Source organism: Megalobrama amblycephala, linkage group LG4, assembly GCF_018812025.1.
Source record: "Megalobrama amblycephala isolate DHTTF-2021 linkage group LG4, ASM1881202v1, whole genome shotgun sequence".
Taxonomy (NCBI): domain Eukaryota; kingdom Metazoa; phylum Chordata; class Actinopteri; order Cypriniformes; family Xenocyprididae; genus Megalobrama; species Megalobrama amblycephala.
In genome coordinates this window covers 23,063,152-23,124,099 of record NC_063047.1, presented here as the reverse complement: position 1 = coordinate 23,124,099, position 60,948 = coordinate 23,063,152, and the positions used below count along the sequence as shown (strand labels likewise).

At 39.7% G+C, this 60,948-nt stretch overlaps 1 protein-coding gene and 1 long non-coding RNA gene across 2 annotated transcripts; one reads left to right on the top strand and one right to left on the bottom strand.

Moving 5' to 3' along the window:
* Positions 1-474: 474 nt before the first annotated feature.
* On the bottom strand, positions 475-2,432 carry LOC125267092. Its single transcript, XR_007184607.1, has 3 exons — positions 2,213-2,432; positions 1,897-1,976; positions 475-728 (listed from the first exon to the last, which is right to left on the bottom strand). It is a non-coding gene; the product is annotated as an uncharacterized LOC125267092 (long non-coding RNA).
* Positions 2,433-10,426: 7,994 nt separating this feature from the next.
* LOC125267085 (myosin heavy chain, fast skeletal muscle-like) lies at positions 10,427-24,171 on the top strand. Its single transcript, XM_048188390.1, has 41 exons — positions 10,427-10,517; positions 10,638-10,674; positions 12,049-12,267; positions 12,347-12,490; positions 12,575-12,731; positions 12,839-12,866; positions 13,521-13,629; positions 13,780-13,872; positions 13,992-14,055; positions 14,149-14,247; positions 14,332-14,435; positions 14,516-14,654; positions 14,910-15,028; positions 15,116-15,265; positions 15,351-15,521; positions 15,612-15,912; positions 15,999-16,063; positions 16,155-16,242; positions 16,731-16,848; positions 16,933-17,056; positions 17,160-17,296; positions 17,390-17,645; positions 17,736-17,978; positions 18,087-18,263; positions 18,554-18,699; positions 18,814-18,904; positions 18,991-19,380; positions 20,345-20,471; positions 20,736-20,854; positions 20,941-21,137; positions 21,220-21,403; positions 21,506-21,671; positions 21,806-21,930; positions 22,036-22,344; positions 22,475-22,678; positions 22,761-22,886; positions 22,974-23,144; positions 23,243-23,347; positions 23,473-23,568; positions 23,718-23,849; positions 24,061-24,171. The coding sequence occupies exons 3-41, from the start codon at positions 12,061-12,063 to the stop codon at positions 24,073-24,075; spliced, it is 5,796 nt and encodes a 1,931-aa protein (XP_048044347.1). The 5' UTR covers positions 10,427-10,517; positions 10,638-10,674; positions 12,049-12,060; the 3' UTR covers positions 24,076-24,171.
* Positions 24,172-60,948: the final 36,777 nt, after the last annotated feature.

Sequence of the window (60,948 nt, the reverse complement as noted above, 5' to 3'; positions counted from 1 at the left end):
ACATGAATACTCTCCAAAAAGTGTGTGCGCGTATCCGAAGCCCATTTGGTTATCTGCATTTTGCCCCGACTTGCAGCGCGCAGACTGAAAGCCACCTGGGCAACAGTGTCTCTTTTGTGGCTTAATGCGCATTTAATAACACTGTTTAATGTCAAACATGTCCCACAGTTTAGCAACAGTACACTGTAAAACTTTTTGCTGTAAATTTACAGTAAAATACTGGCAGCTGGGTTGCCAGCCACTTACTGTATTTTTACAGTACTACTTCTGTAAACAACATTTACAGTATAGTACTGTAATTACCAAATACAGTATCCTGCTGTAATATTATGTACTTTTACAGTATTATACTGTTTATCTACAGCTATTAACTGCATTTATACAGCTTCTCATACTGTACTTATATATGTCATTAAATCATTAAAAATATACTTTTTTTATGTTATGGCAAAGGAAATGGAAAGCAACATACTCTGAATTTTAAAACTTTTATTTTTAAAAAGAAGAAAATTGCAACGTTGAAAGGTCAACATTTTAAATGCAATCAACAGTTATCATTGAACAATACAGCAATATTATTTACTTTTAACATTTTTCCAAATGTGGAGTAAAAACAAATAATAGGCCTACAAGTTTTTCAGTACTGCTCCTTTTTTGCACAGTGTTGCCAGTCTTGGAAGTCACTTTCTCTTCTTCTTGGGCAGTGTTCATGGTTGATGTCAAAGTACCTATAAAAGAAGAAAAAGAGAAGAAAAAAAAGGAGAGAGAGAAAACAGTAATGAATATTGTAAATATATGCACCATAGCATTTCAAATGCCTAAGCATTTGATTGCAGTAAGTTAAAATATCCAATTAGCACTTCAGAAAAGTTGCAAAAAAATAAAAATAAAATGCTAATAATTGTATTCAATGAAATCGTTCATTCATTGAATGGACTATATGCACAACAGCTTCCGCATTGTATGTCGTACTATATCTCGGGAGTTTCTGGTAAAAGCATTCAGCTCACCAATTTACACCACTAACCTGCTGCAGTCCAGTGCTCATCTTCTCATTAACTGTTTTTCTTTTACTGTTTTTCTTATATTTTATACCTGTTGAATTTACATTTTAATTAATTTAATAAAGTAACGATAAGTACAAGCTTGTGTGTGTTAGTGCTCTTATCCCAGTCTTTTAAAATAGTTAAATAGATGGTACCTGCCTCAAGACATTTAGCAATGTTAAATATTTAATCTTTAAGGGTTAGTTTACCCAAAAATTAAATTTCGGTTTGTTGTTAATTACTTGCCCTTGTGTCGTTCCACACCCGTAAGACCTTTGTTCATCTTTGGAACACACATGGAGATATTTTTTGATGAAATCTGAGAGCTTTCTGCATAGGCAGCAGCACAACTTACACATTCAAGGTCAAGAATGGTAGGAAACCCAATTGTTAAAGTAATCTATGTGTGTCTGTGATATGTGATAGAAAGCTCTCGCATCACAAATATCTTAATTTGTGTTCTGAAGATGAGCAAAGGTCTTATGGGTGTGGAACGACATGAGGGTGAGTAAATGACAGAAATTTTATTTTTGGGTGAACTAACCCTTTAAACAGTAACGCACTGGCAGCGGACTGACAAATATACTTTAAATATTAAGAATTTGAATACTAAGAATTGAGTGAATTACATACAGTGAATTTAATAAAATGTGTATTTAATAAAAATAAATGAAGGTTTGTTTTGATCTTATTCATCAGGTCTCACACACACTGCAGCATCGATCACTAAGCAGAAATAGGCAAGTTGTATTATTTCAAAATGTAAGTGTGTTACAAGCCTCAGTGCAAGTAGTCCATTCTTTGCCATAAACCTGATTACATCACATGTGAAATTAGGTTCAATACTTACGTTAACATAACCATATTTCACAGAAGGCAATTTTCCCCCCTTTCTGGTTCTTGAGCCATGTTTAGGGTGTATGTCAAAGCCTAAAACCAGAAAAGCAAAGAGAGAGAGAAGTGAATATTGTGCATTCATTCACCATAGCATTCTTGTGAACACAAGGACTCACAGCTAAGCATATGATCTCAGTAATGTGTCCTGTTACACTTCAGAAAAGATGCATCTTAAAATAATGCTTAAAATAATTGACAAAATAAAATTGTTTATTCACTGAATTCTTTATCATAAACCTGATATACGTGAAAATAAGCACAACACTTACGTAAACAATGGAGCTGCATCAGATGATTCAGACTGAAACGAGAAAAAAAATCAGGTTGTAAGAATAACTTAGATTTGTCTATAAGATGAAACATCAGTGTTACTGCATGAAGCGCTGAGAACAGAGCAACGTTAACTGTTTGCTCATGAGAAGTTTAACATTTCAAGATCAAACAATTCATGACAAAGTAAAAACGCGAACGAAAAGCTCCAGAAAAGAGTGACTTGCCGTATTCTCAGCCGAACAATCGTTTATCCGTCTTCTCGACACGGGCACAAACGTTTTGATTAATCAGGCGGAAAATAACATCTCCGTCTTCTCAGCAGCGGCGTCCAGTCATCCCGCGTCTCAGGCAAACTGACGCTTCGAAAGCTTAAAACTGCACACTATATTTACTCAAATATCGTTTAATGATAACATTAAACCGTGAAGAGTCGACGTGAAACACTAAAAGCGTTGGGAGAAAAGCTAAAATGTATGCCTGGCCTAGAAATTTAAAATGAGCGTGGAAAAAAAAATCAATCCCATAATGCAATGCTTCTACAGTATTATACTGTATTACGAGTGAAACGGGCTGAAAACAGAAAACTACTGTATATTTACAGACATTCTGTAAAATATACAGAATGTTACTGTTTTATGAAAATACAGTATAATACTGTTAGAAATTAGCTGTAAATTTACAGCAAAGTTTTACAGTGTAGGCTGCATTTTACAGCACTCACTTATTTGGTTGATTTGGATGTTAACTTTGGGCTTTTAGGAAGGAACGAAAGCTCACCAGAGTAAAGGAGATTGGAGTAGATTTCCACAGCCAGAACAAACTTTTCCGGAGAGTTTGCATTGGCAAACTGTTTCAAACTCCTGGAAGAACACCAAATGAAGTTTGTTTTGGCCTGATTTTGTTTGAAATTATGTCACACCAGCTCATCCTTCGATTTCGCTTGAAGAAAGGGCCTTTATACAACCATATACTCTCAGTAGCTATGTTTACATGGATACCTTTTGTTTCAATCAGAATGAAATCACTTCAGTTGATGAATCTGAACATAGTGTTTACATGGACGCTACCTAGTTTAAAATCAGAATTGATCTTTTGACATTCCAAACTGCACAAATATACAGTTTCCTGATGTTGGCACCACTTCAGAGATGATGAGTAAAAGGAGAATTTTAGATTGAAACAACAGTCATTTATTACACAATATTCAACAACAACATCTTGTTCCGGTCATCATACATCCTTACACAATTTCTACATCAGTGTATATGTGCAGAACATTCCAGTTGCAGTTTTCAATTTGTCCTGTCATCCTATACATATCCTAAATTGGATTTGGCCAGTTCATTCCGACTGATGTGGTTACATGTGACTTTGTTTTTTTTTATTCCGACTGTGCTACTAGTTAAAATACAGTTGAATTATTAGGGTCCATGTAAATGCAGCTACTGTCTCCACCTTAGAAGGGATGATTATCAGCCCATGACCTAGACACACATGAAAGACAATACTCATGCCCTCGCATCCATGCCACCACCACCCGGTGGCTTTATGAAAACAGTATATAAGTATAGGAGAACTACCTCAGTCATTTGTATTTGCCACACTTCCTGCTACTAGCTGGTGGCGCTATGACTCTAACTAAATTTTGGTGAGTAGATGTCTTCGGGCCAGTGCACTTATCAAACGTGAAGTTTGAGGAGGATTGGACATTGTATGCTTGAGTTACAACAACTTCCTGTCTCATTATGATAATAGCATGCTTTAGTACCCAGCTAAGTGTTGCTAACATGTTTTAGAATATTTCTAGCATGTTTAGCACTCAATTGCATATTTTAGTATGTTGCTAGTAGTGCATCACAGTGTTAAACACATCACTTCCTGTTGCCAGTGGGTGGTGCTATTTCTACAACTGAATATTATCATGTAGATGTGTTCAGGGCATACATTACATTAGCACTTAGCCAAGTGTTGCATGATTTAACGTGTTTCTTGCATGTTTGGTACTTCATGGCATATTTAAATGTGTTTCAGGGAGTGAATTACAGTGTAAAGCATGCCATTTCCTTTTACCAACAGGTGGCACAATGACTAGCTGAATATTTGCATGTAGATGTAGATGTCTTCAGGCCAGGACTCAAACATGTGAAGTTTGGAGAAGGTTGGACATTGTATGCCTGAGTTACAACAACTTTCTGTTTCATGGCGAAACATCAGACTTTGTCAGGCTGCCACGGACACGCCCTTTAGTGGAAAATCAAGATCTTCACAATGTAACATTGCTAAGGCCTTAAGATTAGACTGATCAAATGTGATGTTGATCTGGTTAAAACTCTGAGGAGTTAATCACAGTGTAAAACATAACATTTCCAGTTGCCCACAGGTGGCGCTATGACTGTACCTGAATATTGTGATGTAAATGTCTTCAGGCCAGGACTCTAATAAAGCATGTGAAGTTTGGGGCAGATCGGACATTGAATGCCCGAGTAACAACAACTTCCTGTTTCATGGCGAAATATCGAAATTCATCAGGATGCAACGGACACGTCCTTCAGTGAAAACTCAAGAGCTTCACAATTAAACATTGCAAAGGCCTTCAGATTAGACTGACCAAATATGATGTTGATCTGATTAAAGCTCTAGGAGGAGTTTGTTAAAGTACAACATCTGGAAATGGCAAAAACTGCAAAAAAAAAAAAAAAAAAATTCAGAGAAAATTCAAAATATCTCACTTTCTGTTGGGTTTTCAGATTTTGCACCCAGGGACACTTTTGTAGGTAGTGGGCTGTCACACGTGTTTACCAAATTTCATATTTGTATGTGGAAAGTAGCGTGAGGGGTGCTCTGTTTAAATTTTGTAGGTGGCGCTATCGAGCCATTTTGCCACACCGAATTTGTGAAACCCATAGAGGGTGCAAGTTTTCAAGCATGTTTAGGCCTTCAAAAATGCGATTCATTTCGGAGAATAATAATAAGTGAAGTTCACAACGTAATTTCGGGAGGAGTGAACCCATCTAATCTTTCAATTAGTGAAACTCAAACATAATCTCAAGAGGAGGGAACCCTAATCTTTCAATTACATCCAGAGCATATAAGCAGCTACTCACCCTGCTCTGGCATCAGTTGTTTCGATATCCCTCCACCTCCCCAACTCCACCACATAAATTAGGCATCTCATCTATCGTACTCCTCTTCCATGCACTAGTAGTCCCTGGGGGGTATATCCAAGCTTGAGTTGAAGCTGCTTCCTCGAGCCCCTCCACAGCGGACAGCAAGCCAAATACGCTTAACCTTATTACCTTAAAGATTTTATGAGGAAACGAACTCGTGAATAGGTTGTTTGCACATGACGTCACAGCAGCAGCGCGAATGAGTCTGGAGGGCAGGGAGTGATTTTTCTATATAGGAATCCTATCAAAAACTCAAAATTTGTATGTTTTGCATCGTTTATGGTTGCTCAAATCGATAAAATCAAGAACCTAGAAGGTGATCGTTTTCATAACTTATACCATTTTTTATAACTTATATCGTTTTTTAACTTTAAAAGTTGTCGCCTTTAATAGCGTTTTGCGTCTGCTGGTACTGAAATGAATATTGATACCTGCTTACCTTATTTGTTTTTGACTTGGTTAAATATCCACATTCTTCATGGTATCGTTTGCCGGGAAGAGAAGCTATTTTATCCCATTTAATGGTAATTTGGTGTTTTCACTTCAGTTTTGTAGTATTCCGTTCACAATGTTGTTCTGGTTACCATGAGAACAGTGTCACGCGCTGCTGCTTCATCCATCATATGGTAGAAAATGTCCAAATAAATAAATGTTTAACAAGCTGACAGAAGTCGATTCAACAACAAAGACAACACTTTCAAAAACACTCAGCTATGTGATTATTTTATTGAGTGATAGGGAGTGGGTTAAATCAGTGACATTATTAGATTTGATATATGGCGTCTCCCCGTCAACTCCTCAACCACCTTCCCTTAGTGTGTTTTTACACGTGTAAAAGGCAACAATTGTATTACACCGTCCAGTTTTTTCTTTAACTGATGATGTGAGCTCCTGTAGCAATTCTCGATTCAGCATAAATGACCTACAATGGTGACATTTTTCACGATCGCGACAATCAAAATACTCCCCTAACTTCACTAGCAGAAAGGCATCATGATATAAACAAACCCAGACTAGAACTGAACGCGCAGCTTCACATCCTCTATATCTAACTCCTCGATGGCAGGAAAGTCTTTCAATTCAGTGGAAAAGTCGCTCATCTTCATAACATAAAGATCACGTCCAACATATATTTTGATTTTCTGTTTATACCTTTCTAAACCAGCACAGAAAGGACTTTTCTCCATCTCTCTCCAATATTTTCATTGCTTGCCCTCCACCGGTATTTTGCGCGTCACCAGAACCACGTGATTGCAAACAACCTATTGACCAAGCAATTACAATAGGGTCCCCACCACATCTGTGCTCGGGTCCTAATTATGAGATTTAGGTGTAAAAATAAATAACCTACAGTATATGAGGCACACATGTGTATGGGGCAAACAGCTGATAACACATGTTAAATCAGAGATAATCCCTCTTGAATTTTTGATAGGCTAGGCATACCATGGCTTAAAGCAGCCCAAAAGGACCATGATTGTGGCTGGAATGGAAATGGGATATTCCAGCATTTAAACTCATGGTGTCATTTAAGAAAGTGCTAATAGATACTAATTAAAAAGATATGATATGAATCTTGAGATGCGGAAAAGCATATTGAGGAGGCTGAAATTACAACTTGGCTAACTGAAAGGTCAGGCTAAGGGGAATGTCTCTGAGTATTTATACGAGGTAAGCTTTCCAGCAGGATCAGAAGGAGGTACTGTAGCTGCAGAAAACAGCAGTTTAAATCAGTCCATCAAATGAAAACAAGCTTAAGTGATTGGAAAATCTGGTAACACTTTATTTTACAGTGTTATTGTTACACTCATAGTAATAATTATAAATTATGTATAATTACACGCAACTAACCCTAAACTAAACAACAGTCCTAACCCAAAGTACATTAATTAATATTTCTCTGTACATAAATAACAGAACACAAAATAAAGTGTAACTGAAAATCCTCTTCCTGTAGGCTTTTAGCTGTGGCCAGAAATTACAGTTACTCATAGTTAGTAGTCACAGGAAGGCAAAGAGTGTTGCCAGTGAGAGGATGGTTGTGGTCGCCCTCTAACGTCTAACCCTTTATTACTTTTAAATGTATAAGAATAAACATCTTCCAGGTGACAGAGAGTGGTGCAGGTATGACGTCAGAAGCTGGAAGTCTAATTCAAAGCTGGTTCCTTCGAGATTTTCCTATGGGGTTTTATAGTGCGGTTTTTCGATTTATGTGTAAAATAAAGCTTGTGGTAAACATAACTTGACTATACTTTGATGTTTTGTTTGACAGCGTAAATTACACACACCTATAGCGAAAACATGTATTTTGAAGCAGTTATGTTCATTTTTATACGTTTTTTTTTTTTTTTATAAGAAACTAAGACAGCTTGGGATGTGAGTGTGTGCAGTTTAGAACAAAACGTCAAAGTATCATCAAATTATGTTTACCACGGGCAGGCGCACCATTGACACGGGGGACAGGGGGGTCAGGACCCCCGCAGTTTTGAAAAGACGGAAATCGACCCCCGCACTTTTGATAAGGGCTGCTTCAATCAGTCACACTATATCATCTTTTAGCTTAGGATATTTTCTTTCAAATGAGACCATTTTCACGTTTCTGTGAGCTTTTGTTCGTAAATAAGCAACTTTTTTGTCTCGGATGTGAACAGGAAATGCGCTCTCGAACGGAGAAACACGCGATCTCCAAACAAACGATCAAAGCGTGCGATTTAGGACAGGTCGATGGTATATAAATCATGCCCGAATGTTAGCGTTTGTCAATCGAGCCAAACCATCCATTCAAAAACCGAGAAATTTGACACTTTAAGCCAGGTAAGGAGGCTGATCTCTCAGGTTGACGCGCGAGCTGGCTTGACTGAAGTTTTCGTGAGGTTTTCATTTATAGTTTATGGACTGTTTTGATTTCGGTAATACATCTAGAAAGGTAAAAGCATTGATGGCATCTATAAAAGAGATATCTGAAATCGAAACGAAAGTGATATTGCCTATGTGTATACTGTATTTACAATGCGTAGCCTATCAGTGGCGTGCACTTTGATCGCGAAAGTGAAAGTGCCCTTTGCGGTCGCATTGCGATGCCCCCGTGTTCCCGATGTGAACGTGAGCTCCAGTCCATTACAATTTAGAGCGGTTAAGGCCCGGGTATACTTAATTTCCTGCATTCCGCACAGTCTCGCACGCGAACCTTTCAAAGAAGCTCCTTTGCCCATGAGCGCGGAAAGACGCGTTCGGCGCATGCACCGCCCGTGGTCATATGATACCAGTATTGGGCCCGTTACTCTGCTTTTGTACTCGTACTCATTAAAATACTCTGATACCAACAACTGACAAGCAGTTGGTAGGGTACTCAGGGTGGTTGCTGTGCGGTTGCTAGGGTGTTCTGGACAGTTGCTAGGATACTCAGGGTGGATGCTAGGTGTTGCTGTGCGGTTGTTAGGGTGTTCATTGTGGTTTCAAGGGTGTTGCTACACGGTTGCTAGGGTGTTCTGGGTGGTTGGTAGGGTGTTATGAGGTTGCTAGGGTACTCAATGTAGATGCTAGGGTGTTGCTATGCAGTTGTTAGGGTGTTCAGTGTGGTTTTAAGGGTGTTGCTACACAGTTGCTAGGGTGTTCTGGGTCATTGCTAGGGTGTTGCTATATGGTTGTTAGGGTACTCAGGGTGGTTGCTAGGGTGTTCATTGCAGTTTAAAGACATTGCTACACGGTTGCTAGGGTGTTGCTATGCGGTTGCTAGGGTACTCTGAGTGGTTGCTAGGGTTTTGTTATGCGGTTGATAGGGTGTTCTGGTGGTTGCTAGGGTGTTGCTATGCGGTTGCTAGGGTACTATAGGTTGTTTCAAGGGCGTTGCTACACTATTGATAAGGTGATCAGTGTGGTTTCAAGGATGTTGCTACACGGTTGCTAGGGTGTTGCTATGTGGTTGCTAGGGTACTCTGGGTTGTTTCAAGGGCGTTGCTACACTGTTGATAAGGTGATAAGTGTGGTTTCAAGGGTTTTGCTACACGGTTGCTAGGGTGCTCTCTGTGGATGCTAGGGTATTGCTATGCTGTTGCTTGCGTGTTCTGGGTGGTTGCTATGCAGTTGCTAGGGTACTCTGGATGGTTCCAAGGGCATTTCTATGCAGTTGCTAGGGTGTTCAGTGTGGTTTCAAGGCATTGCTACATGGTTGCTAGGGTGTTCTGGGTGGTTGCTAGGTTGTTGCTACACAGTTGTGAAGGTGATCAGTGTGGTTTCAAGGGCATATGTAAACAGTTGCTAGGGTGTTCCCTGTGGATGCTAGGGTATTGCTATGCAGTTGCTAGGGTACTCTGAGTGGTTCTAAGGTCATTTCTATTCGGTTGCTAGGGTGTTGTTATGCAGTTGCTAGGGTGTTCAGTGTGGTTTCAAGGCATTGCTACATGGTTGCTAGGGTGTTGTGGGTGGTTGCTACAGTGTTGCTACATGGATGTGAAGGTGAATATCAAACATAGTTGATATTTTGAGCCAATTTTAGAACACATTGTTCTCATTTGTCATGTATCTCCTAGCAACAAGGCATGTGTTTCTGAGTTTATTGTGATCAGAATGATGTGAAAGTCTAGTATGTGATTCTCAGTTTATGTTTAGTGTATGATGCAAGTTTTTATGATAGAGCTATTACAAAATAGGCAAGTTTTTGATGGCTAGTGTCATAAAATCATAGCATTGTTTGCTGGCTTTGACCACCCAATGGTGAACATATTCATTTTAGTCTCCATGTGGCTCCTACTCGCATGAGTTCCAAATGTACCCTCTTCCCAAAAAAGGATTTATTTACTTCAGTGTGTGTCATATGTCAAAGTAAGATATTAATAGACTAAAAATAAATAATAACACATGAACTTTGAGATAGAAGCTGTGACCTTAGCTCTATAGTAGTCAGAGCAAATATTTAAGTAATAAAGAAATAAAGGTTTGACTTATGACTGATTCCATCAGATAGGATGTCTGTGAGTCTGTCCATAAATATCTAATATTGGTCAAGAAAGCTCATCATAAATCAGAATATATGCCCATGTATAGATTCTGCTTGGTGTGCATGAACAACTTCTATAAAAGCCAAGAGGATAAACCAGAAGAGATGCAGAGAAGACCTCAGAAGTTCCATCCAGTGGTAAGAGCCTGTGCTGACTGTGACTGAAAGGCATTTTATCATCATCACTTATGCATCTGTACTTTTATTTATATTAATACATTTTAATGAATTATTATTATTTATTTTTTTTAATTTAAGGGTAGTGAAAATTTCATCTGGTCTCTCAGGACAAAAGGCAAGTGAGTTTGATTCAATGTATGGATTAGGGTAGAGGAAAACAGTTGTTATAGTCTGTATCATAGATGAAAACTGGTAAAGCATGCTGCTTTTAAAAACTTGTGTAATTTATTTACATAGACATTATGTTTAAATGTAGTAGTAAGATGAATTTAAGGACTGGGTCCCATTGACCATTTATTTACTATATTTTTAGGGTCCAAGCTTAGGCACCTATTGTATTTTTTATTTTTTATTTTTTATTTTTTTTATCGTGTTATTATATTTTGTTTTTCTTCTTCCACTTTTGAGTCTATAAGAGCCCATAGAACCGCTTGTGGAAGTTATACAAATTTGTATAGGACAGTCTGAACATGAAACACTGCAAATGTGGAGTCTCTAACTCAAAAGTTAGAGACTCTATAGCATCGCAAACTGTCCATATCTGCAATCATGCTAATAACTTTAAAACTGTAAGAAACATCAAAACTCATGCTGAATCGATTGCTCCCTATGATCTAAATTTGTCATGATATACTGTATACATGTATGTTAACTATTCATGTGCATATAAATATAAGTGGCTGTAACTCTTAAATAAAAATTAAATATTTTCACCAAATTTTACACATTTCTGTGTATACTCAGTCTGAGGAAACAGAAAAAGAACCAGGAAAGGGCCAACTGATGATGGTATAATAGAGCAAAACATGAAATTGGCTCTAACTACAGAACTGTTGGTCTGATTGCTATCATAATCTAAATGTCATCAAAAAAATCTTAAATTATTAAGATAAAAAATCTGTGATAGTATTTTCTGACGTTTTTGTCAGGAAATATTATGCATCCACTGAGAAAAAAAAAAACTCTAGTACACTTATCTACAGTGGAGAAAAACTTCTCTCTTTAGAGAGAGGTATTATTTTTCCTCTTTTTACCCAAAATAGGGTATTGTGATCATTAGTGAGTACACACATGTAATTTAATGTCTGTTCCATTCATACTCATAGCCGGAGGATGCTCAAGTAGAAAATCCACAAGTGAGACTCATAATCGACAGTGAGAATCTCTGTATTGAACTGAAACTTCATATATACCACAATTCGTATATTCCTGTCCTGTCCCCTGACAACAGCATATCAATTTCATCACCAGAAAGACATATTCAATCAACATTTTTGCCTTTAATGGGCCCCTTACCTGCTTCTTGCTTGCTATCTAAATGTTTATCTAGTATTGTATTATGTGTCTGTATTCATGTGTAAGCTTAAACTTAGGAATATGTCTCTTTCCTAACACAATTCATGTGTTTCATTTCATGAGTCTTGCCTTTATTGATACATGGAATATTTATTACATTTTTAAAGGATAATTTTATCTTTTCTCTCTTTAGTAAGCCGCCACCATGAGTACGGACGCGGAGATGGCCGTATATGGCAAGGCTGCCATTTACCTTCGTAAGCCTGAGAGGGAGAGAATCGAGGCTCAGAGCAAACCATTTGATGCCAAGTCTGCCTGCTATGTGGCTGATGTCAAAGAGTTGTACCTCAAGGGAACAATTAAGAGCAAAGATGGTGGCAAAGTCACAGTTGAATTGCTTGACACTAAGGAGGTGAGTTATATAGATGCTCATTAAATTATTATTACATTGTTTTCTTTTATATCTAATATCTAATTTATCAAATGTATAGGAGAGAGTTGCTAAGGAAGAAGATGTCTACCCAATGAATCCTCCCAAGTATGACAAGATTGAGGACATGGCCATGATGACCCATCTCAATGAAGCCTCTGTGCTGTATAACCTCAAAGAGCGTTATGCTGCATGGATGATCTACGTAGGTTCTGAAACAACATAAAACAGGTTTTTAGTTCATTTTGTATGTGTTGTTGCAATCTGACCACTTCTCTACTCATTTCAGACCTACTCTGGGCTCTTCTGCGCAACTGTGAACCCCTACAAAATGCTCCCAGTGTATGATCCAGAAGTGGTGACTGCTTACAGAGGCAAAAAGCGTATGGAGGCCCCACCCCACATCTTCTCTGTCTCTGACAACGCCTATCAGTTTATGCAGACTGGTAAGACATTATGGTATTGAATTATATAGAATTCTTTAAGGTGAATTAGATGATGCTGTTAATATAAGAAGTATTTACTGGATATTTTTACAAATTACAATCAACAGATAGAGAAAACCAGTCTGTCCTGATTACGTAAGTATTTTCATTTCATCACAGACCATGACAAAAATTAAAAATTGAAAGTATAATGTAGATGGCAAGTCTTTATGGAGATATTTACAAAATAGAATTTAGCAGAGGTGTAAAGTACTTGAGTAAATGTAATTATTGTACTTAAGTATCTTTTTGGCTATTTTGTAGTTGTACTGAGTATCAAAGATATTGGCAACTTTTACTCTCTACTTGACTACATTTTTGATCAAGTAAATATACCTTTTATTTCTCCACTACATTTCTGATGAGTAATGCAATTACAAATTACATTTTTCATGGCAGCTAACTTTTTCTGCAGCAGTTAGTTTCTGATATAAAGAAGCATATCGCCATCTAAGGGCATTGAAGGTACTATATCTTGTGCATTTTGTCTCTGAGCCTACATTTAGCATGAGTAAAATACTTAAGTACTGTTAAAATCAGATACTTTAAGACTTTTATTCAAGTCGTATTGGAATTGGTTACTTGTAACTTGTGGTTGAGTCATTTTCGATGCAAGGTATCAGTACTTTTACTCAAGTATGGTTTTTAGGTACTCTTTACACCTCTGGAATTTAGAAAATAACTTCTGAATATATTTTGAAAAGTCTACATGTCTTTTAATCTTCTGTTTTCTAATCTCTCATAAACCAGTGGAGAATCCGGTGCTGGAAAGACTGTGAACACCAAACGTGTCATCCAGTACTTTGCCACAGTTGCAGTGTCAGGTGGTGGTGAAAAAAAGAAAGAGGGTAAAATAAAGGTACTGTATGAGATACAAAACTATTTCATATACATTATTTTGAAAGGTGTTGATTTACACAAACTATATGATATGTGAATTTGTGAAATGTCTGCAAACAGTCTTTAGACATGAAATATTAAATAACTGAAAACCCTTCAAACATCACAGGGCTCTCTTGAGGACCAGATCATTGCTGCCAACCCTCTGCTTGAGGCTTATGGTAATGCCAAGACTGTGAGAAATGACAACTCCTCTCGTTTTGTAAGTTAACCACTGTTTATTTACAGTAAAGATGGTCAGTTGAGTTAGATTTTTCTATACAGAGTTTTCTATAAAGAAATTATTATTATTAATGTATTATGCTATTTTGTTTTAAACAGGGTAAATTTATCAGAATTCACTTTGGTACAACTGGAAAACTGGCTAGTGCTGACATTGAGACATGTAGGTGGACACGATTTCACTGATAAATCCTGCACATTTGTCTTTGTCTGTCACTCTTCAGATGATTGTGACTCAAGTACATTCTCTCAACAGATCTGCTGGAGAAGTCTAGAGTGTCATTCCAGCTTCCAGATGAGAGAGGCTACCACATCTTCTACCAGATGATGACCAACCATAAGCCTGAGCTGATTGGTAGGTGCACATATATCGCATTCAATATTTCAATGCCCGATAATATTTTAAGATGCTCTTTCATAAATGCTGTGTATTTTACAGAAATGACACTCATCACCACCAACCCCTATGACTTCCCCATGTGCAGTCAGGGTCAGATCACAGTGGCCAGCATTGATGATAAAGTGGAGCTGGATGCTACTGATGTGAGTCATTTCTGTTTGAATATTGAATTATTCTATATAAATGGCAAATCATAAATCTCATTCTTCTCTGTAATTTACAGGATGCTATTGACATTCTGGGTTTCAATACTGAGGAGAAAATGGGCATCTACAAGTTCACTGGAGCTGTGCTTCATCATGGTAACATGAAGTTCAAACAGAAGCAGCGTGAGGAGCAGGCTGAGCCTGACGGCACAGAGGGTGAGACTTGTGTGCTTTTTGCATTATATCTTGAGACCAGTCTTAGTGCTTCTGTTTTATCCTGGACTTTAAAATAGTAACAGCTGCATTGACTGAGTGTAAAATGTTTAGTGCAAATATAAATTAGGAGTGTGTATTGCTGTGCATATCAATAAATCTAAAAATAAAAATGAAAGTACCTGGTTCCTTATAATTTTACACATACACAAAATACTCTATAGAGCTTTATTATTTATTTTAAAATGTATTTAACAGAGGCTGACAAAATTGCCTACCTTCTGGGTTTGAACTCTGCTGAAATGCTAAAGGGTTTGTGCTACCCCAGAGTCAAGGTTGGAAATGAGTTTGTGACCAAAGGTCAGACCGTGCAACAGGTATAGTATCATTTCCAGCATGTCCATGTGTTCAACCAAAAATCTGGCTAATTATTGCAGAAGCAGAATTAAATATCTATTCTACAGGTGTACAACTCTGTCAGCGCCTTGGCCAAATCTATCTACGAGAGGATGTTCTTGTGGATGGTCATTCGTATCAACCAGATGTTGGACACAAAACAACAAAGAAATTTCTACATTGGTGTGCTGGATATTGCTGGCTTTGAGATCTTTGATGTAAGAATGATTATTTTATTTCTTTTTGTGTCAAATTGAATCATATGCAGAAGTCAGTAAATGTTTCTGTTATTTTTTACTCCAGTACAACAGCATGGAGCAGCTGTGCATCAACTTCACCAATGAGAAACTGCAACAGTTTTTCAACCACCACATGTTTGTGCTGGAACAAGAGGAGTACAAGAAGGAGGGCATTATTTGGGAGTTCATTGACTTCGGCATGGACTTGGCTTCTTGCATTGAGCTCATTGAGAAGGTTTTTAATGGTTTATGAATTTCTTCATTTCCATTGTCTATTTTCAAAATGTCATATTTTTTGTAATAAATAACATTCTTTTATAAACAGCCCATGGGTATCTTCTCCATCCTTGAAGAGGAGTGCATGTTCCCCAAGGCTTCAGACACTTCCTTCAAGAACAAGCTGTATGATCAGCATCTTGGCAAAAACAATGCTTTCCAGAAACCAAAGCCTGCCAAAGGCAAGGCTGAAGCACACTTCTCCCTGGTTCACTACGCTGGAACTGTGGACTACAACATCACTGGCTGGCTGGACAAGAACAAGGATCCATTGAATGAATCTGTTCTGCAGCTGTACCAGAAGTCTTCTAACAAACTGCTGGCTTCTCTATACCCACCTGTTGTTGAGGGTAAAGAAAAAAAAACACAATTTAACCAAACATTTTTTTCTTGTTTTTGCATTTATACATGTTGCTTTATATTTGCATATCCATAGATACTACTAAAAAGGGTGGCAAGAAGAAGGGTGGATCCATGCAGACTGTGTCCTCCCAGTTCAGGGTATGTATAAAGATGACATCACAGCAATATTGCTATACTTGAGGAAAAAAATGAAATACAAAGCATGCCAACCCTTTTCTATTCTCCACAGGAGAACTTGGGCAAACTCATGACCAACTTGAGGAGCACTCACCCTCACTTTGTGCGCTGTCTGATTCCTAATGAGTCCAAGACTCCAGGTAAAGTTTTAAAGACTTAAGATATACAACGTTCTGCCATGAAACTCTAGATGGCGCAGGCTAATAGGTCCTTTAAATCAACTTGCTCGTAATCATATCAAAATCTATATTGTCTATTATCTACACATCATCTATAGGTTCCTGGCGTATCAGTAGCCAATGAGCTTGCGTGCTCAACCTTCAAAATATTTTGGTAGCATTGCCTTAGCAGCACTTCAGAAACATGTACGGTATATTATATAGCAGCAGCCTCTCTTACTTACTCACAGCAGTGTGCTGTGTATGTATTGGCAGTAGCAAGTCCCGTACTTGCTCTGCAGCAGCAGCAGCAACATTGCAGATCTATTCTGCCAAGACCAAAGATACAACATTGTCAAACCCAATACTATGCCAAACACTCCGAGAGTTGTCATGACAGAAATTCTGGCACTCGGTATATATGATGAAGTTAATTTTTCCAAGTTCATGGTGTAAACTGTTCGTTATAGGTCTCATGGAGAACTTCCTGGTTATCCACCAGCTGAGGTGCAACGGTGTACTGGAGGGTATCAGAATCTGCAGAAAGGGCTTCCCCAGCAGAATCCAATATGGTGACTTTAAGCAGAGGTAAATTAGACCACATGAAAATACAATTTCCTGTAGGAGGCTCCTAATTAAAAGACATGAAGTATTTTGATACATTTTCCACAGATACAAGGTGCTGAATGCTGGTGTTATCCCTGAAGGACAGTTTATGGATAACAAGAAGGCGAGTGAGAAACTCCTGGGATCCATCGACGTTCCTCATGATGAGTACAGATTTGGACACACAAAGGTTCATATTCAGCAGTGACCTTTCAAAGATTCTCTGATTATGATCATTTAGCCTATACAGGTTAAATCAATATCTTTTGATTTATTGTTTTACATAAATTCAGGTGTTCTTCAAAGCTGGTCTTCTGGGTACTCTTGAGGAGATGCGTGATGAGAAACTGGCTACTCTGGTCACAATGACTCAGGCTCTCTGCCGTGGCTATGTGATGAGGAAGGAGTATGTGAAAATGACGGAGAGGAGGTGAGTATTGTCATGAGTAAAGTTGACATCAATGATAACTGTGTAAACAGTAAATAGTGATTATTATGACATTTTATGATGAATTATTCACAGGGAGTCCATTTACACTATCCAATACAACATCCGCTCATTCATGAATGTCAAACACTGGCCATGGATGAAGGTTTACTACAAGATTAAGCCTCTGCTGAAGAGTGCCGAGACTGAGAAGGAGCTGTCAGGCATGAAAGAGGAATTTACAAAATGCAAAGAAGCTTTGGCTAAGTCTGAAGCCAAAAAGAAGGAGCTTGAAGAGAAGATGGTATCACTGCTGCAAGAGAAAAATGATCTGCAGCTGCAAGTAGCATCTGTGAGTATTTTTACTTGAATTAACTGATTTTGGCTCCATTAAAATGAGCAATGTGGTTTCCAATGAAATAGCAATCTATTTTACTAACAGGAAACTGAGAATCTCTCAGATGCTGAGGAGAGGTGTGAGGGTCTGATCAAGAGCAAAATCCAGCTTGAAGCTAAACTCAAAGAGACAACTGAAAGACTGGAGGATGAGGAAGAAATCAATGCTGAACTCACAGCCAAGAAGAGGAAACTGGAGGATGAGTGCTCTGAGCTGAAGAAAGACATTGATGACCTGGAGCTCACCTTGGCTAAAGTGGAGAAGGAAAAACATGCCACTGAGAATAAGGTTGGAGACTGAGTTGGTTTAAGATTAGATTTAATCTCCGTCTTATATATTGATATAGAATATAAATTGTAAAACATAACCTCACTTGAAACAAAAAAAATCACACAGGTCAAGAACTTGACTGAGGAAATGACATCTCAGGATGAGAGCCTTGCCAAGCTTACGAAGGAGAAGAAAGCCCTCCAAGAGGCACATCAGCAGACACTGGATGATCTTCAAGCTGAGGAGGACAAAGTCAACACCCTGACCAAATCCAAGACAAAACTTGAGCAGCAAGTTGATGATGTGAGTTGATTATGTAATTTAATTATATTCAATTATGTTTTATTAACAAAGTTCAGGAGAAGCACGTTCAGATAATTAACCTAATTAATACAAGAGGAGCGCATTCAGTTGATCAACTCAATTAATGATAAGAGGTATATATATATATACAGCATACTTACCTCTGTTCATTAACAGTTTATCAGCATCCCTCCACCATCCCATCTCCTCACTTGTAGTTCTAACCATTCCTATCACAACCGGGGGGAGTTCTCTAGCCTTCCCATATTTTATATATCATTTTCCTGTAGCTTGAGGGTTCCCTTGAACAAGAGAAAAAGCTCCGCATGGACCTGGAGAGAGCCAAGAGAAAGCTTGAAGGAGACCTGAAATTATCACAAGAGTCCGTCATGGACCTGGAGAATGACAAGCAGCAATCTGATGAGAAAATAAAAAAGTAATTAAAGCATAAAATCTTTGAAAACATTCAAAACTTTTATTTTTGTGTTATGTTTTTTTTTTTTTTTTTTTTTTTTACAACTTACAACTACTTATTGTTGAACACTCACAGGAAAGACTTTGAAACAAGCCAGCTGCTCAGCAAGATAGAAGATGAACAGTCTCTGGGTGCTCAACTCCAAAAGAAGATCAAGGAGCTTCAGGTATTTCGAGATTTTTTTCAAACATCATGATCATTATAATCAAATACATTATCACCCAAAATCTAATTAACTACTTCCCACCATAGGCTCGCATTGAGGAACTGGAGGAAGAGATCGAGGCTGAGCGTGCTGCTCGTGCCAAGGTTGAGAAACAGAGAGCTGATCTCTCCAGGGAACTTGAGGAGATCAGTGAGAGACTTGAGGAGGCTGGAGGAGCCAATTCTGCTCAGATCGAGATGAATAAGAAGCGTGAAGCTGAATTCCAGAAGCTGCGTCGTGATCTTGAAGAGTCCACCCTCCAGCATGAAGCTACAGCTGCTGCCCTACGCAAGAAGCAGGCAGACAGTGTGGCCGAGCTGGGAGAGCAAATCGACAACCTGCAGCGTGTCAAGCAGAAGCTTGAGAAGGAGAAGAGTGAATACAAAATGGAGATTGATGATCTTTCCAGCAACATGGAAGCTGTTGCCAAAGCAAAGGTTGGGAAATATTCTGAAGAATATATGTGACCTTTGCTTGCAAAATGAGCCGGGCTAACAGGCTAATTACGAGCTACAGGCAAAACAAGTGAAAAATGTCGATTTTGGTTGAATTTGAGATTTTTACAAAACTTAGTTCATTAAGCCCTCGTCTAGTGATCCCAATGCTCCAAATAGTAATTAAACATCTAAAATTATTTTATTTGTACATTTTCTGAGAGGTGTACCTTCCTAAATCTTTCCTTTGTTTTAATAATCATGAAAAATTGCAGTTTTTCTCTGCTGGCTTCTTGACGACTGGTACTTCCCCTCAGCACAAGTTTGATATCGTTGTAAAGCGAAGCATTCCAACTTTGTGAGTAATCACAGTGAATTCTTGATTGCATGAGTCTGAACCAATGAAATGTGACTTTCAAACTCATGCAAAATGATCTTACTTGCGCTGACTGACAGATCCAAAGCATGAGCACAAAGACGCCCGTATTCACACAAACATTATCTATTATGTCTTAAGTGAACGTTTGGTTAACTGTTGGGGAAAAACATCTGATGTGAAACATTATATTAGATCAGTGTTAAGAGAGTAGGTCTTAATATATAGGCTGTCTGTCTCATTAATGTTAATCAAACAATTGTGGTATCATGGAAAAAAAAGTTGAATATATATTTTTCTAATTTGAGTTTTGACTTGGTGTGCGCCAAATTTATTGGTATTACCAGGGATCTTAAGGTATGCTTGCTATGTGATTTTGTTTTAGAACCTTCAGAAAACTTTAACTAGCTTTTTCTCAAAATTGACTTTGCTGACTCTGCAATACATCAGTTTGAAGGGTTTTTTTTAATAGTGATTCTAACAATGACTAATTTTTGAAAATGTGCTGATTATGACTCATTTTGCCAGCACAGGTCACATATTACAAAAAGATAAGTTTTTTCAAATATCTAATGACTTTTGTATTTACAGGGCAATCTTGAGAAGATGTGCCGCACACTTGAGGACCAACTTAGTGAAATGAAGTCCAAGAATGATGAGAACAGTCGCCAGATAAATGATCTCAGTGCTCAAAGAGCAAGATTTCAAACTGAAAATGGTAACTAATGACAAATTGTGACCAATCATGAACAAATCAATATTATATCAAAAGTAATTAATGTCAATAATTAACAATAATCATAAAAAAAAAAAAAAAAATCAACAATAATAATGTATTACGATTGTGTAGTAGAATTTCTGACTGTAACAAAGTTTTATTAGAGGACTTTTTTTTTAATGTTGACTAATAAAATCCATTTATTTTTAAATGAACTGATAGAGACATAGCACAATCTGACACAGTGAATCTGAAACTATACAGGTGAATTTGGCCGTCAGCTGGAGGAGAAGGAAGCTCTAGTTTCTCAGCTCACCAGAGGCAAACAAGCTTTCACTCAGCAAATTGAGGAGCTTAAGAGGCATATTGAAGAGGAGGTTAAGGTAATACAGCATAATCAATACATACACATACTTGTCCATTACTATAATGCAAAGACTAGCTAATATTATGTGACTTTGTCTCCTAGGCTAAGAACGCACTGGCCCATGCTGTACAATCAGCCCGTCATGACTGTGACCTGCTCCGTGAGCAGTTTGAGGAAGAGCAGGAGGCAAAGGCTGAGCTGCAGCGGGGAATGTCAAAGGCCAACAGCGAGGTTGCTCAATGGAGAACCAAATATGAAACTGATGCCATTCAGCGCACTGAGGAGCTTGAAGAGTCCAAGTATGTATATTTTTGAATAATATTCCCAATTTCACCGCTATATTATAGATTAGAATTCAGAATCATGTGTATTACTTAACAGGAAGAAGCTGGCTCAACGTCTGCAAGAGGCAGAGGAACAAGTTGAGGCAGTGAACTCCAAATGTGCATCTCTGGAGAAGACCAAACAGAGACTACAGGCTGAGGTGGAGGACCTCATGATTGATGTGGAGAGAGCCAATGGTTTGGCTGCTAACCTTGACAAGAAGCAGAAGAACTTTGACAAGGTAAACAATTTTAGTCATATGATATTGTCTTATCATAAAGTACTGCTGGAATGGGCTTTGTTCATAATTTTTTTAAACAAACCTGAAATATCTCCACTAAAGGTCCTGGCAGAATGGAAGCAGAAATATGAGGAAGGTCAGGCAGAGCTGGAAGGTGCCCAGAAAGAGGCTCGTTCACTCAGCACTGAACTGTTCAAGATGAAGAACTCCTATGAAGAAAGTCTGGATCAACTGGAGACCATCAAGAGAGAGAACAAGAATCTGCAGCGTAAGAAAGAAACTGTTAAATTAGAAAAAAAAAAAAAACTAATGTTCTAATTCTCAGTGAGAATTAAAAAGTAAGCACATATGATTAATGATTTTTTATTATGATAAAGATTATATATTTTTTTCTTTCTATAGAGGAGATTTCAGATCTGACAGAGCAGTTAAGTGAGACTGGGAAAGGCATCCATGAGCTGGAAAAAGCCAAGAAGACAGTGGAGACTGAGAAGGCAGAGATTCAGACCGCCCTGGAGGAGGCTGAAGTAAGTATCTGAAGATCAATATGGAATTCTTGCTAGAACCATTATACTATGTTGTTAATATATATTTTCATTTTGATATTTAAATGCAGTTTTTATATTTTATAGGGCACCCTGGAGCATGAGGAGTCCAAGATTCTTCGTGTCCAGCTTGAGCTAAACCAGGTCAAAAGTGAGATTGACAGGAAGCTTGCAGAGAAGGATGAGGAGATGGAACAGATCAAGAGGAACAGCCAGAGAGTTATTGAATCCATGCAGAGCACTCTGGACTCTGAAGTTAGGAGCAGGAATGATGCTCTGAGAATCAAGAAGAAGATGGAGGGAGACCTTAATGAGATGGAGGTTCAGCTGAGCCATGCCAATCGCCAGGCTGCTGAGGCCCAAAAACAGCTCAGGAACGTTCAGGGACAACTCAAGGTATGTGACTTCTTTTTACTTTTTACTTCTCTTTACTTTGAGATGTATTAATATTTTTTTATATAATCTAACATGTGTTATGTAAAGCCCAAAAGAAAGCCCCTCATTGTAAAGCTTTTGTTGTGTTCAGGATGCCCAACTACACCTTGATGATGCCCAGAGAGGACAGGAAGACATGAAGGAGCAGGTGGCCATGGTGGAGCGCAGAAATGCTCTGATGCAGTCTGAGATTGAGGAGCTGAGAGGTGCTCTAGAGCAGACAGAGAGAGGCCGCAAAGTGGCTGAACAAGAGCTGGTGGATATCAGCGAGCGTGTTGGGTTGCTACACTCTCAGGTAAGTGCATATTGTTTCCCTGAAATTAAGGAAATTGAGAGCATCATTCAAAATGTTCATACTGTTGCCTATCATTTTGTAGAACACAAGTCTCCTGAACACCAAGAAGAAGCTTGAGGCTGACCTTATTCATGTCCAGAGTGAAGTTGATGACACAGTACAGGAAGCCAGAAATGCAGAGGAGAAGGCCAAGAAGGCCATCACTGATGTGAGTAACAGTAGCAGCCAAATGCCTCACCAAGACACGTGTTCTTAAAAAATGTGGATCTAATGAATTTCTGCATTCACGCAAAAGGCTGCATTGATGGCAGAAGAGCTCAAGAAAGAGCAGGACACCAGTTCTCACCTTGAAAGGATGAAGAAGAATCTGGAGGTCACAGTGAAGGACCTGCAGCACCGTCTGGATGAGGCTGAGAATCTGGCCATGAAGGGAGGAAAGAAACAGCTCCAGAAACTGGAGTCCAGAGTAAGCCTCTTTATAGTTATGATGTGGGCAATGTGAAGTATGTTATATTATGATAAATTATGAATGAATTGTTTGATTAAAAATAATCTCTACTATAGGTTCGTGAGCTTGAGACTGAAGTTGAAGCAGAGCAGAGACGTGGAGCTGATGCTGTTAAGGGTGTCCGCAAATATGAGAGGAGAGTGAAAGAGCTCACTTATCAGGTATGACTATATTCCTCATAAGTTTGTTCAGACAAAAGAGTCTGTATAATATTGTATGTACTGACAATAACTATTTTTTAGTAAAGGATCAAGACTAATCTAGTAAATGTGTGTATTTTTTTAAGACTGACGAGGACAAGAAGAACGTCGCCAGACTCCAGGATCTGGTTGACAAACTGCAGCTGAAGGTCAAAGCCTACAAGAGGCAGTCTGAAGAGGCGGTATGTAAAAACATTTTGACACTGTAATTATTTATATTTGAATGCTAATTTGATGATACATGAGCCATATATATATATATATATATATATATATATATATATATATATTATATATATATATATAAAATATATTTTTAAAAAAACTTTAGGAGGAACAAGCCAATGGTTACCTGTCCAAGTTGAGGAAGGTACAGCATGAGCTGGAAGAGGCTGAGGAGCGTGCTGACATTTCTGAGTCTCAGGTCAACAAGCTCAGAGTTAAGAGCCGTGATGCTGGAAAGGTTAGACTGAATAGATGAGTTTTTTTATTATTCAAATTGTTTATCCAAATACATAAACTACCTCTTAGAAGAAGTATAGTGGAACTATGATAATTGCATTTTGCTGATGTTACATGTCCTGTATAACATTTGCACATCTGTATTATCTTCATTATGTAAAGTGGAGCACATTTTTGTTAATAAGGCTGTTTGCCTCTTCCTTCTTTCCCAGGCCAAAGAAGAATGAATCTTTAAAACTTGAAAGGAGCATTTACTGAAGTCATATAATATGAATGTTTAGTGTAAAAGTACCTTTCTTAATAAACCTTTATATTTCATCAAATAATAAGACTTTGTGTGATTTTTTTTTTCAGCAAAATACACTTATTATTCATATCATAAGAGTGCTGATTATCAAGAGTGTCTTGAATCTCTCAAATTTGATCTCTCATTCTCATTCTCTCACTCTCATCTTCACTGAATGCATTCACACAAACATTTCTGCTATAAAGCTTCCACACTGGATTGATGTTATCTTCCTCTAACAATTTTAGAAAATACTCTACTCAACATTACAGTGCAAAATAGTATACTGAGTCTTAAACAGTTAAACCTCAATGCTATTGAAATTAACACTTAACACCATTATAAAAATCAGACCATACAGTACCTATCTGAATATATTGTAAAGCCTAACTGGACTACTGCAATGTTCTGTGAACCAGCCTTCCAGTTAGCACAATTAAGCCTCTACAGATGTATCATGCACCGCTCACACACCAAGCACTGAATAAGCCAGAGATGGCTCAGTCACATCCAGTCTATAATATCTCACAAATGTGTGCAGTGATGCCCAGCTCACCGCAGCACAAATGTCCTAAATAGAAACATCCCTGAACAGTGCCCAGACGTATAGCCATTCCTGGAGTGAGCTCAAATTCCTGATGGAGATTGTAAAAGCTACGGAACATGTTATCTGTTTGTGATGAAGAAAAGTTAGATTACTGTAATGCATTACTAACTGGTTATCCTGCATTCTCAATAAAAAGCTACAATTAGACCAAAATGCAGCTGCTAGTGTTTTTACTGGGTCAAGAAAATATGATCACATAACACCAATTTTATCATCTCTGCACTGGTTACCTATTAAGTTCTGTATCAATTATAGTATTGCTACTGACCTGTAAGGCCCTAAATTGTTTAGCTACTGTGTATTTAACCAGTACTGCCCTACAATCCATAACGCTCTTTAAGATCACAAAACTCAGGGCTTCTGGTAGTACCTAGGATTTTTAAGTCCACTAAAGTAACATTTCACATTTGGCTCCTAAACTCTGGAACAGCCTTCCTGATACTGTTCGAGGTTCAGACTTAAATTTAGATTAAGGATGCATCTCTTTAGCTAAGCATTCACATATTTCATATCCTTGTACTCCAGTTATATCAGATCAAATACACATGACTATATTTGCTTAATGTTATGGACAGCAGCTATGCTAATTATTTTCCAGTTGCTTTTGTGTTTTATCTTGGGATGCTCATCCCAAGGTAACTATAGAGTATGTCAGCTCCAGTTTGGATCCAGCCTATTAATATGAAGACTTCAGATACCTCAACAGCAGTGAAAACACGGCACAAACTCCAGCGCCGTTCAAACTGAATCAACATGCACCAATGCTAAATTGTTCTATATATCCTAATCATTTGTTAACAACATGTATTCTTTACTTCATTGAGCTAATGGTATCTGATTTAAATTAATAATTTTTTTAAACTAATGCATTGTTAGCTAACTGCATGATTTGTATATGTACAATTCTGAAATACATAACTTGGACACAATCGCCTTTGATAACAGAGCATTCTAAATTGTAATGTAGACAAATGTATTTTCAGTAAAGCTGCTTTGAAACGATATGTATTGTGAAAAGCGCTATACAAATGTGAATTGAACTGAATTTTTGTGTCTTTGTAACATGTAATTGCGTTTACCACCCAATGAGAGAGCAGCTGATGCGAAATAGGTCTCCCCTTATAATTGTCAGCACAAGAGACGAAGAGCTGACTGCTCTTTCATAACAAACTCGTCCTCTGCACGCAGTGGTGGAATGAGACAATAATTCAGGCCAGCAATTTCCACTGCCGCCACCGATACCATGTTCAAGTAAACCACCGGACTGCTAATCTTGTAGGTTAACCTTATTAGTTGATGTAACAGGTAGACTACCAGACAAATGATACATTTGGCTACTGTGTTCATCTGGGAGGACGTTTATACAGATTACAATATAGAAAAAAATGGGACTGACCAACAAATGATCTGTCTTAACACTGAGTTGTCAAGGTACAGTTATGTCTATAGGTGAACCCTCAAAAACTCACTAGGAATACACCATCTGTACTACCATACCACAGACAAATATACAATTGGCTTTCACTTTTTAAAAATGGATAACATCTTGGTTAGGTATGGTAACCATTGTTCCCTGATGGAGGGAACAGAGATGTGTGTCGAAACCAACAAATGGGGTTTGCTCTTGGGAGCCACCTCTGAGAATCACCTCTGAGAATATCAGAAAAGCCCAATGAAATTGGCATGCAGAATTTGCATGCCAGGCCAGCAGCATACAAGCTGCATTCCGTTTTGTTCTGAGGAGCTGAGGTAGCATACCATATGTAACCAGGACATTCCCTTTCTGTCTGTCATTTCGGCATGTGTTGAAACTAACATATGGGGTCCCTATACTAAATGCCACAACAACTGTACCATGTCACGAGAGTGCAGTGTAAATGTGGGCAGGCCCAGGCGTATCAATGACAAGTGCAGCAGCGCTCACTTGTAACCTTCCAACACCCAGGGTAAATGACCTCAGGTCTCCTGCAAGAAACGGTACCCACCTCACAAGAGTTCACTGCAGCTGTAGGGCCTCTTCTGATTTTTTTAAGGCTATACGCCTAAGCTTAGAAAATGTACAGCTGTGTACACCTGGATGTTAACATTAAGTTTGAGAGAATTCTGATTCTTGGTGATCTTAACATGCATGTTGATCAGAAAGACTGTGCTCTGGCCAAGGACTTTTCATCTCTGCTGGACTGTTTAAACTTTACACAATTTGTGAACGTTCCTACACATTGCAAAGGCCATACACTTGATTTAGTTATGGCAATAACTAACTATGCTTTTGTGTCAAATCTCTCTCCTGTAGATGTTGGTCTCTCTGATCATTTAGCCATCCTTTTTAATTTGGAGGTATCAAACTCTTTAAGGTCAGTTGCACGTACTGTCTCTTTCCGTAAATGGCAATCAGTTGACCCTGCGGCTTTTGCTAATTCTATTAATGGATGCCTGGATGATTTGTCTTTTGTCTCTTCTGAGCATAAAATTATTTTACTTAATAATGCTCTTGCTGCCAATTTGGACATGTTTGCACCTATTAAAACACACAATGTCTCTTTTGTACATACAGCTCCCTGATATAATTGACACTGCAAGGTCTTCATACTTTTCTCAGATTATTGACAATAATCATAATAACCTTAGGCAGCTTTTTCATATTATTAACAGTCTATTGAAAGTAGATGGTACGAATACCCAAACTGCGTCAGTTCAGACGTGCAATGATTTTCTTAAATTCTTCAGTTTAAAAATTGATAATGTTTGCAAAGATATTCTTAGTTCTTTTATACCTCATGTTTCTACAGTTAATCTGCCAAGTTTTTCCTGTACACCCTTCTCTAATTTTTCCTTAGACACCTTTGAGTCTCTTTGTGCACAGGTATCTCGTATGAAAGCTTCCACTTGAATACTTGATCCCCTGCCTTCTACTTTATCTAAATCCTGTTTTGGTTACTTGTGCCCTGTTGTTCTTACCATTATAAATGACTTCTTGGCTACTGGTGTTGTGCCAACAGCACTTAAAACTGCTGCTGTCACTCCCATATTAAAAAAGCCAAATAGTGATTCGAACAATCTCAGTAACTTTCATCCAATTTCTCATCTTCCATTTATTGCTAAAATTTTAGAGGGTGTTGTTTCATCTCAATTACACATCCATTTAACCATCAACAATATGTTTGAGCCCCTTCAATCTGGATTTAGGAAACTGCACAGCACTGAAACAGCCCTGGTTAAAGTTGTTAATGATTTACTCTTAGCTTCTGATTCTGGCGCTCTCTCTCGATTCTCATTTTAAGGCTGGTTCACACTGTGCGATTTTGGCCATGATTTGGTCGTCTGAGACAAATTTTGCAAATCCTAAAAGATTCCTATAATCCTAGCCTAAAATCTGTAGTCTGTAATCGCTAGTTTGACATGTTCACAGACAGCCGGTTAATCACCGTTGCGATCAAATTTTACGAAATTCTGTCAGTGTCAGAAGATTTGGAGCACAATCCTCCAGTGTGACTTCTCTTACGACGAACGTCAAATTGTATTCGTTTTTCAAGACAAGCTGCTTTCAAAATTAATGATAGAGATGTCTTTGTTAGCCACCAATTCAGTCCCGTGTGTAACGCAGCTCACTGTCATTGAATGTGTATGTTTTGATGATGTAAAACTCCGGACAAGTTTTCATGCGCACGTCTGTTTTTAACGCATCTTGAATGATGTGCAGTCTGACATTAATGACAGCTGAGATCCCACAGTGTGACGTGAGGATCATGTTCGTACAGTCTGACAAGCAACCATCGTAAAGGACTATTATAAATCGCACAGTGTGAACCCGGCTTTACTCGATCTTAGTTCAGCCTTTGACACTGTTGACCACATGCCTTTACTAAATAGACTGAAAACTGTCTTCGGTGTATCTAGAACTACCCTAGATTGGTTTAGGTCATATTTTACAGGTCGCACTCAATTTGTTTTTATGGATGGTTTCAGATCTGATGTGGACCCTGTTTGTACTGGTGTCCCACAGGGCTCAGTTCTTGATCCCCTGCTTTTCAGCATTTATATTTATCCTCTTGGTCAGCTATTAAGATCCCTTAACCTCAGCTATCACTTCTATGCTGATGATACTCAGATTTATATACATTCTCAATCTGGTCACTTTGTGGATGTCCCTCATCTTTCCAGCTGGTGTTGCCCTAGAGCTACACAGTAAACTAAAAAAAAATCTTGGTGTTATCTTTGTGTTACAGATCCCTTGTTCCCCTGGACTCCATTTCCCATCATCCTCCTGTTTCGTCACCTGCACTCACTTCGGGGGGTGTTAAACTGCACTCACTCACGTCTGCGCCTCATCATCACGGATCACCTGCACCTGGACTCTATTGTTAGCACTCCCTTTATATGGCACTCACTCCCTTCACTCCTTGTCTGTTCTTAATGTTGTAATGTGCGTTTATGCTTCGGCTCTGTGTTGTTCCATTAAAATACCCATCATTGTGGATTTCCGTATCTGCCTCATCTCTATTGCATACAGCACCGTAACAGAAGAACAGACCGAAACCGCTGGATATCCACAAACCAAAAGATGGGATTGTTCCTGATTCCTGTGGCTCCAGCTCCCCCACAGCCTCTCACACCGACATCAGCGGCTGACCAGCTCGTCAGCCTCTTCCAGGTGGGACGTTCACTGGAGAGCTATGTGGAGGAGTTTGTTGAGTTGGCTTATTTGACAGATTGGTCAGATGCTCATTTGATCGCCCTGTTTTTGGATGGACTGGACGAGGACACCATCCGCTTTTCTGAACCTGACGATTATGTTTCCTTAGCTGATGCAATAAATTTAGTTTTGTATTTAAATTGCTCCCAATTCTTTATCCAAGAGGTTCAGGATGTTAAGTGTTCCTCTCGTCCAGTCCTTCCAAAAACACGGGCAGCCTGGCCAGTCTGCCGAGCTCCGTCCTCCTCCTCATACCCCTCCAGTGAACTTCCTGCCTGTCCCATGCTGGACCCACACTCCTCCGCTGGGTCCAGAAAACAGAGGAGGAGAAAGCGACCCGCTCCAGTCTCTCCAGAGCCCGCTCCAGTCTCTCCAGAGCCCGCTCTAACCCTCTCCGAGCCTGCCGCTCCATCCCTGGGCGAGCCGCCAGATGATGCGGCCTGGCTCATTGACTTCTGGACCGAGCCCTCAGCTCCAGCCGCCGCCGCCGAGCCCTCAGCTCCAGCCGCCGCCGCCGCCGAGCCAGCCGCTCCAACCACAAACTTTGAACTGTTTTTCTCCTCTCCTCCAAAGACTGTGTTCCCTCCCTGCCTCCCTCTCCCGCCTCCTCCCACTAATGTCCACACTGCACCTCCACCTCAAGCCACCTCACCCAGGACTCCACCTCGGCCCGTTGGTCCAGATGCTCCCCCTTGGCTCCAACCTCCCTCATCTCCACCGTGGCCCATCAGTCTACCAGTTCCACCAGGCTCCATCCTCCCCCCGGTTCCGCATCAGTCGTTCGTCGGCCTTCCCTCACATCAGGACTGCACTCCTCGGTTTTCACCTCGTCCCTTCGTCCCTCACGCTCCGTTGGCTTCCTCACACCCTCCTGCGTCCCTTTGGTCGGCTGTCGCTCTGGCTCCTCTGCGGCCTTCTGGAGCCCCGCCTGCGCCTCGGTCGGCCGAGCCTGCGGCATCGCCCTGTCCCGCCGGATCCTCACCGCCACCTGGGCTCGTCGGCAATTCGGCTCCTGACCCGCCATGGCCGCCTTCGGCTCCTGACCCGCCATGGCTTTTGAGCCCGCCCTGGAGACCTCCTCTCCAGTCTGCTCCTCCCCCTGCTCCGGCTTGAGGTCTCCAGGGTGCCCACCCCCCTCCCGGTTGTTCCATCTACGGCGCGAGGACGCGCCTACCGGGAGGGGGAGGTACTGTTACAGATCCCTTGTTCCCCTGGACTCCATTTCCCATCATCCTCCTGTTTCGTCACCTGCACTCACTTCCCTCGTCTGCGCCTCATCATCACGGATCACCTGCACCTGGACTCTATTGTTAGCACTCCCTTTATATGGCACTCACTCCCTTCACTCTTTGTCTGTTCTTAATGTTGTAATGTGTGTTTATGCTTCGGCTCTGTGTTGTTCCATTAAAATACCCATCATTGTGGATTTCCGTATCTGCCTCATCTCTATTGCATACAGCACCGTAACACTTTGATGCCACTCTGTCATTTGAGCCTTTTGTCCAGAACACGGTAAAGACCTCATTTTTTTCATCTTAGAAATATTGCACGTGTTCGGCCAATGTTGTCCTTTTCTGTTGCTGAAAAATTTATTAATTCTTTTGTTTTCTCAAGAATTGATTGCAATGCTCTCCTTGTTGAAGTGTCCAAATCCTCTCTTAACAAATTGCAATACTTGCAGAATTCAGCAGCTAGAATTTTAACTAAGGCTAGGGCTGGCGACCATATAACTCCTGTTTTGAAGATACTGCATTGGCAGCCTGTTAAATACCGTATAGATTTTAAAATTTTAATGCTTACATATAAGGCCCTGCATGGTCTCGTTCCACAGTATTTGGCAGATCTTTTAACATCTTACACGCCAACTCGCAATTTACGCTCTTCTCGGCATGGTCTCTTAGCTGTCCCCAAAACAAGGTTACGATCCAGGGGTGACAGGGCCTTTTCATTGTATGCTCCAAAACTGTGGAACTCTCTCCCAACTGACATTAGGGATGCTAATTCTTTAGCTATACAAAATAAATGTAGTATTATTATTATAATGTTGGGAAGCATTTTCTTTCCCAGAGGGATAGGAATGCTATGGAGACCACATCCTACCTGAAGGGGAGGTACCCTTGTGGAAAATACATCCTAAGGACTCAGGAAAGTCTCCAGCTCTAGATATGTCAGCTAGCAAAGCACCGTTTGCCAGAGCCAAAGTGGCAGCGACACCGTGAGTGGAGTGAGCTCTTACTCCAAGCAGGCATGGCACACCTTGGAAATTTACGTACGCCACCGTCGCTGTGTTGTCCATCTGGACCAACACGTCCAGGAGCCCGAAACTACATGCCATTGCACACAGCAACCTAGCCTGTCTTGGAGGTGGTGGTGTTCCCTTTATTGAGGCGCTTAATAAAGGTCATCATTGTGTTTCACTTTTGAAACTGTCGATCTTAGTATACTGAAAAATAGACTGAGACAGATTGGATTGTCTAAAGATACAATTTTGTGGTTTGAAAACTACTTAGTGGACAGGACACAGTGTGTGCAGATGGAAGGCCATTCATCTGCACCTTTGCAGATTACGAGGGGTGTTCCTCAGGGGTCTGTTTTGGGGCCTTTACTTTTTATCATTTATATTAATAATATTGTCTTTAATATAAGTAGCGTTAATTTTCATTTTTATGCCAACGACACTGCGATCTATAGACTACAGTATACTGTAGTGCTCCCAAATTACATCACACTGTGTCCTTTTGATGATGTGCAGCAAAGGCTTTGCGATTTAAGCCTGACTTTGAACGAGACTAAACTAAAACAATGTTCTTCTCAAGATCAAAGAAGCAAGTGACAAATCAACCATCTCTTAAAACCCTACAGGGCACTATAATAGAGGTAGTGACAGAATATAAGTATCTCGGTTTTATGCTGGATGACTCCTTATCTTTTAACTCTCATATTGATCAGTTAAGGACTAAATTAAAAATAAAACTGGGGTTTTATTTTAGAAATAAATCCTGCTTCTCTTTTGAAGCAAAAAGAAGATTAGTTTCCACCACTTTTATGCCTGTCCTTGATTACGGAGATATTTTGTATAAATTAGCAACTTCCAAACTTTTAAATTCCTTGGGTATTTTATATCATGGTGCACTTAGGTTTATATTAAATTGTGATTAAGCGCTCACCATTGTGAGCTGTATAATGTAGTTGGTTGGTCATCATTATCAACACGCAGATGTAAGCACTGGTACCTTTTTATTTATAAATCTATCTTGGGCCAGTTGCCTCCATATCTTTGCTCCCTTACCCAACATAAATCTTTTGGAGCTTATTCTTTGCATTCACAAGATTTGTACATCCTTTCAGTTCCATTTATACGAACTGAATTTGGAAAACAAGCCTTTCGGTACGCTGCACCAAATGATTGGAACTTCTTACAAAATGACTTGAAATTACAGACAAACACTTTTAATTATTTTATTAGCGAGCTGTTAAAGGAAGAAATGATTTGTAAATGTTTTTGATTTGTACTGATGATGTGTCTTTACAGTGTTTGAAGTGTCTGAAAAGTTTTTTGTTTTGTTTTTTTTTTGTTAAAGAATGCTGTGCTGCTCATCTGGGCCAGGTCACTTCTGTAAAAGAGAGAAAGAAACTCAGAAAGTTTTATCTGGTTAAATAAAGGGAAAGAAGATACTTGGCAAAGTGGAACTACTGCCTGTAGAAGCAAAAGGTTTGACCAAGGGCTGAAAATGCAGCAACAGATCAGTGGGATGGATTTGAAAATGCTGCAGCAGTCTCATATGTAACAATACGAGCAGTGTGACCATGGCAGTGGATGCCATATGCCCCAGGAGCCTCTGAAAGTATTTCAGTGGAACCACTGTTTTGTGCTTGAATAGGTTCATGCAATGCAGCATTGACTGAGCACAGTACAGAGAGAGCAGCCCAATCATGGTGACTGAGTCCAACTCCACACCAAGAAAAGAGATGCTCTGTGTAGGGGAGAGCTTGCTCTTCTCCCAGTTGACCCCAGGTCCCAGTCGGGTTAGGTACCGAAGGATTTGGTCCATGTTTTCACAGACCAACTCCTGCAACTGAGCTAAAATAAGCCAGTCGTCGAAGTCATTGAGAATGCGAATGCCTTGCTCCCTTAAAGGAGCAAGGGCAGCCTCTGCATCCTTCATGAAGACGCGAGGAGACAGGGACAGCCCGAAAGGGAGGACCTTATACTTGAATGCGTGTCCTTCGAAGGCAAACTGAAGAAACAATCTGTGCCAAGGAAGGATCAAAACATGAAAGTATGCGGCCTTCAGGTGTATCGCAGTGAACCAATCCTGTTGTCTGACACATGTGAGCATGTGTTTGACCGTGAGTATCTTGAACGGGAGCCTGTGCAGGGCATGATTCAGTACTCGCAGATCTAGGATTGGTCTCAAACCGCCGCCCTTTGGTACAATGAAGTAAGGGCTGTAGAAACCCTTCTTAATCTCGAGGGGACAGGCTCTACTGTGTCCTTCACTAGCAGGGTCGCAATTTCCTGCTGCAGGACAGCAGCATCTTCACCTCGCACTTCGCCGTAGGATTTCAGATCTCTCTCCTTCAGCGACGACATCACTTCTCCTCACTGATCTCCGAAGCTGAAAGCCTTCGCCGCCTGAAACGAGCTCTCCCGCCGTAGAAGAGGCTACGCAGCGGACCAGCTTAGATCGCCGAACGCCTGAGCAGCGCTCATGTCCTCCGCGCTGAAGTGATGACTCTGCTAGGGAAAGGAGCTATAGAAATTGTAAGACTTGATTTTCCTGCTAAACAAAAACAGATCAAGCATCCTGCAATAAAACAATAAAACTCATCTGGAAAAAGATCTCAAAGAAGTAGTAAAGGACAACGCCTTTCCCTAACCCCAAAAGGACAACGCCTCCCCCACCACACACACACACAAATACACCTTCCCTCTGTCACTGAAAGTTCTTCAAGACATATAATGTAATCTCTTGTGTATCTCGTTTTTCCCTTTTTATGTTATCATTTTAAATGTCTCAGTGCGATTGGTAAAATGGTCTCAATTTCACAGCAGTCACTGGTATTATGAAGAAGACTGAAAACTAAGGAAAATTCTGTCCTCTCTTTGGGTGGTGCCTTTTGTGAAAACCCATTCCTCTTGCCCCAAAACAGGTGTTGGTGTAGTAAATATTTATAACCCTTTTGTTATGGTCTGTATATAAGGTAAATTGCAAAGCAGTCAGGTGGGATTTTCTGTAGCCAGAGACCCCCACACAGTGATGGACAAGTGTCTTCGAACACTAGTCCACCACTGTGTGCATGTGCATTTCAACTGATATTATGCATTTATTATTTCTGAATTGGCTTCTAATTGTCTAACTGTAATGTAATTGACATTTTTCGTAAATATATAAAAACTATGCTTTTGTTATGAGTAAGCAGAGCGCGACCAACTTAAAGGTAGATATTTACCCTGCATCCAATGTTTAAGGTCAGAACTGATGAGTTTGTGTCCAGGAAGAGCATTCAGGTTTCCAAAGTGACTCTTCTAAAGCGATACCGGGACTGCAGTGAACGAAATTATTGAAGATATAAGGTAATCAGAATAATCAAAAATCTAAAATAAGGCATAACTAATGATTAATTTCTAATTGGAAACACAACCTAAGAATGAGAATCATTTGAAACTGGAGTCAGATTAAACGAGTGAAATTAAGTGAACTTCACAGAAGCGCTGAAATGGCATAGGTGCCAGGATGGCCAGGTTCTGAATTATCTCGATGACTGGTTCATCCTGGCCCAGTCACGAACCGAGCTAGAACATCACAGATCAGTGCTCCTCAGCCACTTACAGTGCCTAGGACTCAGTGTCAACTTTGCCAAGAGCTCACTGCTCCCCAGCCAACGTATCACGTTCCTGGGGACAGTTTTCGACTCAGTCCGCATGACGGCCATAGTCTCACCAGAGTGCGCTCTGGCTATTCAGCAGCTCGCGGCTTCTGTCAGGAACAAAGCCTACCTCCCTCTGAGGTTTTTTCAGAGGATGCTAGGGCTGATGGCATCCACCTCCCTGGTTTTGCAGCTTGGCCTCTGCAATACTGGTTGAAATTTCGGGTCCCTTCTCATGCTTGGCGGCCCAGGACCATGCTTGGACCTGCACCAGGGCGGCCTCTCGTCCAGCCGCACTTTGCGCACTGGTGAAGCGCCTCCTGGAATGGGCATTGCCAAGGTTGCAGTCGCTCAAAGCGACACACATACCAGGCAGAACGAATCTGGGAGCAGACAGAGAAGGAGGTCTCTGTGGAACAAAAAGGTGCGGTTACCAATTTTGGGGTGTTGTCACACTGGAATAGGTGTTTTTCAACCTCTTTACCTGATTTGCTCAAATCGAGTGGGAGATTTCCAGAAAAACAATAAGAGATATTGTATAAGAATGTAAGTGTATTGTTTAAGCTGATTAACAGCTGTTTAACGTTTCTTTTGCGTGAATATGCTTGCTAGCCCATTTTAAAAAAGCTCCAAACAATCTACTTTCACTCACTTCTTGCGATAACTATTATTAGCAAACATTCGCTATTATATTTGATGAATCTGTTGGTCACTTGATTTTTTTTTATTTATCAGGTTGAGGCTACAGTGTCTGTGGTCAATAAAATGATTATAAAGTTTAAAGTCTTTGTCATCATTTCAGGTTATCATATTTTCTTTATTTTAATGCTTACACAAGTAAATGGTCTCATTAATGCATGAAGCTCATACTTATACAATATACGCTGAGACAGTCTGTGTGGTTGATAGCCTATAAAAAACAATTACACTTGAAATTAAAGTTATAAATCGCAAGCACTGTCTAGCCTACGTTCTCTCTGCTCGTCTGTTAACTATAGTGCAGTAGTTATGTCACTTTAATAGCTTTTATGATGAAGGTTTACACTATGCAAGTGAAATTTGGCATGCAAGAGATGAAAGAAAATAGGCTGTTGATCGCGTGCCATTGCGTGGGAAATATCTAGCCTTAAGAAACTATTTGACTTATGATAATTCTTGTAGCCCTCCAGGTGAAAAATACTGTAAATACTGTAGTGTTTTTGAACCATACTAAAGTACTTGAATTAATTTGCTGTGGTAATTCTATAGGCTATTGCTTTGTAAATATAACAACTATAGTAATATAAACAAATTACGTTACCCAATACTCGTTTTCTTTAAACTATATTATAGGCCTACTACAATACACGCAGTTTACTGTAGTAAAAACCAAACAGCCTATGCTGTAGCATTTATTAACAAAGTATTGTAAATACTACAATATACACAGCATACTACTATTCACTATAGTATGGTTCAAAAACAATATTTACTATCAATAACTAAAGTATTTTTTTTACCTGGACCATGTCCAACCTTAAATGATGCCGATTGGATAAGTTCAGACAAATGACTAAATGTGTAGCCTATGTAAAATATAGACTACAGTAGCCATAATTGTGACAATTACATCCCGTGTAATTATTTGTAGTTTATGCAAAATAACAATAATAATATATAAATAACTAAGCAATAAAAAACAGAGTAGGCTAATCATAAAACTTGCATAAATCATATATTTCGCCCTCTCTAACTATAAGCTACAGGCCCTGTAAAATAGTTCATACTCTTCAAAATATATGTAAAGTAATATGTTTCCATATAGCCAGGCACTCTGGAAAAACGCATGTTTCCCTGTTCGGGAAGTCAAGCATGCAGCAATATTTTATTTATTTATTTCTCATTATCTCGACATAATTGTTTCTCGTGATCTAAACATTAAAAGTTTGTAGTTGCGATCATGAGAAAACAAGAAAAAAATAAAATAATAACGAATGGCCTTTCAGGCTTCTGTACTTCAAAAAAAAAATAATTAAAAAAAATTAATAAAAAAAAAAAAAACGCCTATCCCGGCTTCCGTACTTTTTTGGTTGGATCGTTAATAACACCTCTCCCAGTTAGAAAACACCCCAAAATTGGGAGACGCCCCTCTTTTGTTCCGCAGAGACCTATACATGCTATACATGCTATCTTGGAGCAATGTCCCCTCAGACGAGTGGATGCTCCACCCTCAGGTGGTTCTCACAATTTGGGAGATCTTCGGGAAGGCAGAGGTAGACCTCTTCGCCTAAGAAGACAACTCTCATTGCCCAGTTTATTTCTCAAAGGACGTAGATGCGCTGGCCCACGCCTGGCCCAGCCTCCTCCTTTATGCTTTTTCCCCAATCACTCTGATCCCTCAGGTCATCAGGTGAATCTGGGAAGACGAGCACAGAGTCCTCCTGGTGGCGCCGCTCTGGAGGAGCCAAGTTTGGTCCTCCGAGCTGTTCATGCTTTCAACGAAAGCCCCTTGGCCAGTTCCCCTGAGACGGGACCTCCTCTCTCAGGCAAACAGGATGATCTGGCACCCTCAGCCAGAACTCTGGGCTCTGCACCTATGGTCCCTTGATGGGAGCCTGTGAACCTCCACGGGGACGTGCTATAAACATCTCATATCTCAGATACTGTCTTTCTTCCAAGAGCGGTTGGACAGGGGCCTCACACCCTCCACGCTCAAGGTGTACGTAGCAGCCATTGCAGCATTTCACGCTCCCATTGCTGGCCAATCAGTGGGTCAAAACAGCCTCATTGTGTGTTTCTTGAGAGGTTCTAGGCGGTTGAACCCCCCACGTCCTCTCACTGTTCCCACCTGGGACCTTTCCATGGTCCTCAGAGCGCTCAAAGGGCCCTGCTTTGAGCCGCTGCAGTCTACTGACAAAAAAGGCCCCTGATGCTCAAAAACCACTTTGCTACTTGCATTAACATCAGTTAAGCGTGTTGGCGACTTGCAGGCCCTCTCTGTGAGCCCTGCTTGCCTCAAGTTCGGGCCCAATGACTCCAAAGTCATTTTGAAACCTAGGCATGGCTACGTCCCTAAAGTGCTCTCGACTCTGTTAAGAGCACATGTCATTTCCCTCTCAGCACTGCTTCCTTCGTCGGATGAGCAAGAGCTGGAATTACTCTGCCCTGTTAGGGCATTGAGGATCTACATTGAGCGGTCACAGCCGGTCTGGCAGTCTGATCAGCTTTTTATCTGCTTTGGCGGCTGCACCTAAGGGTCTTCGGTCTCAAACAACATCTCTCACGTTGGATAGTCAACGCTATTGCTCTATGTTACTCTTCTATGGGCCTTGATTGCTCCCATATGAGCTTAGGAGTTAGAGCCCACTCCACAAGAGGGATGGCCTCCTTGTGGGCCTGGTCCAGTGGAGTCTTTATTAGAGACAACTGTGAGGTGGCTGGCTGGTCCTCGCCATCCACTTTGGCAAATTTTATAACCTGGATATCCCGACCTTACAAGCTCTGTTCCTCTTGGTACGATACGGCGGCTTCTGTCGAGCTCCACCATCATGCCACTCTAGAGGGTTAGCTCCCTCCTTGCAAGTGTAACATAAAGGGTTCGACGGCCTCGGCCATCTCATTTGTCCGCTGGCTCCCCTGCGGTGTCCAAGACAAGTCCAGTCGTTCCCTGCCATGGCATGGCGTGGTTGAATTCATCCCCCATATGCAGTACGAATGAAGTATCGAAAGGGAACGTACTCGGTTACAAACGTAACCTCGGTTCCTTGAGATACGGTACTGCGTTCTATGCTGTGCCACGAGGCTGCAGCTTCAGTGTCGTCGCTTCAGTCGAATCACCTGAAATCCTATGGCGAAATGCCCGCTTATATAGCCATACGCCCCGCCCATTCTGGTGGGCTTTGGCGCGCTGCATTGCCATAGGTTCGCACAGCTCCGCCGGGCCGTCATTGGTTCAAAAAGTTCTCAAGTTTGAACCAATGGCCGTGCAGTTACACTGCGCTATTGAAAAAGGCTTCAGCAGCGGGGAAAAAGGAGACCTTTCCCCATACGCAGTACTCGTTCCGTATCTCCGTGAACCGAGGTTACGTTTGTAACTGAGTACATTTTGTTTTAATGGCTATTGATACTGAACATGAGCTTTATCTTTGATATAAATACCTGCTAAATTGCCAATTGCCTTTAAGTTATGTTGATGAATGTTTTTGTTTTCCTTATTTTGCTCAATTTGTTGAATTGTGATTCATTCAATGTGGACTTATCACTGCTCTTGTACAGGGAAAATGTTGTGTAGTAAAAATATTATATAAATATTTGTATTAAATAGATTTTACATATGTATTGATCAATCATTGCCAACAAAGATCTATGGAACTCTTGTTCAGTAAAGGCAGAGGAATGCAAACTTATTTTTGTAAGTAAAACAGAAATTAACTTATATTCTCATGCATCATGTGACAGCCTTCATGTCTGGTGGAGCTATAATGTGAACACCTCTATGTAACAGAGTCAGGGCCGGCGCTACCTATAGGCAGCAGGCAATTGCCTAGGGCCTCGGGTTTTGAGGAGGGGCCTCCATAACCACAACGTCCCCTGGGCGCTAGTCCACCAGTCAAGAGAGGAGCAAAATGCTAGCTTCTTTGTTCATTGGATATAGTTGAATTGTCACTTAATGTCAAACCAATTAATGTCGCTTTGTCAGAGTGGGTCCAATGTACTTGACAAAACGAACACATCCTGTGGGTGATGTGAAGCAAAATGCTAAATAAAGCTTGCCATAAAATGCCTGCAAATGTAATGATTATGAATGTGACAAAAACAGTAAGGAGACATTTTAATTGTTTATTAATAAACTAATGTTTTCTGAATCATTGTCGGCTGTGTAGATGAAGTTGACATTGCTGACTCATCTCCATGGACGTGCTTAGAGAGAATGCACATTTCATTCAGATGATCATCAGAAAGCATATTACTTTTCGTTTTGAATTATTTCATTTAAAAGCAGATATTTCAAGCTTTCTATAGATACATTTCTCATGTCTGTGAGGCAAGCATCCTATACGCTGAGTTTATGTTCATTTAGCCTGTAAAACGCGCTCCAGTTCACGTGCCAGTGATTACGCCCCCGCCTCCATTATATTGTCTGCTTTATTTGCTTCTTATTTATTAAATACAGGCAACTGGATGATTAAACATTGATTAAAATTATGATACAAGTTATACAAAACGAAATTCACTTTAAAGAAAGACTTTTTACAAAACAAAACTTAATGAAGTGTTCAAAATCATGTCTAAACCACTCCATGTCTCCCCATATATTGCGCATCCTCTTATCTTACTTATGCGGTTCACTTTTCATAATCAAATAGATTAAATTTAAAAATAACATTATAATATGCCTATTTAAACATAAATATTAAACTAAATACAGTTGTTTTAATGGCTACCGACACGTATAGTACAGTACAGATAAAACAATAGTTATATTCCCTGGTAATTAGTTACTTTTACAATAATGTAACTCAGTTACTATTTGTGAGAAGTAACTAGTAACTATAACTAATTACTTTTTAATAACGTGCACTGCATTTGACACACAGGACTCACAGAAAAGACAGAAAGATGTGCACCAATATCAAGTTTCCTTTCACTCTTGAACAAACAATAACAGAGAATTATGCCTGTCAAGTAGCTTCATAAGAGTAGCCTTATATTAGTTAAATAACATCTTAATGAACTTAAAGAATTGTGAGAAAAGGGGGGCCCTGTTGAGGTGTGCATGGAGTAGACATGTTTCATCGAGCTCCTCCACACAAAGTTTTTAAATTAGTGAAACAAGACGCCATCTTTTTTTTTTTTCTTTTTTTTCATATACTGTGTTGTGAACTTCTATTTAGTTTATATCTCTCAATTGATCAAAACCTTGATGCCCGAAAATGCCTTTAAAATCAGCAAAAACCTCGAAAAGTTCTGGACCTCAGCCGTTGGCTAGTTGTGACAAACCTAATGCCGCCGTTAGTCAAGCTTCTGCCGACGATGATACACCGTTGATGTGGGAAAAGATATGAAACAGGATTCTTTCAACCATAAATGAAAGATTTGACAAGTTCGAGGAAGACTTTAGGCAGGGTTGCCAACTCTCACGCATCTGGCGTGACACTCACGCTTTCAGCATCAATCTCACGCACACGCAAGAAATGTCACGCCAAAATCCATTTTTCTCCCCTCTCAATCCGTTACTTTCTGTTAATGACTAGACCACAGCATATGACAGGAGAGGAGTTTAAGGCCCACAGCTGTTACATCTCCCTACAACGTTCTCGCGGCAGTATTCTCTGATCGTTCATTGGCTGAAAACCTTGCACCTGATACGTCAGTTGCGTGTGAGAAGTTCAGAGAGAGTTCGGAGCATAGCTTCGGAGTCGGAGTCGGCACGTGTGAAAGTTTGGAAGACAATCAAGGTAAGCAAATAATAAAATGGTGAGCCTTGTCACTACAGATGTAGCCTTGCCTAATCAGTCTGTGTGCCGTGACTAAGTTACAGACTTCAACTATAGTTGCAAATGTTGTCTGACGTGCGTTATGATGTGGGCTAGCTAAATTTGCTCAATAAAAATAGTCTCATGTAGGGTCCGAAATTAACACCCGCCAAGCGCCAAATGCGGGTAGATTTTCCGTTTGGCGAGCAAATCTCAAAAGGCTATCCGCCACACTGGCGGGTTAATGTTCATACCAAAATATGAAATTTTCAGCGCGCACGAGCAGAGAGAGAGAGAGAGAGAGAGAGAGAGAGAGACCCGGCCGCGCGCGCGCGCGCACTCAATATACAGAGCGGCCAAAGCGTCAAGCTTCCCCGTACTTTTTGACAAGCGTCTTTGACAAAGCGGCCAGAGCTTCTTTGCAGCTCAAGTCGGCGGCGGTGTGTACGTACAGTTAACGCTCTATTTGTTGAGGGCGCTGAGGAAAAAGGATATGTGAAGCTCCTGCCACTGGAAGAAGCGGTCGCCGCCCATTTGTGGCCGCGCACCCATCAAAGCCGCGCAGAACGTCTTCAGCACTCCCGGATCGTGCACACTCCGCCGCTGGCCAGGCTGCTTCTGCTTTACACACCATGGCCGTTATTTTCTCGAGAAAAGGAGTTTTCTCATAGCGTTTGCAACGCAATACTCGTTCCCTTATCTCTCAGGGAACCGAGGTTACGTAAGTAACCGAGTACGTTATATACGTTTTGTTATATCACAACCGATATGACAACTTTAGCACATTTATCAGCTATACATTCATTCAGTGTTTTCCATTAATGACCCTCTGCTGCCGCCACCGTTTTATAATGAACTGAAAATTTAAAACATACTACGTTTGCCAACGAACTAAAATCGAAACTGTGATATGGCTTTGTGCCTTTATAAAACAGCAAAAAAACAGTGATTAAGTATATATACAGTCTGTCTGTGCTGCCTGTTTTAAAGAGAAGTGAGCGCATTTGCGCACGCGATCAGCTGGTGATCAAAATAAAAGCTCAAGGATATATCTTTTAAAAAGAAATGAGTACAAAAGTATTGTAAAAAAAAAATAAAAAAAAAAAAAAAATTTTTGAACCCTTTTTAATGTCCAGGTACAAGTCAATGCTGTTTCTTTGTTCAATTTGCACACTGTATATGGGTTGAAGCTCTTAATTTTGAGTTTCCAGAGTGCACCAGATTGATGCATTTAACCTTAAAATGTACAAAATTTTCTTCCGGAGGGGCAGCGGACCCCCCTAGCAGAGGTACATCCAACAAAGTTTTACAAATTACAGTGTCAAATAATGTAGATGAATTATCGAACAAGAATACGACAACAAAAGCTCCTTTCATGTCAGTAAAGCTATTAATAGAAAATTGAAATGTCTTTGGACAAATATAGATTTGGGCTAAGCCCCGAATGTTTACAATGTCTGACTCCGCCCCTGTCAGGTAACAAAACTGACAAAAAATAAAATAAATTATTTCACCCCAATGATAGTAAGTAAACATGGACTGACATTGATTTTTAAAATTGGGGTTATCAAACATTTTCTCCGCGCACATGCGCAAACTACAATTTTTACAAAGTCTCACTCCAGCCAAAGTCCCAAAGTTGGCAACCCTGCTTTAGGTCTCTACAGACATCGGTACGGGATTTTGCGGAAAGAGTGGAGACTGTTGAGGGTCAAACACGGGACCACGAAGGCCGTTTATGCTCTCTCGAAGCGACTTTGACTGATTTGCAGAATACCAATAAAGTTCTTAGACCGAAGGTCAACGACTTAGAAGGGCGATCTCGACGCAACAATAAAAAAATAATTGGTATCCCTGAGGGAGAGGAGAAAGGGAGACCGACCAAGTTTGTTGCAGCGTTGATTCCAAAACTACTGTGGGAGACTCATTATCGAGGACTGCTGGTCATTGACCGTGCTCACCGTGCGCTCAAGCCAAGGCCATCAGATGGGGAGAGGCCCCGCATCATTATTGCACGAGTAATTCTTCGACTTCGCCGTGATCGCACCCTGGAATACAACGGACACAATGTTTATATCTTTCCAGACTACACTGCAGAAGTTAAGGAACAGCGAAGGGTGTTCAGTGACGTGATGCGCGAGCTGAGAGAGCTAAAGGTGACACACAGTCTTCGCTTTCCTGCGCGTCTCCGTGTTCAGCACAACGGACAGTTCAAGACCTTCACTGACCCTGTAGAGGCTGGGAAATTTGTGGAGACCAGGCTGAGACAGGAGTAGAGACATATGTGCAACACTGGTATCACTCTTAAATACAAATACTTGTATATTGCAGTAAAGAGTTCTTTGGATATCTGTAGTTGCGAGATTTAAACCCAACTGAAATGACCTTAATTAACACAATTGGAGCAATTTATCTATTCGAGTCAACCTTTATACAAAATAACCTCTAGAATACATAACTCCCTTACGATAAATTAACCGCTAACAGAATTGGATAAATCTAAAGTCAAATGGGAACAAGATTTGGACGTTAACATTGATGATGGAACATGGGGTGAACTATGAGAGATGGTGCTACATCATACTTGAACTCTAGATATAGAATGATTCAATTTAACCTCCTTTATCAACTTTATATCACACCATCAAAACTCCATAAGTTTAATAAAAAATTTCACCTCTCTGCTTTAGATGTGGATTGGATGAAGTATGAAGGAACATGTTTACCTTCCACATGGACCTGTCCATTAGTTCATTTTGGCAAAAAGTATGCAACATTATCTCATTCATGGAGTCAATTTTCCAATAGATCCAGAAGTATGCCTATTGGGTAACTACACTGCATTCCAAATTATTATGCAAGTGACATATCAGTAAGATTTCTGTACAATAAACATTCAGATTTTAGTTTTTCTAAGAAAATGTTTGTTTGTTTATTTATCCATGTCTTTTTAGATAACTGGTATCAATCTCAGACAAAATAATTTGCCAGGTCCATGGAAACCCTACTTAGAGGTTGTTCCACATTATTAAGCAAGTCACAGTTCTCATGCAATATGGGGAGGAAGAAAGATCTTTCTGAAGATGAAAAGCATGAAATGGTGCAATGTTGTGCAAAAGGCATGAAAACAACTAATATTGTGTGAAACTGAATGGAGATTATTGAATTATCATAAGATTTGTGAGTGATTTAGAGCATAGCAGAACTCAGTCAGATAAAGGCTTATTAATGAAAGTTCCTGTCAAAAAAAATGTATTGTATTAAAAGGGCAGCTATGAAAAAGCCAGTGTTGAGCAGCAAACAGGTATTTGAAGCTGCTGGTGTCTCTGGAGTCTAAAGAAACTCTCCATGCAGGCTGGCAGTTGTGCGTAAAGATGCATTTCAGACACCACTAACCAAACCTCACAAAGAGAAACATTTACAGTGGGTGTAGAAATACATGAAGACTCATTTTTAAATAGTTTTATTCACTGACTAATGCCGTACTACAATGGATGGTCTAAATGGATGGATTTCTGGATGGTTGGTGAATGGCCACCACATTCCAACAAGACTGTGACGTCAGCAAGGAGCTGGTGGGTGATGATTTGGGCTGGAATACTGGGAAGTGAGATGGAGGGTATTAAAATGATTTTTGCAAGATATGTGGAGTTCATAACTGCCCATTTTCAGCTATGGTATAAAAAGGAGGATAGTGCATAGTACAATGCACTATTGTACAATGCACTATGCACTATCCCATGCTGCAAAAAAACACCACAGCAATAAAACAGTTTGAAAATGTATTTCTACACCCACTGTAAATGTTTCTCTTTGTGAGGTTTGGTTAGTGGTGTCTAAAATGCATCTTTACGCACAACTGTCAGCCTGCATGGAGAGCTTCCTGAGACTCCAGAGACACCAGCAGCTTCAAATACCTGTTTGCTGCTCAACACTGGCTTTTTTTATAGCTGCCCTTTTAATACAATAATTTTTGGTGATAGGAACTTTCATTAATAAGCCTTTATCTGACCGAGTTCTGCTGTGCTCTAAATCACTCACAAATCTTATGATAATTCGATAATCTCCATTCAGTTTCACACAATATTAGTTGTTTTCATGCCTTTTGCACAACATTGCACCATTTCATGCTTTTCATCTTCAGAAAGATCTTTCTTCCTCCCCATATTGCATGAGAACTGTGACTTGCTTAATAATATGGAACAACCTCTAAGTAGGGTTTCCATAGATCTGGCAAATTATTTTGTCTGAGATTGATACCAGTTATCTAAAAAGACACGGATAAATAAACAAACAAACATTTTCTTAGAAAAACTAACATTTGAATGTTTATTGTACTGAAATCTTACTGATATGTCAATTGCATAATAATTTGGAATGCAGTGTATAACAATTCTAATCTTCATCAGGTTTACATCATAAACCTTACAGAAATTCTGCTAATATTTGCCAAGAAGTGCATTGCAATGAAGTGGAAATCTGATACTGCTAACCCCATCAGTTTGTGGCTATCTGAGGTCAACAACTGTATACCCTTGGAAAAACTAACATACAGGTAAGGAATAAAAGTAAAGTGTTTTATCAAATTTGGCAACAGTTTATCAACTATATGGAAGATACTTCAATCAGGGTTTCCGCGGGGTCTTAAAAAGTCTTAAAAAGTCTAAAATTCTGAACTGTAAATTTAAGGCCTTAAAAAGTCTTAAAAACGGCCAGATTTTCATCCGAGGTCTTAAATTTCATTTAGTCAGGTCTTAATTTTTTTTTTACCCATTTCCAGAAACGCTACCTGTTGAAAGTTATTACAAAGTAGCAAAAAAGTAGCGAGTCGTAGTTCTTTCTGGGGTATATTGGTGTTGGTATACGCGGTGATAAAACTACAAATCCCGTGATAAATGCAAAACCTGCCCGCGAAATACGTCTGCGTCTCCTCAGAGTTTGTTAAAGTTCGGCTACGTGTGGAAAATGGGAAAGTGTACTTTCAACGAGACATGGCTAGATCACAGCGATTTCTGCTGTTGGTTACAAGCGGTACCCAGCTCCAGGTACGAGGCTCACTGCAAACTTTGCAAAAAAAAAAAAAAAAAAAACAGTTAGGGAGTCTGGGTGTGAAGCGGTGTAAAGGCGCCAATTAGCCTCACCACTGCCGTCGTCCTCCTCAATGCCTGGTCCCTCCGGTCTCCAGCGCAATATCATCGCAGCTCCGTCGAACAACCTTCGGGGTACTTTTGGATCGACTGACACATCGAAAGCCGAGGTGCTTTGGATACTACACACGGTGACTAAACACCAGTCTTTTAATAGCAACAGTGAGATTAGCGATCTCTTCCAAGTGATGTTCCCTGATTCAGTAATCGCGAAGACGTTCTCTTGCGGGCCCAACAAGATCGCTTATGGGGAGATTTGGATAGGGGGAGTTTATAAAGAGGGAATTGATTCGTACTCTTACCGGGCCGTATGTCGTAATGTTCAATGAAAGCCAAAATCACACACACACACGCACGCACGCAGGCGCACGCGCACACACACACACACACATCAGATAATCCATGTTAGATAGATACTGTAATTATCCCGAGGTAACTATCTATCTAAAATGGATTATCTGGTGTGAGTGTGTGTGTGTGCGCACGCTACATTGGTTGTTACATGGGTTGGAGTAGCCTGTTCAATCTTTATTAGGCTATTAATATGCTGTTTTGTAATGTAAATAAATATGAGATGAAATCTATTCTATTTGAGGGCAAGTTTGTTTTAGCCTATTTTCATTTTGGGCCTAAGGCTTTGGGCATTTGGCACATTGATGTGTGTGGAAGGTTACTAATGTGACTGCTTTATCTGTAAATTAAATTAATGCTTTTTCAATGACTGAATTCATTGAAATAAAATGATTTTTTCAGAATTTCTTTGATTTTAATATTTTTGGTAATGCGTCGTGTAGGTCTTAAATTTCAATCTTTATGGTCTAAAAATGTCTTAAAAAGGTCTTAAATTTGACTTACTGAAACCTGCATAAACCCTGTCAATAGAACAGATGGACTCTCTTTTTGATTGAGGTCTTACATTAATAATAATACCCTGTATTTAAATATATTCTGTATATAACATTACCCTGCACCAATCTTATTATAAATTTTGCTTTATGCTTATTTTAAAGGGATAGTTCACCCAAAAATGAAAATTTGATGTTTATCTGCTTACCCCCAGTACATCCAAGATGTAGGTGAATTTGTTTCTTCAGTCGAACGCAAATTATGATTTTTAACTGCAACCACTGCCGTCTGTCAGTCAAATAATAGCAGTGGATGGGAACTTCTACTGTAACAGTAAATAAAACTTGCTTAGACAAATCCAAATTAAACCCTGCGGCTCGTGACGACACATTGATGTCCTAAGACATGAAACGATCGGTTGTGCGAGAAACCGAACAGTATTTATATCATTTTTTACCTCTAATACACCACTATGTCCAACTTCGTTCAGCATCCTGTTAGTGAGGTCAAAAAACCCGCTCTGCTGACGGAAGTGATGTCTCGCCCATATACTTCAATGAGTGCGAGACATCACTTCCGTTGTCAGAGCGCAATCAGACCTCACTAACCGGAGGCTGAACGGAGTTGGACATAGTGGTGTATTAGAGGTAAAAAATGATATAAATACTGTTCGGTTTCTTGCACAAACCGATCGTTTCGTGTCTTAGGACATCAATGTGTCGTCACGAGCCGCAGGGTTTAATTAGGATTTGTCTATGGAAGTTTTTTCGACTCTTATTGTTCAAGTTCCCAATCACTCCTATTATTTGACTGACAGACGGCAGCGGTTGCAGTTAAAAATCATAATTTGCGTTCGACTAAAGAAAAAAAGTCACCTACATCTTGGATGCCCTGGGGGTAAGCAGATAAACATCAAATTTTCATTTTTGGGTGAACTATCCCTTTAAGTAATTTATAATTTCTTTTCCCTTTTTTCTCATCTGGTGTCTCATGACGTGTATAATGTGTTTTGTACCGTCTTGGATTGTTCTATGTTACAGTTCAGTTCAAAAGCAAAAATAAAAAAAGTATTGTTTTATATTGGGAGCATGCACAAATTGTTTTATATTGGATGAAATAATGTGCAATCTGCTTTATTATCATTATTATTATTAATATTATTTATTATTATGTAAAATTGTTATTACTATTGGTGGTCTTCTGACCAAGCCATAAAAGAACTGAGATGGAGATTTAGGTTTTTTTAATCATATTTACACTTACAAAAGGGCATAATGTTGGAAAGTGAAACGAGGCCAAGCTTCCGAATCCTAGCCGCGCACTCTCTGAATCAAACATCTCCAGTTCTTGCTCCTGACGCTCAAATAAATGCTTGATTTTTTCGGTCCATTCCTTATGAAGTGAGACCAGCTCGTCTTCAATCTGTGAACAGAGGTTTGGGAAATATTTGGTTGTGGAAATTCAATTTGTAAATCCTCTTTTAGCAGTTCCTAGCAGAACCACTAGATGGAAACCTCTCAAACGGTTTTATCAAATAGCTTTTTTTTTTTTTTTTTTTTTCCTGGCTGGTAAGGGAAATATTAAAAAAGGGACCTTCTGACCGTATATGAAAACAAAATTTGTTTAAGAACAATTAAACACTCCATCTCTATTTTAACAGGCTCTCTCAAATTCCATAGAGGCAATGTGGAAAAAAATTACACCACAGATACAGTGAGTAGGCTACTTTACACTGTAAATTTCAAAGTTGTAAAGATTATTTGAGTACATAACAAGAAAATTCTATTTCAGTCTTTCTACTTCAAAATGTTGCATTTAATTCAATGTGTTACATGACGTTAATTATTTGTGAAATTTGCTAGCAAGTAAATCCTACACCTTTTTTGACAGTGCATGTTAAAATTCAAGTTTATAACCTAAACTACAAACTCACCCCACATTCTAACAATCTGAGGACATTCTAAGGACAAATTTTGTGGTTTGACTACTAAAGGGTCACTTTCCTCTGGTGTTTGTGTACCTTACCGAATGAGAGGTCATCATCTGAGTAATGCTTTGCTCATATATTAATGGTTCCTCAGAGCTTTGTACTGCTTGTTTTGCACCACAGGTATCTTGGAATTGCTTTTTGATCTGCTTCTCCAATGTCTTTAATGAGATGAGATTATTTTGTTTGAAAAACGCATGCTCTGGAATTTGATATACTCCTCCTTGGCGATTAATCCGATAACCACCAAACTCAGTCAGCATGAAGTCAAGACATTGATGATGCTAATTTGCGAGCGGATTTTCGACATCTCAAACAGTTTGCCCATGGCGAGGCAACACATTTATGGTGAAAAAAGGGAAACAGGAAGTGTGTTATAACTTCTGCATACATACACTGATTTTGATGAAACTTCAGCTGTGTGTTCATTGTAGGAGTCCGATCACATGGATGTGACTATTGTGAGTCAAAGTTATAGTGCCACTAACTGGCAGCAAGAAGTGTCACTTTCAAAATGCTTTGAGATCACCCTCTTGTTTTTACCCGAACTTCATCAGGGCCTGTATGTATAAAACTTCTCAGAAATGCTCTTAAGAATAGTCTTAAGTTTTGACTTAAGTGTCAAAAAATTCTTAGTAAAGAGGAGTTTTCTAAGAGTAGGAGACTTTTATAAAGAAGCTAAAAGCAACTTTTAGTAAAGTGTAAGACGGATTCTTAAGTGCTGACTTAAGTGTTGTGAACTAAGGACTACAATGATGTCAACTCAAAATGGCCGCCCTCAACCTCTGAATCAGCCTGGAAGGGTGAAGTCACAGCAGCACAATACCAATCATTTAATGTTATTATATAAAACAATAATAAGAAAACAAAAACAAATGTTTTAATATTTACATTTATTTAAAAGCAATAGCTTTGCATTGTGCAAAATTATCACAAATTAGTTTTGATGGTGTGGAATCTTTTTCTATTGATATATGTCTCCTCATTTACAGTTAGTGCAATGATGTGTCATGAGTTTATCAACAGCTCCAACAACTGCAGGAAAACCCACAGTCAACATAAAAGTGGCTTTCTTTTGCCACATGGTTTGATGGTCAGTTGGAAAGTCAATGAACTGCCATAGAGTAGTGGCCAATTGTGATGTCCAGCCATATGAAAACTGACATCTTCAACCTTAATTCAAATATTTTTAAAAATGTGTTAAAAGATGTAAGCATATCTCGAAGCTGTGCTTGGAGTCAATTGTTTCATGTGTGATAATGAAATGAAATTTCTAATTATTTTTGGCCAGTCTGTCATGCAAAGAAATTATGAACACATGCAAAAGCAAGAGAGAACCAATTAAATATTAAAAACTGATTATGTTGTAGACAATGTCATATTTAAAAACATTTAAATAATATTTGAAAAATTGTTGGCGATTAACAAGAAACTCTTGTTTGTATTTCCTCTTGTGTACTGTATGTTCATCTTTTGTGCTTCCTTGTCATTCGTTCATCATCTGCACTTTATTTTTCATTAAGCATTTTGTTTCGCGTCAGCTGTGATAAACAGACATCCACTCTCATTACCTGTGTAACACACTGACGGTCGCTAGAGAATGAGATGCTTATCGTCATTGATAGTGCATATGCCAGCAGTGATTGGGCCGAGGTTCGAGACCAACTCAGAGCAGGGTGGGTTAGGATTGGAGTGTGAGTTTGAGGCGGAGCAGTGAAGAGAGGGGTGTGTTTGTTTGTTTAAAATATCAACAGTGTTCAACAACGAACTCGCATAGAAATCACATATAGCACCTTTAAATGTGTTAAAATGCATATTAATTATTGTTTAAGTAATATTTATTACATTTATTTAAAGTTATTACATTTCTTATTAGGTCAGTTACAAAAAGAATTGACAATTAAGTTTATATCATTTTATCAACTCCATGTCATCATATAACTCCAATACATCATATCTTCATTGGAAAGCGTGTGTCTCTTCTTTGCTGCTATCTTGTTACTCTTAACTAGGTTAAGACACCTCTACAGCTCTCTTAAATAATTGAGGAGCTAAGACCTAGTCTTGACACTTAGGAACCTTTATGAATCATAATTATTCTTAAGTCTAAGAATAAGAGTAAATTTACATCATTCTTAGAATTTTGACACACTTAAGACTAAAATTTTACTCTGAGCGGCTTTATACAAATATCAAAAAGATTTTTGATATTTTAAACACTGTTGCCATAGCAACAGATCAAACTTCAATATTCGTTTTGGATGCTTTTGAGACTCTTAGCATGCTTCAAACTCAACACACACGTCAGAGATCTCAGCCAGTAGACATGGGCAAAACCCTAGAAACAGGCGGAGACGAGGGCCTCTATAGTGCCACCTTTTGACAAAATATGGGGGATTAGTTTTACCTACAGTCACCAAACCTGGTACATATATTGTTCTCATCGAGCCAGACAACTTTCTAATTTATAGTCATTAGCTCCAACCAACAGGAAGTATTTTGTTTTGAATGGTAATTTTTTTTAAATCAGGCTCTGAGTTTTTATGTACTCCTCGAAGGGGCTTCATGCAGTCAGCACCAAAGTCAACATAAAACAAAGACACTGAAGATGCTAAATTGCTCAAATGGCGTTACCATGGCAAGGGATTAAAGAAAGGACAAAAAAGGGAAACAGAAAGTGTCTCATATCTTGTAAAATCATTGTTTGATTTAAATTCAATTAAGATTGTATGTTTGGTAATTGAACCTAGATGAATTTAAAATTAATTTACTACATTTCAGATCAATATGTTTGTTTTCTTTAAAATTCTGTATATTGAGATTAATTCATGACACTAAACAATATTCTGAATTATACACCATTTATTTCTATATAAAATAATATTAACATTGACAAAGAAACTCGAATGTAGTAATCAATGTAGTATGTGTAACTTAAAAAAAATAAGCAGATTAGTGATCTGTTTGAGGACAAGAAATGAAATATTATAGTATAACCAAAAGATAGCATTATAGGGTTATTTTTAAACAAGGTTAGATAAAATCCTGCAGTTTTAAAGTGCAATAATTTGTATTATAACTAATAATTTAGTCATTATCGAAGACTATACTTTCTGTCACCGTTTAGATTTAAATTTTTGTTTAAAATGTTAAATCTTCTGAATTTCACTTGGTCTCTCACTGTCTGTCCTACCCCTCCTGCACTCCCTCAGTCTCACCCTATCTCTTTCTGTGTGAGGGGGGGGGGGGGGGGGGGGGTGTGTCAGTGTTTGTTTTCACAACCTTGATCAGTTCTTTAAACCTTTTCTTGGAGACCCACTGTTCTTCAGGAGTTTAGCTCAGGGGTAGGCAAGTTCGATCCTAGAGAGCCGCTGTCCTGCAGAGCTCCAACCCTGAAAAAAAAAAACCTTCAACTGCCTTATAGCCTTAGTAATCCTGAAGAGCTTGATTAGCTTGTTTGATTAAGGTTGGAGCTAAACTCAGCAGGACAGCAGCTCTCTAGGACCGAACTTGCCTACCCCTGGTTTAGTTACAACCCTAATAAAACACACCTGAAGCAGCTAATAAAACCAGTTCATTTGTTGGCCACTGACAACATAATTATATAAATAGTTTGAAAAAACACGAGATAAATACTGATGTACTAATTTTGAACTGCAAATGATAACTTCACACTCACCATTCAGACAGGACTAGTTGTCTAAACAATGATGGAGTTACAAATCTTATCGTCCAACATCTGTGATTTCATGTGCTCATTCAGACAGGACTAACATCTGTGTTTTTTACAGAGGAGGGAGTGTGTTTTTTCTAGACATGGGCGTTACACAAGGTCACATGCTTTGTTTACAAGGATTACGTATGACGCATATGTTTTTAAATGAATTGTTTATTGATATAATTCACATTTATTAAAAAAAAAGAAAAAGAAAAAAAAGTAATTTCACATGATTTTATACAAGTGGCTGTTTATAATAAACTTCCATAAGTGAGCAGAAAAACCTAGACTCGTATCTTACCAGACACTGGTATTAAAATCATCTTTGCAGTTTCCATGATTTGGCTCTATTTATTAAGGCCCGAGCACCGATGGTGTGAGGACCCTATTGGAATTGCTCAGCCAATTCTTCTTCTTCTCCGAAATGAATCACATTTTTGAGGGCCTAAACATGCTCAAACTCATGAAACTTTGCACACGCGTCAGAAGTGGTGAAAATTTACGTCTGATATGGGTTTCAGAATTAGGTGTGGCAAAATGGCTCGATAGTGCCACCTACAAAATTTCAATTAAGTGCCCTTCGTGCTACGTTTCACATACAGGTATGAAATTCAGTAGACAGATGTAACAGCCCAATACCTACAAAAAAGCCTCTGGGTGCAAAATCTGTGAACCCAACAGGAAGTGAGTTATTTTAAATTTTCTCAGCAAATTTTTCAGTTTTTTCATATCTTTACACGTTGTATTTTAACGAACTCCTCCTAGAGCTTCAATCAGATCAACATCATATTTGGTCAGTCTAATCTAAAGGACTTTGAGATGTTAAATTACGAAGATCTAGAGTTTTCGCTGAAGGGAGTGTCCATGGTGGCCTGACAAAGTTCGATGTTTCGCCATGAAACAGGAAGTTGTTGTAACTCGGGTATACAATGTCCGATCTGCCCCAAACTTCACGTTTTATTATATAACCGTCTCATGTTTTTTTAACACAAACCTAGTTACACAACTTAATTAAGGGGGATTCAGTTTGCCTAACAACAGATTAAGAAGGAAAAGATGCTCACCAAATGAATCAACTATTCTTTTATACACCCATGAAAACAAAAATAATCACCACACAAAGAGAAAATACAAGAAAAAGACAATCAATCACATTATTCAAAACAATGTAATGTATAGATGCATTGCAGAAGTTGGGCAATAGGTTGCACAGTTCTATAATGTGAAAATGGTGGTGTGTGTGAGAGAGTCTTAACTGAGGGTATAAAGTTCATCAAACAATGTCAAAAGTAGAAGTTGTCCCTTAGATGATGAGTAATCCAATTATTGACGATGAATTCGCTCCAACCAATAACAGTTCTCAAGCTCCAGACTTTTCCCCATCAGGTACAGCCATAAGTAAGCCAAAAGCCACAAGCTTACGTCCATCTGGGCTTTAAATTCATATTTAGCTCTCAAACAGACAAGTTTAAATAGCAAGAAAGAAAACAAATCCTTACTTTAAGTTGAGCTTGAAATGGAACATTCCTCAACCAGGACATAGCACAAATGCAGTAAAGCCACGCTTCCTACTGCTGCTGTTCTGCTAACTTCCTCTAAAACCTCATCTTTACTTAAGGAGCTCAATTAGGTGCCATAGCACCCCTAGCAGTGAGGAAGAAAACTGCAGACAAAAGACTTATGCTGCGTCCCAATTCGCCTACTTATACTACGCCCTAAAAGTATGTACTCTTTCTGTGAACAAAAAGTACTTACTTTTGAGTGTGTAGCAAAAGAGTAGACAAGCTTTGGGACATACTAACACGTCATACAATCGCGTCTTTTCTCTCTGTCGCATCCTGTCACCGTAAACTGGCCTGTCAATCATCTTACATCCTCCACATTTCATTTACTTAATTTCCTACCGTATCGGAGAGAAATGCAGCATGTTGATATGCAGTCGCGAGTCTTTCATGTGGAGAACTCTCCTCATATTAATGCATAATGATGCATTTAAAAGTTAATGGCCATTTGGATCTTTATAAAAGTCCACATTGGTATTTGCAGATGAAAATTAAATAACACGGATAACATGAAATATATATTTTCTATCAGGTTTAACTGATTATTAGTCACTCAAACCTCTCAGCGTTGATCGCGCGTATCCACCATGTTTTGTAGTTTTTTAACACTTTTCACTCGTGTTTGTAGTTCTGAACTGAATCCTCGTCCAACGCGCAATGGGTTGTGGGCAATATTAGCCTTTATAGTGTGCACGGATCCACACTTCGAAAATCTACCGGAAATAGTAGACCATCCGGGGACTTTTGGCATACTCTTTTCAACATACTATGCTTTGGGACACACTTATTTTAAACTCACATACTATTTAGGATGGATAGTATGGACATTGGAACGCAGGGTTAGTAACAGGCTTGTCTGTTACAATTAGAGTCCTGGCCTGAAGACATCTACATGCCAATATTCAGTTACAGTCATAGCGCCACCTGCCGGCAACAGGAAATGACGTGTTTTACACTGTGATTAAGTCCTCATAGAAATTCAAACAGAACCACATCAAATATGGTCAGTCTAATCTTAAGGCTTTAGCCATGTTAAATTGCAAAGATGTAGAGTTTTCGTTGAAGGGCGTGTCCATGGCGGCCTGAAAAAGTCTGATGTTTCGCCATGAAAGAGGAAGCTGTTGTAAGTCAGGCATGCAATGTCCGATCTGCCCCAAACTTTGCATGTGTGATAAGAGTTCTGCGGTGCATTCCAAACAGGATATATCACCCTCCGAAGGGCACTTCGGAGTGAAAACAATCCTGGCCGCCATATTCGGGGTCGTTCCAAACCGAAGTGCTCAAAACTGGCCACTTCAAAGGGCCCTTCGGAATGAAGGATTTCGAAGGGTACAACTGATGGACACTTCGGGCCCCCATGATCCTTTGCACAGGGAAGTTGTTTGCCGTCACAGAATGGATACAGGAGGCTCAGAGTTCGATTTACCTATAAATGTATGTATAGTATTTTTCTATACTACTGTAATATTTATACGAGTTAGATTTGGTACATTATTAAGGTCAAAATGACATTGTACTTCAACAAAAATACTTAACAGCTACCTTTATCAGTCCATTCAAATGTTTCAAATACAGACACAATATACATTATACAGTCCCTCCAGGATTTCGCAGGACTTTTTTCTGATTTCTGCAGCCCAAAATGACATTTGCTGCGGCTTTTCTCAAAATTTGTGGCATTTCTTGTGTAGTTTTTTAGTGAAAATACACCAGTGTCAATATTCTTCTAACATTTTTATTACTTTTATGAGCTCAAGAACCACTGGGCTCTGTAATTTTTAAAAGGAGAACACTGATAATAACTTCAAATATAATTGCAACATTTTATTTCATATGTAACACCAAATAAAACAAACAAAAAAAAAAATTATAAAATGTTATATTGCAGTGTTTCCCACAGGATTTTGTGAAACTATGGGGCATGGTTGTCATTCAGAAAGTTTTGTATATTTTATCAATCAATTTTGTATATTTTATGTATCAAATATGATACAACAGGCTTTCAGGAATATTTATTTGTTCATCTATCAAACATCATTGTTGCATTGCATTGTGTTTTGCCCCCCACAATAAAAATTATAGAGCTTTTATCATAAAACTAAGCATATCTTCTTACCAAGACATATTATAAGAGATATAGAGTGACAAATTATGTTTATATGCTTTTTATGTAAGTAGTCTGCTGTACATTTTTATAAATAACAACTGCAGCAAAATGCAATTTTTGCTCATTTTTGGCCTCTGAATAAAATTAAGCTGTTTTCCCCCTCCATACTTTAACCATATCATGGGCCATAAAATCATGGTGTATCAAATTCTGTATATGACAAAACATAAAACACATGCAAACTTTTTTCTTTTATATTTTGTCTAAAGGTTAAAAAAAAACTGTTCTGTTTAAAAAAAACTTATTTTCTGACTATTATATTATTTCAAGATTTACAGGGTTGATTAGTATTTTTTTATAAAACAACAAAAAGAACCTTAAATATAATAGTGGCTTACTTTTGAAAAATACACAAAATGTATAAAGCAAACAAATGTTTCAAACAGATTAAAGTGCAAAAGAACATAACTATAATGTTTGAATGTAAACAATTAGTACACAAGCGGTGTCAGAAAGGTAAAGTAGTTGCCTGCTGTTTTAGTGGGGTAACCCTGGAAATATTATCGAATACATTTTCATTTAGCGTCTCCTTCACTTGTTTCGTCTTGCTCCTTGCTCCTCTTGCGCGGTTACACTAGGCTTTGAATGTGTGAAATTTCTTCGGATGCTGTCGTGATATGACGTCACGGTCTACAGCGTCTTTTTTATAAACATGAATGCAACTTAAAGTAATACATTCAAAATGTAAAAATATAGAACCTACTCGACTTTACTGCAAAAATATCATTCTTTTAATTCAGCCAAGAGGTCATGCCATGACGAATCGATCTTCCACTGGTCGCACGTCTTCATGTGATGCGAATTCGCAGGTCAGAGTTCACCAAATTATGTCTTATTAATGTAGTTCGGGAGGAACAAGTCAAATAAGCAACCCAATTATTACGTCATCTCAACCAGCTGTCAACAATCTGTAATCAACATATATACCCAATCAGCATGAGTACAGGCTCCTCGACAGTTTTCAGAATCCCTCCACCACCCCATCTCCTCACACTCACTGGTTACTGGGTTATACTCTGTGTTCTGGCTAATTACCGAGCTCGGAGCCCTCTCCCCAGACAGCACACCAAATACGTTTACCAATTAATTTATCTGACTTATTTGTAAGTGTGAACTCATGAAACTTGAACTTTGGAATGCAGCGAAATGCAAAAAATTTTTGCATGACCTTGCGTTTCCGATCTGACGCATTCGCATGCGTTTGAATGGCAGTCAGTGGAACGAAAAGTGCAGTGTGACTGCACCTTTAGAGCAGCTGAGATCTATTCAGCAACACAACGCACAAACTGCTGCAAATCAAACTGAAAGTAAGTCGCAGGCACTCAAAACACAATCATCTTTGTCACGAATACGACCTCTGTGGCTCCCTCTGATCGCCACCTGAGGGCGCCATCACCTGAGTATTAAGCCATTCCCGGGCTACATGACCCACACTCCATTTCTAGTCTAATGAACTCACCACCTGTTCCATATCATCTTGGACTATAAAAGACCCACGCACCCACAGTCAGTCGCAAAGTCTTGTTTTGCCCCAGCTAACATTTCTGAGCATTTATCCCTGTGTTTAGTTTTCCTGTGTATGACCCTGGACTGTCTTGACTACTCTGATTCGCCACCTGCCTTGTGATCTGTTTGTCTGTTCTCTGATTTATCCCACCTTGTCTGCCGCCAGCCCTGTTTGTTTGCCTGTCCCCAATACTGAGTTTGTCTTGTCTCTGATATTGCTTCTGCTGTTATCTGACCCCAGCCTGTACGACTACGATCTTCTAATAAAGCTGCATATGGATTTCACTGAGTCTGCTTCGTTACAGAAGACTTCGCCAGATCAAGATCCAGTGGCTTTGCAACGTCTGTCGACAGAACTCTCTACCCAGGCAAGTGTTCTAGCTGTTCACCAACAACAACTCACTCGTCTTACTTCTATTACAGAGGAATTGGTCAAGACGCTACAAAGCATGCGCACCCCACCAGCTGACGCTAGTCCACCATCAACCACGCCGCTCACGGCGTCTGTCACACCCGTCTCCATGACTAGCAGCCCACGCCTAGCCTTCCTGGAGAAATATGACGGTTCACCCGCCAGGTGCAAGGGCTTTCTGCTACAATGCTCATTGTTCCTGTCACAACAACCGGCCCTGTACCCCAATGATGTGAGTCGCATAGCGTTTGTTTGTTCCTTACTCACCGGGAGAGCATTGGAATGGGCTACTATGGTCTGGAATAATGGCCAATCCTCGTTTACCTCGTTGGAAGATTTCCTGCAGCACTTCCGTGAGGTGTTTGAGCACGCTGAGGGCGGTAAAGAGGCTGGTGAACTGTTGTTGGCTCTTCGTCAGGGGAGACAGACTGCCGCGGATTATGCGCTTACATTCCGCACACTTGCGGCTCGGACTTCATGGGTGGATGACACACTGAAACTACTGTTCCGTAAGGGATTAAACACTGATCTGCAGTCAGAGCTGGCATGCCGCGATGAGGGTCGCTCTCTCAACAGCTTCATCGAACTGGCGATCTGTATTGATAACCTGATCCGGTCACGCCGCCCTGCCAGACATACCCCGGTCACATCTACGCCTGTACCTACTCCCGTCGCTACGGAGGCAGAACCCATGCAGATCGGCTCAACCCACCTGTCATCAGAGGAGCGTGAAAGACGGATTCAACAGCGGCTGTGTCTCTACTGCGGTCAGCCCGTTCACATGAGATCCTCGTGTCCCACACGTCCACCCCGACGAAATTCTTCAACGGTGTGTTCCACTTCAACCTCACCCACTATTGAAATCCCAGCCGAACTGTTATGTAATGATGTGACTATCCAGACTCTTGCCATGATCAATTCCGGGGCAGCAGGCAACTTTATGGACCTAGATTTCGCTAAGTCACGAAACATCACGTTAATCCCCTGTAATTCTGTGTTGTCAGTGGCAGCGCTAGACGGACTCCCTCTGGGGACTGGACAGGTTAAGTTCACTTCTGATGACATCACCCTGCAAGTCGGCTCACTTAATAAAGAGACCTTACGCTTCTTCATCATCGATTCCCCGCAAAATCCCATCATCCTCGGATTGCCGTGGCTGCGAAAACACAATCCACAAATCTCCTGGGCTGAAAATCAGATAACTCACTGGTCTGAGGATTGCCATAAGACCTGTATCCAGTCTCCCGTCTATCAGTGACTAACTCCCCAGTGAATATGCAGACCTTTCAGAAGCCTTCAGCAAAAGTCAAGCTGCACAACTACCATCTCATCATCCCAATGACTGTGCCGTCGATCTCCTCCCCGGTTCCATGCCACCTAAGGGCCGCATCTTCCCACTATCACAACCCAAATCAGAAGCTATGCAGTGCTACATTGAAGAGGAACTCGCAAAGGGCTTCATACAACCATCCACCTCTCCCGCATCCGCCGGCTTCTTCTTCGTAAAGAAGAAGGATGGGGGTCTAAGACCCTGTATTGATTACCGGGGTCTCAATGAGATAACTGTAAAATTCCGCTATCCATTGCCTTTGGTTCCTGCCGCCCTAGAACAGCTCAGAGCAGCCCGTTTCTTCACCAAACTTGATCTCCGAAGTGCCTATAATCTCATCCGCATCCGGGAGGGTGATGAATGGAAGACGGCCTTCTCCACCACCACTGGGCACTACGAATATCGGGTCATGCCATTCGGCCTGGTCAATAGTCCGTCCGTCTTCCAAGCATTCATAAATGACGTCTTCCGTGACATGCTCAACAAGTGGGTCATTGTATACATTGATGATAT

What these genes read in the sequence shown, in the direction of transcription:
- LOC125267085 (XM_048188390.1), top strand. Translation starts at nt 12,061, where the DNA reads ATGAGTACGGACGCGGAGATGGCCGTATATGGCAAGGCTGCCATTTAC. An exon ending in AGAAAGAGGGTAAAATAAAG is followed by an intron (nt 13,630 to 13,779) that starts GTACTGTATGAG and finishes CAAACATCACAG; the next exon opens with GGCTCTCTTGAGGACCAGAT. An exon ending in CCGCCCTGGAGGAGGCTGAA is followed by an intron (nt 21,931 to 22,035) that starts GTAAGTATCTGA and finishes TATATTTTATAG; the next exon opens with GGCACCCTGGAGCATGAGGA.